This window comes from Gossypium hirsutum, chromosome D10 (assembly GCF_007990345.1).
Source record: "Gossypium hirsutum isolate 1008001.06 chromosome D10, Gossypium_hirsutum_v2.1, whole genome shotgun sequence".
Classification (NCBI taxonomy): domain Eukaryota; kingdom Viridiplantae; phylum Streptophyta; class Magnoliopsida; order Malvales; family Malvaceae; genus Gossypium; species Gossypium hirsutum.
The window spans coordinates 63,899,114-63,971,202 of NC_053446.1; the positions used below are offsets into that span (position 1 = coordinate 63,899,114).

Sequence of the window (72,089 nt, forward strand, 5' to 3'; positions counted from 1 at the left end):
TACTAATATTTCTTCAACACCTGTCTCATCTACTCCAACAACTACAATGCCTATTTCACAGCCCACTTATTCAACATTAGCCCACTCACCATCCACCTCACCCATATTACCTACGGCTTTATCACATATACCAACACAACTTTCTTCTTCCACGTTAGTCCAATTACCATCCACTCCATCCATATCACCTTCAGCCTCACCACCTATTCCAATACAAACCACTCATTCTGTCCCAACAAATACTCATTCCATGATCACAAGGAGTAAAGTTGGCATTTTCAAACCAAAAGCCTATCTGAGCGAGGTGTCTACTTCTTCAAGTGATGTCCCTTCTGACATACATGCTGCAATGAAGTTTGAATGCTGGCAAATGGCAGTACACAGTGAGTTACAAGCCTTGAGTCGTAATAATACATGGACTCTCTGCTCCCTTCCTGAGAATAGACAGGCAATCGGGTGTAAGTGGTTGTTTAAAATTAAAAAGAAGGCTGATGGTTCTATTGACAGGTACAAAGCAAGATTAGTTGCAAAAGGTTTTTCTCAACATGCAGGGTTTGATTTTCATGATACCTTTAGTCCTGTTGTTCGAGCTTCTACCATTCGGACCATTCTTGCATTAGCAGTTATGCAGGGGTGGGTTGTGCGTCAAGTTGATATCAACAATGCCTTTCTCAATGGCGAGCTTACTGAGGAAATATATATGGAGCAACCACCTGGTTTTGAAGTCCTGAATGCCTCTGGTCAGTCACTTGTGTGTAAGTTAAATAAGGCACTTTATGGCTTGCGTCAAGCTCCTCGAGCATGGTTTCAAACGCTCAAACAGTACCTTGTCACTGAGCTTGGCTTCCATGCATCAAAAGCAGATTCATCTTTGTTCATTCGGGTGTCTACTGAGAATTACATGCTACTAATGGTGTATGTAGATGACATCGTGATCACTGGTAGCAATAGTCAAGATATAGATGCAATGGTTCGTCGTTTGCATAATAAGTTTGCCCTTAAGGATATGGGAAATCTTAGTTATTTTTTGGGAATTGATGTTCAACATGCGTCCCAAGGAATGTTACTCAGTCAGAAGAAGTACATTACTGAACTGCTACTCAAGACTGGCATGCTTGGTGCAGCTTCTACACCAACGCCCATGGTCGTCACTCCTAAGTTGGCGGTTTCAGATGGAAGCTCTCCCTTTACAGATGTGCACTTGTATCGTAGTACAGTGGGCATGCTTCAATATGTCTGCATTACTAGACCAGATTTATCATTTTGTGTGAACAAATTGAGTTAGTACATGAGCTCTCCTACTGTCACTCATTGGAAAGCTGTAAAACGGGTCTTACGGTACTTGGCTGGCACTATGGATCATGGTTTGTATTTTGAAGCAGGATCGTTGGAACTGGTGTGTTATTCAGATGCTGACTGGGCCTCCTCAATTGAAGATCGACGGTCTACGTCGGGGTATGTGGTGTACTTAGGACCAAATCCAATTACCTGGTACTCAAAGAAACAGCCTGTGGTATCCAGGTCATCTGCTGAAGCAGAATACCGTAGCCTTGCCAATTGCGTATCTGAGTTACTATGGATCAAACAACTACTGGATGAAGTCCGGATTTCTTTGACTAAGCTGCCAATTGTATGGTGTGATAATTCTTCTGCAGTTTCAATTACTGAAAATCCTACACATCATGCTAGGATGAAGCATGTGGAAATAGATCATCACTTTGTTCGAGAAAAAGTTCATGCTGGAATGTTGCAAGTGAATTTTGTTCCATCTGCTCAACAGATTGCTGATGGTCTCACTAAACCAATACCTCCTAAACTGTTTGTCTCTTTTCGACGTGCTCTTCAAGTGTTGTCAGTAAGTGAAATTAGTGATCAAAAGTCCAAAGAAATGTTAAGGGAATGTTAGAGTTAATATAGTCAAAGCAGTTGTAATATAGTCAAAGCCGTTGTACCGTTGTAAGTCTGTTAGCAGTTAGTCTGTTAGCAGTTAAAGATGATAGCAGTTAGAAAGGTTGCTGTAACATCTGTCAGCTTCAGCTCTCATGCATGTATAAATACGTGCAACCTACATGTATTAAGCAAGTCTTTGAATAAGATGTTTCTCTTCAGAGTTTTCTTCTTATAATTTCACAATGTCAGCTACATTTTGTGTGTAATTCAAGCTTTTAGTCATGTTATTAGTTGGAGCAGTTGTATATTAGGTGACTGCCTTATAACATTTATTTTAACTTAATGGAAATAAAAGATAATAAAAAAATAAAATCAGTCAAGTTCTTGTTCAATTCTCTTTGCATCCGTTCTTTGCTTCAAGTCTCCTTAGTTTTCATGTTTAAACACCAACACAACTCGAGTACATCATCAGATTCAAGCTTCACAAGATGCTCATTTAGCAGGTAATAATGTCTTCTTGCCTTGGCAAAATAGTCAATCCGTTCAGCACTCAAGTCGCATTTCCACTACTTTTCAGTTGATATGATATGTTAAGATAAATCGTTGTTTCTTAAGTTTCAGATATCTAAGGCGTCATATGGATGAACTGATCGGCTCTGGTCCAGGAAAGTGCTTGTTGTTCTCTTTTATTCACATTTTGCTTTGAGAGTTTGACCGATTTTCCATCAATAATTTGTATTAATATTTGGTTTTCGTCATTGCGTTATAAGCAACTGGATTATTATCAAATTAAATATTAAATAACAATGTTGGATTTTGACTCTACATCTTATTGTATTGGAATTGGAAGTGTCTGTCAAAATGTTTGACTTTAGAAATAAATAATGTAGAATATTGGACATGACACTTGATGAAATAAAGTAATACCCTTCAATTAGTGTTTCATTCTTTAAGGCATAAGTTACAATGCTTTCTTTCAGGTAACAGAACTTTGTCAATTTCATCAAGCATCAGCAAAACTCGATTTCCCATTGATAATTTCCATATTTTATGTCAACGTCATTAAATTCCAGACAAAAGCCAACTAGTCGGCTTTTGACTTTCTGAATTCAGACATGAGACAATCTTATTCCAAGTTTCTTTATTATTAAGACAATCCATTTTAACAACAATCAATTGTTGATCCAAATAGATAACCACTCGTCATAACATATGACTTTTTTATTTTGGTTAAACAAAACGTATATAAATTAGTTATACACAAAGATGGAACCTTGTACATCGTACCAACATAATTTGACTCCACACAAGTTACTATCACTTGGCCAATATCTTGATGGCATATCAAGCATGTTAAGACTTTAGATGCATAAATTAATAATAATTAATACTATTGTTTACGTTAATGCTAGTTGCATCATCAATTGCAACTCGCTTTGCAAGTAAACGATGTGTAAATTTTTGCTATATTTCTTGGCATATTTTTTTAATCAAAAAAATCTTGTTGAATTTCTTACATCCCTTTGAGGGTTTTGAGCAACAATATACAAGATTGAAATTGATTTGTGATTTTTGAAGATATGTGATCAAGCAAAGACATTATTTAAAGGGTTTTAGTGAGATCCTATTACCATGTTTGAAGGGATGTTATTTTATAGAAGTTCAATTGATAAAGACAACCTCTTCTTATGATACGCCTTAAAAGAAGACTATGCATCAACAATTGCTTATTTAAAGAAGACTTATTAATGTGTTGATGTACAAATTAGAGAGAGCACTAATTCTATTATTAGAGGAATTTTTTTAGTGCAAAATACTTATAAGCCGATTCTTGTGTTCATTTTTGTTATTTTACTCTTTTAGTTGTTTATTTAATTGCAACTTAATTTACAACTAATAAGTAAATCAACTTAATTTGCTCATCGAGAAAATGGATTGTGGATATGGATTTGAACTTTAAGAAGATTTCCGAGGAAGATGCAGTGAAACTAGAGTTATCTTTCACATTGAAGGAGATTAAGGAAACGGTATGGAGTTGTGACACCAACTGGTTAGTGTTAATTTCACATTAGTTTATACGAATGGTAATGGTATGGCTACAGCATTGGCTATTGCTGGGGTGAGAATATCAGCGTTAGTTAAAGCTTGACGGTGATTTATTCTTAATTATTTATTAGTAGTTTGGTCAGATGTCGGATGTTTTGTTTCCCTGTTTAATTGGGTGTTTTGTAATTCTGGCTAAGGATGAGGTTGATGTTTCCGAATGTCTTTCTATTACTAATATATGCATATCGACTGAGCAAAAAAAAAAAGTAAATCAACACTAATAATTTATCTTTTTTTTTATCAAAAATATTAAATTTGATTCAATAAATATAGATACATAATCTTTTATTATCATGGTGTCTTTTTATTTTCAGTTCAAAATTATTATTATTATTATTATATATATTTAAATAAAGTAATTAAGTAATTACTATCGATTGGTATACTTTAAATTAATTATGATTATATTTATAGGAATAAAATATTCCAAGCATATTTTTGAAAAATAATTATCAGAACTCAACTTTGCAACATTAATTAAATGTGGTAAACAATTATTCAGCTCTTTTTAAAATATAATTTTACTAATTCAAATTTGATATCTTCTAATTTTTCAAAAAGAATCATATTTCATGATGATGTTTCAAAAAATTGAAAGAAAACTACAAATTAGAAAATATAATTATGATAATAATTTCTTTTCCTCTAATCTTATCTCTTTAGTAGGGTCGATGTTAGGCACTTAAAATAAAAGGTTTACAGCACTAAAGTTTAGATTTGTTTTTCTTTTTTATCCCCAAAATATTTTTTTATATTTACTTTTTCTCATCAATCAAACATATGAAAAACCTAGAAATTAAAGTTATTCTTTTTATTAAATTTATTTTATTTTGGTCACCATTTTCTTTTGCTACATTAGTTCGTCTCAAATGCCTAATTAAACCCCAAAAAGAAGCCCAAAATTAACAAATTTATAAATCTAGAAAAATAGTTGGGTTGATGACACCAACTCCAATGGTCTTAATCTTTACTACAGAGATAGTACCAATTTCAAGCTTTAGTGTTCTCGTGTTTTTATCATTTCTAGCTCAAGCATGAGAGAGAGATTGTAGGTCAAGGCCATGGCATTTGTATTTCCAACTTCAACAATTGAATGAAAGAAAGAACACAGTGGTAGATACTATTGAAACTCATTATGGGTACAAAAATTTTAAATATATTTTTTAAAAATTTTAATTTTTTATAATTTTATAATTTTTAAATTTTTTAACATTTTGATATTTTTATAATTTTATGTAATCAGGACTAAAATGATAAATCTTGTAAGCATTGAGGGCTAAATTTGCTTTTTTTTATATTTAGGTTCTAATAACTGCTAAAAGTAACATGTTTTAACCTCATTCTTAATGCAGTTTTGGCTAATTATTCGATGTTAATTATGAATTTTATACTCCTAATCATTTAAATTCATATTTTTATACTTATGAGAGCATTTGAAAGCGAAAACCAGAAAATTGGAGCAAGTTACAGGAGCCAAACGTGTTGACCCCTTCCATACAACCATGTGAGCCACACGGATTGCCACATGACCATGTGATAGGCTGTGTCGATTTCGCGGATTTGCACTCTGAACAACAGAAAAACCCGATTTTTAAATTTTTCGGGCATTCTAAGACCTATATTTGACAAAAATAAGAAGATAGAAGTGAGTCATTATAGAATACTCAAGAAAACAACTCGGAAAATACCCTTGAAGCCGAATCTAAAGCAGATTTCCTTTAAGATTGAAGATTCACATTTGAATTTCTTAGGAGATTATCATGAGTTCTTTGTTTCTTTCGGTTATAATGTTTCTTGGTTGTTTTCATTTTCAAGTATGAACTAATTTTCTAAATACCTAACAGAGATGAAGCCAATGATGAATTTTTTCGTTTGATTTTTACTTTACGCAATAAACACTTAGATCTTGTTCTCAATTATGTGTGCTTAATTATTGGTTTAATATTTCTAGATTATTAATCCATATTTGATGTGCTTAAATCAGAGGAGGAATAGACATTGTTTAAGAGTAGATCTAGCGTAATTAGTGGAGTTGCATGCAATCCTAGAAATAGGACAATATAAATCTACTAGATTAGAGTCAAATCTAATAGGGGAGTGCATAGATTGAGTTAATGCGATAATTGGGGTTGTAATTAGAAAGAAATTTCAATTAATCAACCTAGAGTTGGTTGCTCTTACACTCGAAAGAGATATTTGTATTATTTAGATATTTCTATGGATCAAGATACTAAGTAAAGAAATTGTGTAATTTAGATTGATAGTAATAGATGAAATCTAGGTGAATTTTTCCTAGGTATTGTTTTGCTTCTTGGTTGTTAATCGTTTATTTTTCTGATTTGTTCTTTGTCGTGTTCATTAGTTAATTAATTTAGTTAAATTTAATCTTTAATTAATCACTCAAATTTGTCTGTTAAATAATAGAAAGACAGTAATTAATAGTACTTGTAGTCCTCATGGGAACGATATCTTTGCTCATCATAGCTATATTATTAATTGATAGGTGGACTTGTCTTAGTCAAATTTTTAATTGGTTTACGACTGCATTAGGCTTAAATTGAGAGAATGTGTAAACATTGGAGGTCAAAATTTATAATTTGGCCAATAAAACAAAGCTTATGTTAGACTTCTATTAGGCAACTAAGGGAAGAGTGACTAAAATATTTAATTTCAAAAAGTTGAGTGATTGAAACAAAAAAAAATTAATAGTTGGGTGACCAAAATAGAACGGACTAAATAGTTGAGTGACTATTCTTGTAATTTACCCATAAAAATATTAAAACCAAAAAATCAATTCTTTTATGAGTTGCATTGATTTTGGACCCCTTAATCATTACGTAATCCTTTGTAATGTATTTTCTTTGTTTTTTTTTTCCTTTGTTAGCGAGTCGCCCATTTGACCAAATGCTTGGTGTAGTTGTTGCCAAATGCTTCAACCATTGACCAATTGAATGCCTTGGCTTAAACTCCAGTCAACTCTTTTATCGTGCAAGACTTGGGGGGTAATTCTTCATAATCATTACTAACAATCCACTCAATGTCTTGTGCCATTAACATAGCACTAACCTTAGATATCTTTTGATGCCACTATCTTCTACATCTATTGGCAGGAGATGTATAAATTTCAAAGTCTTCAACATCTACCAATCAGTTATCAAAGTCTTTTGTTACGGTATACGAGTCAGCCTCCATCACCATCTATTGTCAAGGAGGTCTTTGATTGATTAGATGATGGAAGAAGAGGGTTGATGATTGATGAACTGCACCGAACTGGACTGATTTTCAGAATCATATAATCAGTTTATCAGATGATTTGAAACAGTAAATGGGAATCCCAAATTCTTTGCCACTGAAATTCCATAGTTGGAAAACTACTTAAATATTGCACTCTGGTTCTTGATGATGAGCCACTATTGGAACCCACCCATTGTTTGAAAAGTCAAAAAGGGTGGGCACCGAAAGTAGAAAGTAAAATTGGTTGGCAAGTTGGGTTAAAAGTTGGCATGGGATAATTGCAATTTTGGTCCCTAATTGTATAGAGACATTGCAAGTTGATCCTTGAACCTCAACTATAAATAGGCAATGGGAGAAAAATGGCAGCAGCATCGTCATTAGCAAGGACTACTGTGACAAATGCAAAATTTGAAGTAGAGAAATTTGACGGTACCAATAATTTTGGTATGTGGCAATGTGAGATCCTGAATGTCTTATGTCAGCAATAGCTAGATATAGCCCTTGAAGAAAAACCTGACAAGATGGATGACAAGGAGTGGGCCAAGATCAATAGACAGGCGTGTGGTACAATCCACTTATGTTTGGCCAAAGAGTAGAAGTACTCTGTCATGAGGGAGACATCAGCGAAGAAGTTATGGGATACACTGGAAGAAAAGTTTCTAACGAAAAGTCTTGAAAATAGGCTTTATATGAAAAAGAAACTTTATCGATTCACGTATGCACCCGGTATGTCGATGAATGACCATGTGAACTCATTCAATAAAATTTTAGCAGACTTGCTAAATTTGGATGAGAAATTTGAAGATGAAGACAAGGCATTATTGTTGTTGAATTCCCTTCCTGATGAATATGATCATCTTACCACCACATTGCTTCATGGGAAGGACACAATCACATTTGATGCAGTCTGTAGTACGTTGTATAGATCTGAGACTCGAAAGAAAGATAAAAGAGATCACAGAGATACAACCGCAGAAGTCTTAACAGTAAGAGGTCGTTCACACAGCAGCAAATCTGGTAGAAGGGGAAAGTCCAAAGGGAGACCCGCCAAAGATGAATGTGCCTTTTGCCGTGAAAAAGGGCATTGGAAAAAGAATTGTCTTAAGCTACAAAAGGGCAAGGCTATTTCTAATGCATGTGTAGCGGAGCATGATGGGGAGTCAGACTTTAGCTTGGTTTGCATGGCAATGGCATGTCAAACGGATGAGTGGATTTTGGATTCAGGATGTACTTACCATATGTGTCCTAATAAGGACTGGTTTTCTAGTCTTAAAGAGCTAGAAGGGGGAATTGTTCTTATGGGCAATGATAGTGCTTGTAAGACAATGGGAGTGGGTACAGTCCAATTGAAGAATCACGATGGCTCAATCCAAGTCTTGACAGATGTTCGCTACGTACCTAGCCTGAAGAAAAATCTCATCTCATTAGGTGCCCTAGAATCTAAAGGGCTCACAATCACTTTGAGAGATGGATTACTAAAAGTAGTAGCTGGGCAACTGACGGTGATGAAAGGCACAAGAAGAAATAACTTGTATTTTTTAAATGGAAGTACAGTTATTGGATCAACATCAACAGTTTCTACAAAAGATGTAGATTCAGAGGCTACCAGATTATGGCATATGCGATTGGGACATGCTGGTGAAAAAGCTTTGCAGACATTGGTGAAGCAAGGCTTACTGAAAGGTGCAAATTCTTGCAAAATGGAATTCTGTGAACATTGTGTTCTGGGCAAGCAGAAGAGGGTAAAATTTGGTCCAACAATTCACAATACGAAAGGAATTCTGGACTACGTTCACAGTGATGTGTGGAGACCTACCAAAGTAGCTTTTTTGGGAGGTATGCACTATTTTGTTACTTTTGTTTATGATTATTCAAGAAAAGTATGGGTGTATCTAATGAAAAGAAAACGTGATGTTTTGGATGCATTTCTGAAATGGAAGAAGATGGTGGAGACTCAGACTGGTCGAAAGGTCAAACGACTTCGATCAGATAATGGTACTGAGTACAAAAACGATCCATTTCTACAAGTATGCCAAGATGAGGGCATTGTGCGACACTTCACTATTCGGGATACACCACAGCAAAATGGGGTGGCAGAACGAATGAATCGAACTATACTGGAGAAAGTTCGATGTATGTTGTCCAATGCTGGATTGGGCAAAGAATTTTGGGCTGAGGCAGTTACATATGCGTGCCATCTAATTAACCGTTTGCCATCAGCTGCAATAAATGGAAAAACTCCTATGGAGATGTGGACTGGTAAATCTGCTACTAATTATGATTCTTTGCATGTATTTGGTTCCACTGCATATTATTATGTAAAAGAATCTAAGTTAGACCCAAGAGCAAAGAAAGCATTATTCTTGGGTATAACTGATGGAGTAAAAGGATATCATCTCTGGTGTCCTAATACAAGGAAGATTGTTTTCAGTAGAGATGTGACTTTTGATGAATCAACCATGTTGAAGTACAAGGATTCACAAAAGGATGACAAAACCAGTAGTACTTTGCAGCAGGTGGAGCTTGAAAAGGTTAACGATGATCCAGCTAATATTGAAGGGACAAATGATGAAGAGGTTCCTACCCAAGAACCTCTACAGCAACAAGATTCAATTGCATATAGAAGGCCAAGAAGAGAGATTCGTAAGCCTGCTCGCTTTGATGATATAGTGGCCTATGCACTTCCAATTATAGATGATGATGTTCCTTCTACTTACACAGAAGTAATAAGTAACCCTGATGGTGTAAAGTGGAAGTAAGCAATGAATGAAGAAATGCAGTCTCTTCATAAAAATAAGACCTGGGAGTTGGTGACACTACCCAATGGAAAGAAGGCAATTGGATGCAAATGGGTATATACAAAGAAGGAAGGATTTCCTGATAAAAATGAAATTCGATACAAGGCTAGATTAGTAGCAAAGGGTTACGCTCAGAAAGAAGGAATAGACTACAATGAAGTGTTTTCTCCAGTTGTGAAGCATTCGTCTATTCGGATTTTGCTAGCCTTGGTTGCGCAATATGATCTTGAACTAGTTCAGCTTGATGTGAAGACCGCGTTTTTACACGGTGATTTGGAAGAGGAAATCTATATGACTCAGCCAGATGGATTCAAGGTTGCTGGAAAAGAAAATTGGGTTTGCAAACTGACAAAGTCGCTTTATGGATTGAAGCAATCTCCGAGGCAGTGGTACAAGCGATTTGATCAATTCATGAAAGGGCAAAGGTACACAAGAAGTAAATTTGATCATTGCGTGTATTTTCAGAAGCTACAAGAAGGAACTTTCATATACTTGCTCTTATATGTTGATGATATGCTAATAGCATCTAAGAGCAAAGTTGAGATTGAAAGATTGAAGATTCAACTCAATCTCGAGTTTGAGATGAAAGATCTAGGAGAAGCTAAAAAGATTATCGGCATGGAAATATGGAGAGATAGAGCTCATGATAGAGTTAGCTTGTCTCAGAAGCAGTATTTGAAAAAGGTACTACAGCAGTTTGGCATGAACGAGCAGACAAAACCTGTAAGTACCCCGTTGGCTTCTCATTTCAAGCTTTCTGCACAACTATCTCCTTCGACGAATACGGAACGAGAATACATGTTGCAAGTTCCGTATTCTAATGCAGTGGGTAGCTTGATGTATGCAATGGTGTGTACAAGACCCGACATTTCACAGGCAGTTAGTATAGTGAGCAGGTATATGCATAATCCTGGAAAAGGACATTGGCAAGCTGTGAAATGGATTCTACGGTATATTCAGAAGACCGTGGATGTTGGATTACTGTTCAAGCAGGATAATACACTTGGTAAATGTGTTATTGGGTACGTTGATTTTGACTATGCCGGTGATTTGGACAAGCGAAGATCAACCACCGGTTATGTGTTTACACTTGCTGGAGGACCAATAAGTTGGAAGTCTACACTACAGTCTACAGTTGCATTGTCAACCACAGAAGCCGAGTACATGGCTGTAACAGAGGCTGTAAAGGAGGCTATTTGGTTACAAGGTATGGCTAAAACCTTGGGGTTGGTTCAGGAGCATATTAACGTGTATTGTGATAGTCAAAGTGCTATTCATTTAGCAAAGAATCAAGTCTATCATGCACGTACAAAACATATCGACGTACGATTCCATTTTGTGCGGGAAATTATTGAAGAGGGGAAAATTTGTCTTCAGAAGATCAAGACTGCAGATAATCCCGCAGATATGATGACCAAGGTGGTAACATCAACCAAGTTCGAACATTGTTTGAACTTGATTAATATCCTGCAAGTTTAACAGTTGAAGAAGGCACTATCAAGTATTGTTGTCAAAGGCAGAAAGAATTGTGTGAAGATAAGATTATCCTAATCAAATCTTCAAGGTGGAGATTATTGGAACCCACCCATTGTTTGAAAAGTCAAAAAGGGTGGGCACCGAAAGTAGAAAGTAAAATTGATTGGCAAGTTGGGTTAAAAGTTGGCATGGGATAATTGCAATTTTGGTCCCTAATTGTATAGGGACATTGCAAGTTGATCCTTGAACCTCAACTATAAATAGGCCTAACCATTTCTTACTTTCTCCATCCCATAACTTTCTTCATCCCATAATTGCCATTCTCTACTTAAGGCATTATTCTCTCTCTCTATTTGTAAATTTCACTTGTAATTTTTGGAGTGAAATATATTTGGTAGTGCCCGAGGACGTAGGCAAAATTTGCTGAACCTCGTTAAAATTCTAGTGTTCTTTATTATTTATTTTGCATATTTTGTGAATGTGATTGTAGTGATTTATTGTGCTATTAAATTACGATAGAGGGATATTCTGGCTAGGAAAGACTTGGTATTTAAGTGATCTTCGTGATCTACCTCTCTTTCCTGGGAATTGAACTTAGTGTGATTTTTCAGTACAATAATTTTACTCTTTCACACGCTTCCGCGCAACAGCCACAAACTCTCAAATACAAATCAATCTTATCAATTAAAATTTCTTTAAAGTTGATGGAAGAAAAACATTTTCAAGCGTCCAGATCCTTTTTCCTTATTTACATTGAAGTTATGATTCTTCTGAATCTTCTCTCGTTCTTCAACTTACAGGGTCTTAACTTGTTTAGTTTAGCAACAACAATCCCTGTAGTTAGAGGAAATGATACTGATCGACGTGCTTTACTCCAGTTCAAAGCCAAGATAACTGGTGATCAACTCAACATTATGGAGTTCTGGAATAGCTCCATTCACTTTTGTCAATGGATCGGTGTTACATGCGGTCGCAAGCATCGAAGAGTCACCAAGTTGAAACTTCGAAACCTCAAACTCTCTGGATCATTGTCACCCTACATTGGGAATTTGAGCTTCCTCAGGGAGTTTGATCTTGTGGACAACAGCTTCTACAACCAAATTCCTCAAGAAATCAGTGGTTTAAGAAGACTGGAAGCATTACTCCTGACCAATAACTCTATCAGTGATGAAATTCCTTCCAATTTATCTGCTTGTTCTAAGCTTATATTAGTTCATATGAGCGGCAACCAGCTAACGGGAGAAATACCTTCTTTCCTGGGTCTCCTGTCAAACCTGAAAGTATTGGGTTTTGTCCACAATAGTTTGAGAGGGAGTATCCCACCATCGTTGGGGAACTTGTCATCCTTGGAGAAACTTGGTTTGAGGACTAATGCATTAAGTAGGATTATACCTGAAGCTTTTGGACGACTGAGAAATCTTTCCTTTTTCACCATATTCGGAAATGCGATTTCTGGTATTGGTCCTGTCCCAATGTTCAATCTCTCCAATATTAGAATTTTTGATATTGGTGCAAACAAGATTCAAGGTACTCTTCATTCTGATTTAGAAATCAATATGCCTCATCTTGAGTTCTTTTCTATAGCGGGAAACCAAATCTCTGGACAAATTCCAATTTCAATATCCAATGCCACAAATCTTAATGTACTTGAATTTAATGGAAACAGGTTCAATGGAAATGTGCCTTCATTAGAAAAGCTAGATACACTGTATAACCTTGAACTAGGAGAAAACCACTTGGGACATGGGAGAGAAGGTGACTTGAACTTTCTTTGCACTTTATTCAACAATACCAAACTAGGATTTCTATCTATATTCGAAAATAATTTTGGAGGGGAATTTTCGAATTGCATTAGCAATTTTTCTAGCACCCTTCAGGGTTTAGCGATGGATGAGAACAACATTTTGGGAAAAATCCCTGATGAGATTGGAAATCTCATCAATTTGGAGGCGTTTGTGGTCGTAGAAAATCAACTATCAGGGCCCATTCCCTTGAATATTGGGAAGCTACAAAAGCTAAAAATATTTTACGCTAGTATTAATTTTCTCTCTAGGACTATTCCCCACTCCATTGGAAATTTAACAGAGTTAACCGAGCTTGATATACATTTTAACAATCTTCAGGGCAGCATTCCTTCAGGTCTAGGTAATTGCAAAAATTTGCTTCTAATGGATCTTTCTAGTAACAATCTTAGTGGACCAATACCCCCTGAAGTACTTGGACTTCCATCCTTGTCCATTCTACTAAATTTATCGTCAAACGACTTGACTGGTGAACTTTCTGTTGAAGTAGAAAAACTAAAAAATCTAGGTACATTGGATGTTTCTCAAAATAGATTATCTGCTTTGCTTCCAGAAAACCTAGGTAGTTGTGTAAGTCTAGAGAAGTTGTTCTTGGAAGGAAATTTGTTTGAAGGACCCATTCCATCATCTTTGAGTTCATTGAGAGGTCTTGAGGCATTGGACTTATCTGACAATAATCTTTCCAGTGGGATTCCGGAATTTCTTGAGCGATTTGGGGCATTAACGTACCTAAATCTCTCTTTCAATGATTTTGAAGGAGTAATACCAAGTGAAGGAGTATTTAAGAATGCAAGTGCTACATTTATTGAGGGAAATAGTAAGCTTTGTGGAGGCATCCCTGAGTTACACTTGTCAAGGTGCAACTCCAAAACATCAGCAAACACATCCCTTAAATTGAAGATCACAATAATTGTTGTGATTTTAGGAGTGACTTTAGTATTCTCTACTTTCCTCATCATCTGGTTTAGAAAGAAAAAAGAGCAGAAGCCAACGACAACTCATGTAGAAAACTCCCTTTTACAGTTATCATACCAAAGCATCCTAAGGGCTACTAACGGACGGATTCTCCCCTCAGAATTTGGTTGGTTCGGGAAGTTTCAGATATGTATACAAAGGAATTCTTGAAGCGAATGGAGCAGTTATTGCAGTAAAGGTGCTTAATCTTCTGAATCATAGAGCTTCCAGGAGTTTCTTGGTTGAATGCGAGGCTTTGAAGAACATTCGACATCGTAATCTTGTCAAGGTATTAACAGCCATTTCAGGTATCGATTATCAAGGCAATGATTTTAAAGCCTTGGTTTATGAGTTCATGGAAAATGGAAGGTTGGAGGATTGGCTACATCCATCTGTTGGCATGAATAAACCAGAGACGATGAGAAACCTAAATTTCTTTCAAAGACTTAATGTGGCCATAGATGTTGCTCATGCACTCGAATATCTGCACCTTCGTTGTGAGACGCCGATCATTCATTGTGACCTCAAGCCGAGCAATGTTTTACTCGATGGGGAAATGGTTGGTCATATAAGTGACTTCGGCTTAGCAAAAATCCATTCTGGAGATAAGCTTAACTATTCTACTAATGAATCAAGCTCCATTGGATTAAGAGGAACTATCGGCTATGCTCCACCTGGTATGTTCACTTTTTTCATTTCTTTCATTATTTAAATGAAAAAAAATCCATCTAAAAGCAGTCTTCTTGTATATTTAGAGGTATTGCACTGAAATTATTTATATATGTATTTTGTGACAAATTATTTATATATGTATTTTGTGACAAATTAATTGTAGAATATGGCACTGGAAGCGAGTTGTCCACAAATGGCGATGTGTATAGTTATGGCATACTCTTGTTAGAGATGTTAACAGGGCAAAGGCCAACAAATGAAAGGTTCAAAGAAGGTTTAAGTCTTAACAACTTTGTCAAAACAGCTTTGCCCGATCAAGTGGTTGAGATTATAGATCCCGTTCTTCTTCAAGAAAATGTCCGAGGAGGAACAGCCGCCTACATCACTCTTAATGAAAACAACCTGGGAAATGACATACATCTGCAGTGCTTGAATTCAATATTCGAAATAGGACTCACTTGTTCTACCGAATCACCTAGTGAGAGGATGGACATGAGTAATGTTATTACCAAGCTTTGTTCAATTAGAGACAAGCTTCTTCGTCCAACTCGGTTACGTCGTGGTATTTGAACTTTGTATGCTACTCAATCAGCAGGTAATAACCTCTTCTTATCTTAGTAAAATACTCTTTTGTTTCAAATCGGAAAGATGAAAAATTAAAGGGTAGAAAAATAGAAAGATGGAAAATATATATTTTTTTCAAAGTGTGTTTGATATAAAACATTTTTAAAAAATGCATAATTTTAAACTAATAAACACATTTCTCTCATTATTGTAATTTTGAATGATTAATTTTTATGCATTAAGATAAAAACTAAATATCTCTTATTTTCTTTCCTCCCACTTTTGTTTCCTACCAATTACACTTAAATTTTATTTTCTTCCCACTTTTCCACTTTTCCCTACCAATTCTACTATTCTGATGATATGACGTGCTTAAATAAATCCAGTTGCAGGAATCTAAGGTGTTGTACGGATCAACTTCAAAGAGACTTAAGTCCGACAAAGTGCTTGATGTTCTCCAAGAAAATAGAATAAATATGGCGGTTTTTTCCTGTTTTCTGCCAATAATTTTCAGTATAATTTGTATAATACTGGGTTTTTGTGTTTGCATCATAAGCTGCTAGATTATGATGAAGTCAGACTTTATATAACAATGTTGGATTTTGACTTTGCATCTTATTGTATCAGTCATGGTATTGAACATATGTTAATCATTGGCTGTTCATGACAACTTCATATTTTTGAAATTATAATCTTTTCTATACTAAAAAAGTTAGACATGAGTACATTCGAAAAGTTTATAATTTGCATTTTGCTTATTTTACTTAAAAAATGAGTAAATTAGTCTTTATATATTAAATTAAAAAATAAATTAGTCTTTTTATTAAAAATTTTATTTATTTTTATTGTTAAAAGTTACTTCTTGTGCATTATCGTGAGGTATACGTGACACATCATGAGGAATTATCCGATTATTCCATCATCTTTTAATTTAATGTATAGAGCTAATTTGTTTATTTTTTTAAGACATAAGTTACAATGCTTTCTCTCAAACAACAGGACTTTGTCACATTCTTTCAACATCAACAAAACTAGATTTCCTAGTAATAATTTCCATCTTTTAATGTATTTTTTGGAGTTCAAACCATCCACAAAAATTATGCGATTGATGAAAATAAAATTAAAAAAAAAGTTGCTAATTGGCACATGGTCTGAACAAAGCGTGTTAAAATTTTATAGAAACAACAAAACCAACTTTGGCTAAGTTCATAAAACCATTATAAGAAATTACTTGACAAGTTGAACCATGAAAATTAATGTAATTTAATTATGAAATGAAAATATAAAAATCTAATACGGATATACATATATCATATTTAATATTCTTGAATATCGAGGTAAAATATCATGTAGGTCTTTGTATTAAAAGTCGTATTGTATTTTGTTCTTTGGAAATTAGTTTTTATACATTAGATCAAAGAGTAAACAGGTTATTCTATTAAAAATTTCATCAATTTCTATTGTTCAAAATTGATCCCTATATGTCAAAATGAGGTACACATGGCACGACATGTGTAACTATCTGGTTATTTTGTTAACCATACTAATTTTTTATCCGTAAAATGATTCTTTCCAACAACAAGACTTTGCCACATTCTTTCAGCATCAACACAACTAGATTTCCTACTAACTACTAATAATTTCCATCTTTTATGTTAGTGTCGAAACCAATTTTTTTAAATAAAAAAAAGGGTTTGACTTTTTATTTAAAAATAAAAATTAAAACGGGAGTCACCACCGATATTTTTTGAGGTGTGATCGGATCACCTTGTAATTTAATCATTTTAATAAAACGTTTCAATTTTACTAAAACAATGATTTTGGTCTACGAAATTCGAGAAAAACGGATTCGAGAGTCGGTTATGTGCGAGGAAGGATTAGCACCCTCGTCACACCCAAAATTGGTACATAATTGATTAATTAATGTCTTAATATCGAAAGTTGAAAACTTGGAAAGAATTTAAAATATGATCTTTTTATTAATGTTAATAAAACGCTTGAATAAATTGAAAGGAGCATTAAAGGTCCTCTCGTCTCGAGCTAACAAAATGTCACATCCCGTAAGTTAGAACACGACATTTGAACTCTCGAGAAGAAGCTTGCCTTTTAATTAAATTTTTTATTTAAAAACTTATATATTTTAATCTCAAAAAGGATATTCGGTTGTTTAGGTTCAACGAGAAAATTGAAACCCCGTAAGTTAGGGTGCAATTTCTCGAATCTCCAAAAAACGGAACATTGCCTTATTTTGAAAATTTTCTTTTTTTCAATTTGAGTAAGAATTAATGTAATAGTTAACAATATACATGTTTAATTTATTCGAACATCGTGTGAAAGCGAACAAATGTTTTTTTTTAATCATAATGTATAGTACAATAATGATGAAATAATGTAAAATAACTATATGAGTAGAATATTTAAAAGGTAAACAATAAATAATGGAATACAACAATAGTAATGATGAAGTTATAATAACAACACCAAATAATAATAACGATAATCATATTAACTACTATTCTAATATTAAAAATAATAAAAGTGAATTGAACACTAATAATAATAATAATAATAATAATAATAATAATAATAATAATGAAATGTATAAACAAAGGAATAAATAACAATATAAATTCTAAATACAAGAAAAGTAAAGAAATAGAAAAATGAAAAAATATATAGATAAATAAATAAAACAGGACAACACAAAAAAATAATAATAAAAGCTTGAAACTAAACGGATAAGGATTAGATTGGAATTAAAATGAAATTTAGAATCTAAATTATAATAAAATAAATGAATAAACACAAAAAAGCACTAGATTGAAACTAGAATGGAATTTTTGGGGCATAAATTGGAATAAAAAATGAGGTAAAGAACCACACAGAAAAGCGTGAATAACATAGAGGGACCAAAAGGGAAAATATCCCCCCTTACAAAAGCACCACTTTATACGGGACCGAACTGAAATAAAAGAAAAATCATAGAGTAAAAATTGAAAATAAAAATAAACTGTATTAAAAATATGGAAAATGAGGAAGGACTAAAAACAAAAATTTCCCATTATAAAAAACACGCGGATTCTCCTTGGCGGGTCGGGTCAGCCGATCCCAGGGTAAAACGACGTCGTTTTGGCCACTGTGATTAAGGCCCAAAACGGCGCCGTTTCAATCCTTTATAAAACCAATTTTTTAAAAGAAAATTCATTTCTCCTCTTCTTTAAAAAAAAGAAAAAAAATAAAATCTCTCTCTCAGTTTTCCCTTCCAGCCATGGCTCCGGCCGCCAAACCACCGTGGATGCCGCCAGTCGACGGTGACGGCGCCGCCTTCCACGGTTGCCGGAAAATCGGAAAAGCCATTTGTTGGCTTTTCGACTCCCCGAACCCGAAAATTGCCGATTTTCATCGAAATCGACGGACTTCAACCGCTTACGGCAGCGCAAACACCGGAAAAGGTAAGATTTCGACCCTCTTTACTGTTTATTTTCTTTTAAAAAAGCTAGTAGAAATAAGAGCAGAAAAATAGAAAAAAGACAACCTTTTGCTCTCGTTTTTGATTTCGTGTGTATGTAAAAAGAATACATGGTGGTTTTCGTGGCTTTTATAGCCGAAAATACAACATTTTTTTTCTTTTTCTTTTTCTGTTTTTGCCATACACTATTTCTTTGCTGTTGTTGTCCTTTTTTTTTTGTCTTGCTTGCAGGTACGGAAGTTGACGTGGCGGTGGTGGCGCGCGGTGGTGGCACGTGTGGGAAGGGTGCGGCGGCGGCAGCTGAAGAGGGTTAGAGCTAGGGGTTTTTTTTTTTTTTGAAATGTTAAGATAGTGGGCTAGGGTTTGGTTAGGTTTTGGGCCGTTGGGTTTGTAATGGACTATAATGAAAAATTTTGACTTGTATTTTTATTTGTCTTTGGGCCTGTACAGTTAGGATATGTTCACATCAATAGATTTTCAGACAAGAACAAACTAGTTAGCTTCTGAATTTCTAAATTTATACATGATTAAGCCTCATTTCAAGTGTCTTGTTATGTCAGTTTTCTCTAGAAATATACTATTGTCTACAATAATTTAAACACAAGAAAACTATGATGGAGAACTAATAAGTTTAGATATTACATTTAAGTTCTTACTATTTCATTTCCACTATAAAATTGTCCACCAAAATTGATACTTACGTTGCAATGGGAGAAGAGAAAGAGTTTACAATCACAATGATCGAATCCTACACCTCATGCTAATCAATCGAGTCCTTCATATGATTAGCAATTATTTAACAATATTAATGAGTAAAAAAATTATAAAAATCAAACATTGACCAGCATTCAATTATTTGCAATAGAGTCAAAGTCAATGCCAAGAAAAGAAGTAACAGCATCCCTTAAAACAGCTTTGACTATGAAATCCAAAGCATTCTTCATCAGTGATCCTTCATTTTCCTTTCTCCCATTTGAACTTTCCCCATTTTCTTCTTTGTTAAACACTAACCCCTTTGCCACACCACCACTTTGTGATTGATTGAAATAACCCATTTTCCAATTCTCAAAGTTCATATTATTCACACACCCAACATGGTAACAATGTTTCCCACAACTCGAAATATAAGCCCACCCTTTCAATTTCCCTTTATAAATTTCCTTGTTTTGACATATCAAACACTTGGTTGAGGCCTTCACCTCAAGGTTAAGTCTCAATGACCCTCCGTTGAAATTGCCATTCAAGGTGCTTGGGAGCTCCAAACAACAAGGATGCAAATATGCTTCCTTGGATTTATACATGAAACCTTGGACATCTTTGCCACATGCTTTACAAGTTTTGCCTCGTTTCCCTTTCTTTTTGAACTTGAAGCTGCTGTTTTTGAAGAACGAATGGGTGGCGATAGGCTTGGCCAACCCACAATTTTCATGAAGATGAAAGTCACACTTCTTGTTATTGCATTGATAAGATGAACCGAAGCCTAGTTCTTTGCATCCGTCACACTGATATGGCTTTTCGGAATAGCTTAGCTCGAGCTTGTGGCGATGGCTGAAATGGTCTATCTCCGTGATTTTCATATCTTTTACGTTTGCCCTTTTGCAGCTCTTGTTTTTCACTGTTTCTAAAAAGTTGAAACATGCTTTTAAGGGTGTAATGCAAAGTCCAAGACGTAAGTGAAATAGAATTCATTTCTAAAATTCAAGCTGGATTCAATATAAAGATTGAACCGTAGCAAACTTAGCTTGATTAGAATTGTTTTAAGTTCTTCAACAACTCAAGCATTAAGATATAAAAATTCAAGTGATTCGATAACTCAGATTATTCGAGTTTAAGCTTAACTTAATAATAATTATATCAAATCCATATATTTTTTTAATCCAAATCCGAATAGTTTACAAACACAAATATATTGTTTACACCCTAAACATACAGATATCAAACATAAATTTGCATCTAACAATCCCCCTGAAAACACATACATGCAATCAAACATCATATATTACTAACCTTTCTACAAAATTAGAGAAGATGATTATTGGAATTGGATTTCGACAAAGCCAATCAAGGTAAATTAAAAAAAAAAAAGCAAGAAAAATCATGGAGATAAGTAATAGGGAGGGCTATGAAGACTTACCAGCAACAAAGATGAAAGATTATAGTAAACTCTTTGGTGTGAGACCGAGCTTGGAAATTCACCAGTAAGCTTTATAAGATTAATTAATTAGTTGAATTCTGATCTCCTTCATTTCCAAGCAAGTTCAGTTATGAGAATTTTTTTCTATTTCCAATTTTCCCAAAAGAATTGACTAATCAACCATTGGATTTCCCTTCTTCCAATTTTCGCATTATTTTATATATGAAAAATTAGAAAAAAAATCTAAAAATAAGGTTTAAAAGGGGAAAATAAGGTTTGAAAGGAGATGTATATCTTTTAGGGTGTGTTTGGATGAGAAATTTATAGGAAGAATTTCATTTGTATCAAAAATTTTAAAAAATTTAAAATCGAAATTATTTATTTGAGTAAATATATCAAAATATTTGGATAATTTAATAAAAGAATTTTAATAGTTCAAATTTATTTTCTAAATTCCATCTAAATACATTTTTTTTAAATTACTATTAATAATTAAACTTTAAAATTTATTTTTAATATGTATACTATGCGTATATCATGCTAATTCTATAATGATATATTTTTAAAATAAACAAATATCTATTGGTCAAACTTTCTTTTTCAATTTGGAGGTTGCTCTTAGTTGAATTGTGTGATTATAAATAACTCCCAATTTTCCAAAAAGAGTGGGAAAAGAAAAATAAAAATATGAAAAAATATTTCTTTCTAGATTTTTGGATGTTCTTGAATTTTATGATAACATGCTCGATGGAAATGTAGCTTCAGTAGAAAAGTTGGATAAATTGTTTAGGCTTGAACTAGGAGGAAACCATTTGGGACATGGGAGAGAAGGTGACTTGAACTTTCCTTGCACTTTAGTCAACAATACAAAACTAGGATTTCTATCTATAACCGAAAATAATTTTGGAGGGGAATTTCCAAAATGCATTAGCAATTTTTCTAGCACACTTCAGGGTTTATCATATAAATGCAATTGAGATATATTTGCTTGTATATATAATATATAATTATTATTTTGACCAAAACGATATAATTAAAGTATAAATATATGGGTTTGTATTCAGTACATTGAGAGTGTATTTTTTTATTTTACAACTAACTTTAAAAAATTGACATGTTTCTCTTTATTTTTAAATATTTATTTTTTTTAATATTTTACTATACTCGTATCATACTTGTATTTGTAGAAAGTGCTTCAATTATTGAATAGTAAAAGTCAGCATATATCCGTGTTTATTCAAGTAAGTATGAAATAAGTTGAGCAAGGAAAGGGCCATGCAAATGTCATCAGTCGCCAAAGTCCGAAAACTTGAACCAATTCACAAGGCAATCTCATCAATTGCTATCAAAGTAATTTATGTTCTATTTTGATTAAAATTTTAATCCATTTTAGTTTCTTCTTTAATGTATTCCGACATGTTTTGATCAATACCTATTAGTATTGGTGTGTATCAATACATATCAATTTATAAGATATTTTTTATTTTAATCCAACTTTCAATTTTTTATCTGAACCATTTAGTTTTTCTATAATTACATTTAAATTTAATAGTTAATAAATTAAATTATCGAACCTAATTAATAATTTTAAAATTATAAATATAGTCATATGAATCTAATTGAGGTATATTTATTTGCATATATACTATATAATATGTAATTTATTGTTTTGACCAAAGCAATATATAATTTATTATCAAACTAAAATTAGAGTATAAATATAAGGGTTTGAATTAGGTATAGAGGTGCTCATGGGTCGGGTCAAACCAAGTTCAGGCCAGGCTTAAACATGATATTAACATATTTTACGTTTGCCCAAGTTTGACCCAGCCCAAAATATGGGCCTAAAATTTTAGCCAAACCTCCTCACATTTGTAAAAGATTAACCCAAACCCATTTTAAGCACACCCATATTAATTTTAATTTTTTTAGAAAAATATTTATTTTATTTTATTTTAATATTTAATAATTTTATACATTTTTATTTAATAATTTTTTTTATATAGTCATCTTAACTTTATTTTAATGTTTATTAGTATAAGTTTATTTTTTTAGTGTGTTCTAAATTACATAATATATAAAAATAACATAATATAATTTATTATAAATTTAAAAATGGGTCGGGTCAGGCCGGGCTCGAGGGCCCGGGCCTTGAAGGTTTGGCCCAAGCCTAAGCTCGACCCATATTTTAAACGGGTCTACTATTTTTTCCCAACTTCATTTTTCGAGCCTAAATTTTTTGCCTAAACCCTCTCAAATTTCGAGTGAGCCTTTGGGCTTGGGCAAGTAGCCCAACCCATGAATAGGTCTAATTTGGTATATGATAGTGTATTTACATATAAATATATTCATATAGATGTAATTGAGGTATATTTGCTTGTATATATAATATATAATTTATTATTTTCACCAAAATAATGTATAATTCATTATCAAAATACAATTAGAGTATAAATATATGAGTTTGCATTTGGTATACTGACAGTGTATTTTTTATTATTTCACGAGTGCCCTTGAAAAATCGACATGTCTCTTTATTTTTATAGAATATAAATATATAGCTTTATTTTTTATTGGCCTAATAACAATTTTAGTCCTGCAGTGTTAACACATTATATCAAATTGTTTCTAAATCTAAAAAAAATAAATAAATTTAACTCTTAATATTAACAAATTTTATTATTTTAGTTCCATGTCTAAAAATTACAAAATATATTTAAAAATATTTTTATATTTACTTTTAAAATTTTAATTTATATTTAACTTTTTATAATTCATATTTACTTTTTCTTATCAATGAAAAACCTAAAAATTAAAATTATTTTTTTATTCAATATCTTTTAATTTAATTCTCTTTTTCTTTTGCTACATTAGTTCATCTCAAATGCCTCATTAAACCCCAAAACTCAAAATTAACAAATTTATAAATCCAGAAAAATGGTTGGGTTGATGACACCGACTACGATGGTCTTACTCTTTGCTATAGAGATAGCACCAAATTTAGGCTCTAGTGTTCTTGTGTTTTCACCATTTCTATCTCAAGCATTGGAGAGAGTTTGTAGGTCAAGGTCATGGCATTTGCTATTTCCAACTTCATCAATTGAATGAAAAAAAAAAACAAAAACAAAAAGGAAGATACTATTGAAAGTCATTTTAGGTGCAAAAATCGTAAAAATATTTTTATACTTTTTATGTTTTATAATCTATATTTACTTTTTAAAATTTTTAATATATTTTTAACATTTTTATAATATTATATAATTAGGACTCAAATGATAAATCTTGTAAACATTGAGGACTAAATTTATTATTAGGCCAATAAAACAAACCTTACGTTAAGCAACTAAGGGAAGAGTAATAAACATTAAAATTAGTAGCATCATATCTAAAATAATTAAAATTAACAATAAAAAATATGTTAATCAAGTATCAAGTATTTTATGTTCTATTTCGATTAAAATTTCAATGGATTTCGATTCTTCCGATGTGTTCGATATATTTCGATCAATACAAGTTTGTACCAATATGTACCGATCATACCAGTTTATACGATCATATATTTACATATAAATATATTCTTGTGAATGTAATTGAGATATATTTGCTTGTATATATAATATATAATTATTATTTTGACCAAAACGATATATAATTTATTAACAAACCAAAATTAGAGTATAAATATATGGGTTTGTATTTGGTACATTGAAAGTGTATATATATTTTTTATTCACAAGTAACTTTAAAAAATTGACATGTTTCTCTTTATTTTTAAATATTTATTTTTTTAACATTTTACTATACCCTCGTAGCATACTTGCATTTGCAGAGTCTAAAAACTCCACTGACAATGTACCAAATAATTTTTTATAAATATATAAACATGTAAATGAATATATAATTAATAAAAAAATTAAAAATTAAACTATAAATATATATTTACTTTAAAAATATTGATAAACTCAAAACTATACCCACTAGATAACAGAGAAGGGATTGTATAAAACTGTGATTTCACATCATCCCTATCTCTTTTCAATAAGAGAATGACAAATCAGATTGTTTTCCTGATTTGCAGCTTTTTTTCTCCTACAAAAATTCAAATTCAACAAAAAAATACTAAAAATCAGGGAAAAAAATCTGATTTATCATTCTCCTATTAGAAAGGGATAGGATTGAAGTAAAATTACAGTTTCATACAATCATTTTTCGTAGAAGGGATAATAAAACCAATACGCTTACTATACAATATTGACCACCATCATTAAAATGAAAAAAGAAAAGATGGATAATAAAATTGAATGTATAAAATCATCTCACGACTCGAGCTTTTTGGAAGCTGTAATTAGCCATTGGGGCAATCCTAAACATTGATTGATTGCAGTTGTCAAGCATTTGAGAAAAAGAAAACATGCTTAGTATAGCAAGTATGGAAAAAGTAACATGGACCATAAAAAGCAACATCAAGTGCATGCTTCTAACTAAAGCAGCCCCATCAGAGAAGTAGCTACATGACTTTCAGACTTGAACCGATTCACATAGGAGAATATCATACTTCCTAAACTACTTATATATTGCACTCTAATTCTTGTTGACGAGCCGAGCACTCAAATACGAATCATTTTCATCAATTAAGAAAGTGTTTCATGTTGATGGAGCTACCCAAAAAGTAATTTAAAATGGAAGACCAAAAGTGTAAAGCATATTTCATTTACTTTCTTACTTTCTAAATCACGCATCTGCTTTTCACGTGAAGTCTTTGGGTGTTCCTAATTGAAACAATAATTGTGAATGAGGGTGTTCCTACTGAAACTATCCAGTGTTTACTTTGAACTCACCCATTATCATTTTATTATTTATGAAATCATTGTTTAATTAAGTATATGCAATAAGTTGAGGAGCGGTGGCCCATGCAAATGGTACCCACATTTTGACGGTAGATATGAAATCAATGTTTAATTAAGAGTTTTTTACTCAAATAATAATAAAAATAATTAATTACGAAAAATGTATGGAAAATAGAATAATTACGAAAATAGATATTTATTATGGTATTCTGACGGTGCTGCTTGACATATTGGTGGCACCAGACTAAAAGGTGATGATCTAAAAACTCCAGAGACCTTATATTTAGTTTTTCTACCAAAAAGTATTTTTGTAAATAAACCAATTTCAACTGGAAATAAATTTTATTTATTTATTTTAAAATATTTATAATTTTATGAAAAATTTTATTTACAAACACGGTATAAAATTATAATTATAAAAGCTTTAGGAATATCTTATTATTTCGAGTTGGAGTTGGTTTACTTACAAAAATATTTTTTTAGTAGAAAAACATTTTAGACTAATTGATAAGAGGTCAATCTATTTTTGGTGTTAAAGAAGAATAAAAATTAATAATAAACAAGGGGTTTAGGGTGCAATTTACCATTTTAAACTTTGGTGCCGCCATACTGTCAGGCGGCACCCTTAAGCGCTTTTTCGGTTGCCAATTAAGAAAGGAAATTTGCATATGAGGTCCCTAGAATTTTTAGATCATCACATTTTAGTCAAGTGCTGCCAACATGTCAAGCAAGACCCTTCAAGCGTTTTTTCAGTTGCCAATTAAAAAAGAAAATTTACAGATAAGGTCTCTAAAATTTTTAGATCATCACATTTTAGTCTGATGCCGCCAATATGTCAAGCGACACCGTCAGAACATTATAACAAATGCCTATTTTCGTAATTATTCTATTTTCTATACTTTTTCATAATTAGTTATTTTTTATATTATTTAGGTAAAAAAAACCCTTTAATTAAGTAAATTTGTGGGCAACCACATCTACAACCAGATTCCTCAAGAATTGGTCGTGTACGAAGGCTGGAAACATTATATCTCACAAAATATTTTCAACAATTTATCCAATTTATTAACAATTAGTGTATTATTTTAGTTTTTTACGACCTTTTCACTTTAATCCTTAATTTTTTACCCCAATCAATACTTAAAAAAATATTTTTTTGAGTGATCAATACGAAAGTACCTTAAAAGTTAAGTGACTAACAAGACAGTTTACCCAATTTTAAATTAGTATATGGTAAATTTACACTTTGGTCCTCTCATAAATAAAAAAAATTGATTTAGTCTCTTAAAATTAAAAAAATATACGCTATTAAAATGATAAAATTATTTTTTTACTACTACAAAATTAAACAACCTAACTCCGGCCCCTTCAAAAAAAAAAAATTTGGCTTCACCCTTAGATGTCCTTACCTTCAAATTTGGATCTTCATTGTAAAAAAGAAAAATATAGTTTCTGGCTATGAAAAGTAAACAAAGTTGATTTGAAATATGGTGATGAACCATGACTGATTAATTGTGACCCTACTGAAACTATCCAGAGTTTACTTTAAGTCACCCATTCTAAGTTAAGGAACGGAGGCTCATGCAAATGGTACCCACATCACTTTTACAAGTCTGAACTAATTGACGAATACTTTTAGGTAAACATCGTACTTTTCTTTTCTACGAGTAGAAAATATATTGACCATAAAGACCAACCCCAAGTAGACGCATTTAACTAAAGCAGGCCCATGACAGTGATAGAATACGATCATATCATTATTCTAAAACTATATATTTAACTAAAGCAGGCCCATGACAGTGATAGAATACGATCATATCATTATTCTAAAACTATATATTGCACTCTGCTTCTTCATGATGAACCACCCACTCTCATTTACAAATCAATCTTATCATTTAACAATTTGTTTCAAGTTGATGGAGCCATCAAAAAAGCATTTTCAAGCGTCCAACTCTTTTTTCCTTGTGATTCTTCTCTCATTCTTCAACTTGCAGCGTCTTCACTTGCTTAGTTTAGCAACAGCAAGCCCTGTAGTTAGAGGAAATGACACTGATCAACAAGCTTTACTCCAGTGCAAAGCCAAGATAACTGGTGATCAACTCAACATTATGGAGTCCTGGAATAGCTCCATTCACTTCTGTCAATGGATCGGTGTTACATGCGGTCGCAAGCATCAAAGAGTCACCAAGTTGAAACTTCGATTCCTCAAACTCTCTGGATCATTGTCACCCTACATTGGAAATTTGAGCTTCCTCAGGGAGTTGGATCTTGCGGCCAACAGCTTCCACAACCAAATTCCTCAAGAAATCGGTGGTTTAAGAAGACTGGAAACATTAGACCTCTCCAATAACTCCATCAGTGGTGAAATTCCGTCCAATTTATCTGCTTGTTCTAAGCTTATATTTGTTGATATGACAAACAACCAGCTAACGGGAGAAATACCTGCTTTGCTGGGTCTCTTGTCAAACCTAAAAGTATTGGGTTTTTTCAACAATAGTTTGAGAGGTAATATCCCACCTTCACTGGGGAACTTGTCATCGCTGGAGAGGCTTGGTTTAACGTATAATGCATTAAGTGGGATTATACCTGAATCTTTTGGACGACTGAGAAACCTTTCATTTTTCACCATATTCGGAAATGCGATTTCTGGTATTGTTCCTGTCCCAATGTTCAATCTCTCCAATATTAGAATTTTTGATATTGGTGCAAACAGGATTGAAGGTACTCTTCATTCTGATTTAGAAATCAATATGCCTCATGTTGAGTTCTTTTCTGTAGGGGATAACCAAATCTCTGGGCAAATTCCACTTTCAATATCCAGTGCCCCGAATTTGGATGTTCTTGAATTTTATGATAACATGCTCGATGGAAATGTACCTTCATTAGAAAAGTTGGATAACTTGTTTAGGCTTGAACTAGGAGGAAACCATTTGGGACATGGGAGAGAAGGTGACTTGAACTTTCTTTGCACTTTAGTCAACAATACAAAACTAGGATTTCTATCTATAACCGAAAATAATTTTGGAGGGGAATTTCCAAAATGCATTAGCAATTTTTCTAGCACACTTCAGGGTTTATCGATGAGTTGGAACAACATTTTGGGAAAAGTCCCGGATGAGATTGGAAATCTCATCAATTTGGAGGTGCTAGACTTAGCAAAAAATCAACTATTAGGACCCATTCCCTTTGATATTGGGAGGCTTTGGAAGCTAAATATATTTTACGCTCACAGTAATTATCTCTTTGGCACTATTCCCCACTCCATTGGAAATTTAACAGAGTTAACCGAACTCGTTTTATATTTTAACAATCTTCAGGGCAGCATTCCTTTAGGTCTAGGTAATTGCAAAAATTTGATTCTATTGGATCTTTCTCATAATAATCTTAGTGGGCCAATACCCCCCGCAATACTAGGACTATCATCCTTGTCCATTTTACTAAGCCTATCGTCAAACTCTTTGACTGGTAAGCTTCCTGTTGAAGTAGAAAAACTGAAAAATCTAGGCCAACTGGATGTTTCTCACAACAGGTTATCTGGTTTGCTTCCAAACAACCTTGGGAGTTGTGTAAGTCTGGTCGAGCTGTATTTGGAGGGCAATTTGTTTGAAGGGCCAATTCCTCCATATTTGAGTTCATTGAGGGGGCTTGAGGCATTCGATGCATCCAACAATAATCTTTCTGGTGGGATTCCAGAATTTCTTGTGAGGTTTGGGACATTAAAGTACTTAAATCTCTCTTTCAACAATTTTGAAGGAGTGGTACCAAGTGAAGGAGTGTTCAAGAATACAAGTGCTATATTTGTTGAGGGAAATAATAAGCTTTGCGGAGGCATCCCTGAGTTACACTTGTCAAGATGTAACTCCAAAGCATCATCAAAAACTTCCCTTAAATTGAAGATCACAATAATTGTTGTGATTTCAGGAGTGACTTTAGTATTCTCTATTCTGCTCATAATTTGGTTTAGAAAGAAAAAGAGAAGAAGCCAACGACAACTCACGCAGAAAATTCCCTTCTACAGTTATCATACCAAAGCATCCTAAGGGCTACAGACGGATTCTCCCCTCAGAATTTGGTTGGTTTGGGAAGTTTCGGATCTGTATACAAAGGAATTCTTGAAGCGAATGGAGCAGTTATTGCAGTAAAGGTGCTTAATCTTCTGAATCATCGAGCTTCCAGGAGTTTCTTGGTTGAATGCGAGGCTTTGAAGAGCATTCGACATCGTAATCTTGTCAAGGTATTAGCAGCCATTTCAGGTATCGATTATCAAGGCAATGATTTTAAAGCATTGGTTTATGAGTTCATGGAAAATGGAAGCTTGGAGGATTGGCTACATTCATCTGTTGGCATGAATGAACCAGAGACGATGAGAAACCTAAACTTCATTCAAAGAGTTAATGTGGCCGTAGATGTTGCTCATGCACTGGAATATCTGCACCATCGTTGTGAGACGCCGATCATTCATTGTGACCTCAAGCCAAGCAATATTCTACTCGATGAAGAAATGGTTGGCCATATCAGTGACTTCGGCTTAGCAAAAATCCTTTCTGGAGATGAGCTTAACTATTCTGCTAATGAATCGAGCTCCCTTGGATTAAGAGGAACTATCGGCTATGCTCCACCTGGTACGTTCACTTTTTTCATTTCTTTCATTATTTAAAAGAAAAAAAATCCATCTAAAAGCAGTCTTGTTGTATATTTAGAGGTCTTCCACTACAATTATTTATATATGTATTTTGTGACGAATTAATAATAGAATATGGCATGGGAAGCGAGTTGTCAACAAACGGTGATGTATATAGCTATGGCATCCTCTTGTTAGAGATGTTAACAGGGAAAAGGCCAACGAATGAAAGGTTCAAAGAAGGTTTAAGTCTTCACAACTTTGTCAAAGCTGCTTTGCCCAATCGAGTGGTTGAGATTATAGATCCCATTCTTCTTCAAGAGAGTGTCAGAGGAGGAACAGTAGGCGACATCACTCTTAATGAAAACAACCTGGGAAACGACAAATATCTTCAATGCTTGAATTCGATATTCAAAATAGGACTCACTTGTTCTGCTGAATCACCGAGTGAACGGATGGACATGAGTGATGTTGTTACCAAGCTTTGTTCTATTAGGGACAAGCTTCTCCGTCCAACTCGATTGTATCGTGGGATTAGAACTGCATATGATGCTAAACCAACAGGTAATAATGTCTTATTATCTTAGCAAAATACTCGATCATTTCATCACTTAAAGGCACATTTCGGCTACTTTTCTGATGACATGATGTTAAGAAATGGCTTAAAATTGGTAGTGGATTGTTGTTGTTGGTAGTGGGTTGTTGGTGGTAGTGGATTAGTGGATGGTTGTTGGTGTCCATTTTCAACCACAAATCTTTGCCAAAGTTTTGGACAATTATGTCCTTGAACTCTCTTATAAATAGAGAGGTTCATTAGCCATATTCATCATCCCAAACCAAGAGAGAGCAAAGCTTGTTCTTTGAAAGCTAGGATTTTAGCTTTCGGGTTTTCTATAGGGGTTGAGAGTTGTGAGGTTCTCGGGTTGTGTCTTGAGTGTAAAACACTTGTAATCTTCATCTTGTTATAGTGAAATTTCTTTTCGCCTCTGCCCGTGGACGTAGGCATTAAAGCCGAACCACGTAAATCCTTGTGTTCACTTTATTTTTCGTTCCGGTCAATTTACTTGTAGTCATATCGGAGTTCTCGAATCGATCCTTTCCGCAACAAATTGGTATCAGAGCGTAGTTGAAGGAGTGATAATATTTTCTGAATTGCCCTGTGACTGCAGCTTTGTCTGATCTTTCACATCAGGAAGAAAATATTATCATTCATTCAAAGGTTCCAAATTATGGCTACAAGTGTTTCATCGACTAAGTATGATGTCGAGAAATTTACCGGGAAAAATAGTTTCAGTTTATGGCGCATCAAGATGCGGGCAGTGCTGGTTCAACAAGGATTGCTAAAAGCATTGTCTGGTAAAGATAAATTACCAAGCACGCTTTCGGAAGAGCAAAAGGATGACATGCTAGAAAGAGCACATAGTGCTATTCTGCTATGTCTAGGAGATGAAGTGCTACGAGAAGTAGCGGATGAGAAAACCGCGTCCGGTTTGTGGCTCCGGTTAGAGAGCAAGTACATGACGAAGTCATTGACGAACCGGCTCTACCTCAAGCAAAGACTCTATGCCCTGAAGATGGAGGAAGGTACACCTGTTTCCCAGCACCTGGATAAATTCAATTCCATTATCATGGATTTGAATAATATCGATAACAAAATCGATGATGAGGACCAAGCAATAATTGTTTTGTGTTCTTTGCCTCCCTCGTATGAGAATTTTGTTGATACAATGATGTACGGTCGTGATGACCTGACTCTAGAGGAGGTGAAAAATGCCTTAAGTTCCAGTGAGTTGAGGAAGAAAATCACTGGTAAGGTGGTCGAAAACAATGAAGGCGAAGGCTTGGTTGCTCGAGGAAGATCCAAGGCAAAGGGTGGAAGTTCAAGTAAAAGCCATCCTAGATCGCAGTCCAAGAAGAGAATACAGTGCTACTACTGTAAGAAGTACGGGCACATGAAGGTAGATTGTCCGAAAAGGAAGGAGAAATCAGAATCACAGGAGCAACAAAATGATCGTGCGAATGTAGCTGATGCAGATTCTTCAAGTGATGCCGAGATCGTTCTTGCAGTATCCGACTCTTACGCTGGTGGGAGATGGATTCTTGATACGGGAGCTACATTTCATATAAGTACTTCGAAAGATGCATTCTCAACATACGAGAAGCATTCTGGTTCAGTACTAATGGGAAATGACCACGCATGTCAAGTCATGGGGATTGGCACAGTTCGTATAAAGATGTTTGACGGTATTGTTAGAACTCTAACTGATGTTCGGCACATTCCAGAAATGAAGAAAAATTTGATCTCTTTGAGTACGTTGGACAAGAAAGGCTTTCGGTACTCTGCTGAAGGTGGAGTTCTCAAGGTATTCTCGGGTGCTTTGACTGTGATACGTGGTAATTTGGAGCGGGGCCTTTACTTCCTCGATGGTTCCTCGGTTACAGGTGTTGCGGGAGTGTCATCATCAGATGATCTAGATTCTGACACCACGAAGTTATGGCATATGCGGCTCGGGCATATGAGCGAGAGAGGCTTATCGGTGCTAAGCAAACGAGGATTATTGTCTGGGCAGTGTACAGGAAAGTTGAATTTCTGTGAGCACTGCGTCTTCGGTAAGCAGACTCGGGTAAAGTTCAGCACTGGGATTCACAAGACAAAAGGCACAGTGGATTACTTCCATTCTGACCTTTGGGGGCCTTCTCCGACAATTTCTAAAGGTGGTTACAGATATCTGCTTACCTTTATCGATGATTACTCGAGAAAGGTTTGGGTGTATTTTCTGAAGAGCAAGTATGAGGTTCTCATCAACTTCAAGCAATTTAAAGCTTTGATCGAAAATCAAACAGGAAAGAAGATCAAGCGATTCCGGACGGATAATGGCTTGGAGTTTTGCTCAGGTGAATTCAATGAGTTCTGCAAAAATGAAGGAATAGTGAGACACCGCACTGTTCGTCGAACACCACAACAAAATGGAGTTGCAGAACGCATGAATAGAACTCTCTTGGAGCGAGCTCGTTGCATGCGATCAAATGCTGGGCTCGGTGAAGAATTTTGGGCTGAAGCTGTTAATACTGCTTGTTATTTGGTTAACAGATCTCCGTCAACAGCTATTGAGCTGAAGACTCCTGAGGAAGTATGGTCTGGTTCTCCTGCTGATTACTCTGGTTTAAGAGTGTTTGGCTGCCCTGCGTATGCTCATGTAAATGAGGGAAAACTCAAACCGAGGGCGAAGAAATGCATATTTCTTGGATACGGCCAAGGGGTGAAAGGATACAGGTTGTGGTGTCCTGATCCGGTTTCGTCCAAGTTCATCATCAGCAGAGATGTGACTTTTGATGAGTCATCCATGCTTCGATCCACCACAAATTCCCGGGAAAAGGAGGAGTCAGATAGAATGGGAGATCACGGTGTTGAGAAGCAGGTGGAGTGTCAGGTGGACGCTCCAATTCCTACGGAAGGTACTTCAGTCCAGGATGATCAAGTTGAGGTGCAAGATTCCGATGAAGATGAGTCACCTCAAGAAAAACCATATAGCATTGCCACTGGAAGAACGAAGAGACAAATCAAACCAAATCCGCGTTACGCTAATCTGGTGTCTTTCGCGCTCAGTGTGGCGGAGTCCATTGGTATAGAACCTTCCAGTTATAATGAGGCTGTCACGTGTGATGAGTCGGCACAGTGGGAAATTGCTATGAGTGAGGAGATAGAATCTCTTCACAAGAACCATACTTGGGAGTTGGTTAAGCCGCCAAGTAACCAGAAGATAGTTGGTTGCAAATGGGTCTTCAAGAAAAAGGAAGGCATCCTAGGGGTTGAAGCAACTAGATTCAAGGCACGATTGGTTGCTAAAGGCTTCACTCAGAAAGAGGGGATTGACTACAATGAAGTTTTCTCCCCAGTCGTAAAGCATTCTTCCATTCGTGTATTACTTGCCATGGTGGCCAAGTCTGATCTAGAACTTGAGCAGCTTGACGTAAAAACGGCGTTCTTGCATGGTGAGCTCGAGGAAACAATCTACATGCGTCAACCAGAGGGTTTTACAGTTCCTGGTAAAGAAGACCATGTCTGTCTATTAAAGAAGTCTTTATATGGATTGAAACAATCCCCAAGGCAGTGGTACAAGCGGTTTGATAGCTTCATGATTCAGCATGGTTACACAAGATGTGACTATGATGCTTGTGTCTATCATCGGAAGCTCTCAGATGGTTCGCACATTTATTTGTTGCTGTATGTTGATGACATGTTAATTGCTTCCAAAAACATGTCGGAAATCAACAAGTTAAAGTCGCAGTTGAGTGGTGAGTTCGAGATGAAGGATCTGGGTGCTGCCAAGAAAATTTTGGGCATGGATATTCACAGAGATCGCAAGGCGGGCAAGCTTCGTGTGTCGCAGAAGAACTACATTGAAAAGGTTCTTCAACGCTTCGGCATGGATAAAGCGAAAACTGTGAGTACTCCGTTGGCACCACATTTCAAACTCTCTGCAGAGTTGTCACCAAAATCTGATGAAGAAAAGCAGCAAATGTCTCACATTCCATACTCGAGTGCAGTTGGAAGCGTGATGTATGCAATGGTTTGCACTCGTCCAGACATTTCACATGCAGTTAGTGTGGTCAGCAGATACATGAGTTGTCCTGGCAAGGAACACTGGCAGGCCGTGAAATGGATTCTCAGGTACTTGAGAGGTTCTGCAGATTTATGCTTGGTATATGATCAGAGTGACTGCACTAGCAGTGTCACGGGCTATGTGGACTCTGATTATGCTGGAGATCTGGACAAAAGAAGATCTCTGACGGGTTATGTTTTCACTTATTCTGGAGGAGCCATTAGTTGGAAAGCTGTGTTACAGTCTACCGTAGCCTTATCTACGACTGAGGCGGAATATATGGCGTTAGCAGAAGCAGTGAAAGAAGCATTGTGGATGAAAGGTCTAGTAAGCAGTTTGGGTTTACAACAGGATTTCACTGTTGTATTTTGCGATAGCCAGAGTGCCATACATCTGACTAAAAATCAGATGTTTCATGAACGGACCAAACACATTGATGTCAGATATCATTTTGTTCGGGAACATGTTACGCAAGGTGACATTGTTATCAGCAAGGTTGCTACCGAGAAGAATCCTGCAGATATGTTAACTAAGGTGATCCCTGCATATAAGTTCAAGCATTGCTTGGACTTGATAGGTATTCGGGATTGATTAGCGCCAGAGAGGCGTTTGGAAGAGGTGATCCAGTTCGAGGAATTCACTATGATGTTCAGCTTGGTAAATTTCAAGCCAAGGTGGAGATTTGTTAAGAAATGGCTTAAAATTGGTAGTGGATTGTTGTTGTTGGTAGTGGGTTGTTGGTGGTAGTGGATTAGTGGATGGTTGTTGGTGTCCATTTTCAACCACAAATCTTTGCCAAAGTTTTGGACAATTATGTCCTTGAACTCTCTTATAAATAGAGAGGTTCATTAGCCATATTCATCATCCCAAACCAAGAGAGAGCAAAGCTTGTTCTTTGAAAGCTAGGATTTTAGCTTTCGGGTTTTCTATAGGGGTTGAGAGTTGTGAGGTTCTCGGGTTGTGTCTTGAGTGTAAAACACTTGTAATCTTCATCTTGTTATAGTGAAATTTCTTTTCGCCTCTGCCCGTGGACGTAGGCATTAAAGCCGAACCACGTAAATCCTTGTGTTCACTTTATTTTTCGTTCCGGTCAATTTACTTGTAGTCATATCGGAGTTCTCGAATCGATCCTTTCCGCAACACATGATGTGCTTAAGTAAATCCTTGTTTCTTAAGTTGCAGGCATCTAAGGGGTGGTATGGATGACTTGAGATGCTTAGGTCCGGAAAAGTGCTCGCTATTCTCTTTTCTTTTGTTCACATTCCACTTAAAGAAACGAGAATAAATATGGAGTTTTTCCAGTACTAGATCCTCCTCAAATCAGACTTTTGTAACAATGTTGTTCTGGATCTTATTGTATCAATAATGTTATTGAACATGTCAATCAATGGCTATTCATGGGAACTTTATGCTGTTGGAATTGATAATCTTGTATTATATCCCCAAAAGGTCTTGAACAATAAGACTAGCGGTTCTTTTTCTTTTCTTTCAATGAACAGCAAATTCAACTGTTGTGTCGATGTATCGACATCAAACGGCAAAAACCCATTATGAAAATCAACCCACTATAAAAATATAGAACCCTCATTGACAAGGAGAGAAAAGACTTGACATACAAGCAGGGGTCACTACCCACTGCATATATGTATTGACAGAAGTTTCAAAAGGGTTACTTCCCATATTTTTACTTCAATTTTGCTTTTTTTTTCCAACAAATAAAAAGAATAAAAATATTGTTATGAACTAAATTCAATGACTATTTCATAGTTGAATGAAAAAGATTAAAAACCATTGATTTTAATCACTAGAAATAGGAATAACTTGATTCTGTAATCCCTCCATTTTTTTGCTCAGCCTATCATTCTTCCATTGCTAATTTTGAATTGCTAATTTTAATCAGTTTGTTCTATTTTGGTCACCCAACTTTACGAAATTAAATATTATATTCACTCTTGCAATCAACTTAGTAATAGACTTCTAACATGGAGTTTTTTATTGGCCTAATAACAATTTAAGTCCTGCACTGTTAACACATTCTATCAATTTGTTTCTAAATCTAAAAAAAAAACAATAAATTTAGCTCTCAATGTTTACAAATTTTATCATTTTAGTTCCATGTCTAAAAATTACAAAATATTTTTAAAAATATTTTTATATTTACTTTTAAAATTTTTAATTTATATTTAACTTTTTATAATCCATATTTACTTTTTCTCATCAATGAAAAACCCAAAAATTAAAATTATTTTTTATTCAATATCTTTTAATTTAATTCTCTTTTTCTTTTGCTACATCTCAAATGCCTCATTAAACCCCCCAAAAAAAACTCAAAATTAACAAATTTTTAAATCTAGAAAAATGGTTGGGTTGATAACACCGACTACGACGGCCTTACTCTTTGCTTCAGAGATAGTACCATATTTAGGCTATAGTGTTCTCGTGTTTTCACCATTTCTAACTCAAGCATTGGAGAGAGATTGTAGGTCAAGGTCATGGCATGCTTTGCTATTTCCAACTTCATCAATTGAATGAAAAATAGAACAAAAAGGAAGATACTATTGGAAGTCATTTTAGGTACAAAAATCTTAAAAATATTTTTATACTTTTTATGCTTTTACAATCAATATTTACTTTTTAAAATTTTTAATATATTTTTAACATTTTTATAATATTATATAATTAGGACTCAAATGAAAAATCTTGTAAATATTGAGGACTAAATTTGTTAATTTTTTTAGATTTAAACTCAAATTGATAGAATATGTAAACATAGGAGGATTAAATTTATTATTAGGCCAATAAAACAAACCTCACGTTAAGCAACTAAGGGAAGAGTAATAAACATTAAAATTAGTAGCATCATATCTAAAAATAATTAAAATTAACAATAAAAAATATGTTAATTAAGTATCAAGTATTTTATGTTCTATTTCGATTAAAATTTCAATGGATTTCGATTCTTCCGATGTGTTCGATTTATTTCGATCAATACAAGTTTGTACCAATATGTACCGGTCCATACCAGTTTATACGATTATATATTTACATATAAATATATTCTTGTGAATGTAATAGAGATATATTTGCTTGTATATATAATATATAATTATTATTTTGACCAAAAAGATATATAATTTATTAACAAATTAAAATTAGAGTATAAATATATGGGTTTGTATTCGGTACACTGAAAGTGTATATATTTTTATTTCACAAGTAACATTAAAAAATTGACATGTTTCTCTTTATTTTTAAATATTTATTTTTAAATATTTTACTATACTCTCCTAGCATACTTGCATTTGTAGAGTCTAAAAACTCCACTGACAATGTACCAAATAATTTCTTATAAATATATAAAACATGTAAATGTACATATAATTAATAAAAAATTAAAAATTAAACTATAAATATATATATTTACTTAAAAATATCGATAAACTCAAAACTATACCCACTAGATAATAAAGCTAAATTATAGTGGTAAATTTATATTTAGTTTAAAAGTACAATAACAAATATTAATTAAATAAAGTATAGTGGCCTATCGACTGGGTTCGAATAATCTTTGTACAAAAAAAAGGTATATTGGCAAATTTCAATTTTAACACAACAATAGTCATCAAATTATTCAGTTCGTTCTATTTTGGTCACCCTATTCTGCAAAATTAAATATTATAGTCACTCTTGCCGTCAACTTACTAATAGCTAGATGTCTAACATGAATTTTTTTATTGGCCTAATAACAATTTTGGTCCTGCAATGTTAACACATTCTATCAATTTGTTCCTAAATCTAAAAACAATTCAATAAATTTAGCTCTTAATGTTTACAAATTTTATCATTTTAGTTCCAAGTCTAAAAATTACAAAATATATTTATATTTAATTTTAAAATTTTTAATTTATATTTAACTTTTTTATAATTTATATTTACTTTTTCTCATCAATCAAACATGTGTAAAACCCAAAAATTAAAATTATTTTTTTTATTCAATATCTTTTAATTTAATTCTCTTTTCTTTTGCTACATTAGTTCATCTCAAATGCCTCATTAAACTCCAAAAAGAAACTCAAAATTAACAAATTTATAAATCCAAAAAAATGGTTGGGTTGACGACACCAACTATAACAGCCTTACTCTTTGCTATCTAGATAGTGCCCATTTTAGGCTCTAGTGTTCTCATGTTTTTACCATTACTAGCTCAAGCATTGAAGAGTTGTAGGTCAAGGTCATGGCATTTGTTATTTTCAACTTCATTAATTGAATGAAAAAAAGAACAAAGAGTAAGATACTATTGAAAGTCATTTTGGGTACAAAAATCTTAAAAATATTTTTATACTTTTTATGCTTTTATAATCTATATTTACTTTTTAATTTTTTTAATATATTTATAATATTATATAATTAGGACTCAAATGACAAATCTTGTAAATATTGAAGGCTAAATTTATTGAATTTTTTAGATTTAAATTCAAACTGATAGAATAAGTAAACATTGGAGGACTAAACAAAGCTCACGTTAAGCAATCAAGGGAAGAATAATAAACATCAAAATTAGTAGTATCATATCTAAAAATTAATTAAAATTAACCATCACAAATATATTAATTAAGTGCATTATCAATTTAATTACACGTGTATTTATTTTTATGGACTTTAAATTTGATGCAGCTTGTTCTTACCAATTCAAAATTTTATGAATATATCTATACAATCATAGTCAATATATTCATGCAAATGTCAATTACATGCAGCCACATGACTTTCAAAATCAGAAAACTTGAACCAATTGACAAAGCAATGTCAATTACAAATCAATCTCATTAAACCAATCTAAACACCAATCGATATCAAATAGTTTATGTTCTATTTCGATTAAAATTTTAATGGATTTTGATTTTTTCGATGTGTTCCGATATATTTCGATCTCAGTTTGTATCAGTATGTACCGATCCATACCAATTTATACGATTATATATTTACATATAAATATATTCATATGAATGTAATTGAGATATATTTGCTTGTATATATAATATATAATTATTATTTTGACCAAAACGATATAATTAGAGTATAAATATATGGGTTTGTATTCAGTACATTGAAAGTGTATTTTTATTTATTTATTTCACAACTAACCTTAAAAAATTGATATGTTTCTCTTTATTTTTAAACATTTATTTATTTTAATATTTTACTATACTCTCGTATCATACTTGTATTTGTAGAGTCTAAAAACTCCTCTGACAATGTACCAAATAATTTTCTATAAATATATAAAACATGTAAATGTATATATAATTAATAAAAAAAATTAAACTATAAATATATATTTACTTAAAAATATCGATAAATTCAAAACCATACTCCCTAGATAATATAGAAGGGGTTGTATGAAACTGTGATTCAATGTCATCCTTATCTCTTTCTAATAGGAGAATGACAAATCAGATTTTTCCTATTAATTTTTAGCTTTTTTATCCTAAAAAACTCAAATTCAACAAAAAAATTCTAAAAATCAGGAAGAAAAATCTGATTTGTCATTCTCCTATTGGAAGAAAAAGAATAAGGATAACGTAAAATAACAGTTTTATACAATCATTTCTCCTAGAGAGAGGATAATAAAACCAATACGCTTACTGATCACTATCATTAAAATGAAAAAAGAGAAGATGGATAATAAAATTGAATGTATAAAATCATCTCACGACTCGAGCTTTTTAGAAGCTGTAGTTAGTCATCGGGGCAATCCTAAGCATTGATTGATTGCAGTTGTCAAGCATTTGAGAAAAGGAAAACACTGCCGCCGATTTTAAAAGGATAAATTTCACCCTAAACCCTCCTTATTTATTATTATTTTTTATCCTCTTTTAACACCAAAAAGCTTTACACCTGTTCAATGCCTAGATAACTGGTGATCAACTCAAGATTATGGAGTCCTGAATAATTCCATTCACTTCTGTCAATGGATCGGCTTTACATGCGGTCACAAGCATCCAAGAGTCACCAAGTTGAAACTTCGATTCCTCAAACTCTCTTTTGTTCGGAATATGGTACATTCCGCTTAAAAAAAAGAGAATAAATATGGAGTATTTCCAGTACTAGATCATCGTCAAATCAGACTTTAGTAACAATGTTGTTATTCTATTCTGGATTTTATTGTATCAATAATGTTATTGAATATGTCAATCAATGGCTATTGAATATGTCCAAAATGTCTTGGAATGATCATGGCTACGTCCTTGCTGTGTCTTTTTGCATAACTCAAGGCGATTAAAATGGCTCTCGAGGCGTATGATAAGCTGTGTTAATTGTTGAATTTGACTCGGTTATTGCAAACTCAAGGGTGCTGAATCATCCTCAGGACTGCAAACATGATAATTTGCGAAGAACAACCAACGAACACAGTGAACTACATCAGCTAAGCGATTGAAGCAAAGAAGAGAATGAAAAACCTTGATAGAAAACAGGGCTACTCTTCTTATTCCTACGACTCTGAAAACAGAGGTCGAGCATTATCTATACAAGTACTAAAAAAAAAATAAAAAATAATTCTAAAAAGTGTAATGAGAGATGAAAATGAAAATTTTGTGACTAAAACAAGTGTACAGTAACATAGCCGTTCGCCAAGTTAACGGTAATTGACCAAATTGAAATATTATTAAAATTAGGTGGCTAAAAGATAAAACTCTCTAACGACATTGTTAAATTTAATTTTTTAATTTTATTTTGATGATCAAAATAAAAATTTACTAAATTGAGATCACCATAACCCAGTGCTCTTTCATTCTTTTTCCTTCTCTATTTGGTTGTATGTGAAATAATTAGACATTTTGGGTAAAAGCTTAATCAAATAGCAAGTTTTCCTACTCCTATTTCACTTCTTTAAGATAAAATTAAACATTTTTCCTAAATAGAATAAGGATAAAAGATAAAAGCTAATGGTAGCTAAATTCCTAATAAAATATCTTTATAAATAATATTTAAATAAAAAATATTAAAATAAAATAATCGTAAATTTTAAAAAATCGTGTATGTCAAAATACTACTTTTATGACCAATTTTTTTTTTTATGGAATTCCGTATTTTCAGTTGTTCTCCACATTTTAGGTTTGAATTACACTTATAAAAATCGAGCAATAAACACCTAATTTTATAACATCATGTCCAAAAACTAATTAAAATTAACTGTAAAAAAAATATGTTAGTTAAGCACATTAACTACACGTATATTTATTTTTACGTGCTTTGAATGATTAAACTTTCTGATCAATCTAAAATTTCATGAATATATGTATACAATCATAGTCAATATATTAGATGAAATTTTGAATTGTGTTCTTTCAATCTATATGCCCTTTTTTCTTTCGTTCTTACCAATAGGTCTTCTTATTATTGGAAGACCATTCTCCTATTAAAAAATTAAACACCCATTGTCAATTGGGGTTCCATTATTTTCAATGTGGGGATCATGCTTTGGACCCTGCTGAGAGTATCCTCAACCATTTTCATATACTAGAAATTAATGATTTCTGAATATATAGATTTATAGATGTGAAATGTAGAAAGTGCTAGTAAAAGTCAGCATATATCCGTGTTTATTCAAGTAAGTATGAAATAAGTTAAGCAGGGAAAAGCCCATGCAAATGTCATCGGAAAACTTGAACCAATTCACAAGGCAATCTCAATGACAAATCAATCTCATCAATTGCTATCAAAGTAATTTATGTTCTCTTTTGATTAAAATTTTAATCCATTTTAGTTTATTCTTTAATGTATTCCGACATGTTTTGATCAATACCTATTAGTATTGGTGTGTATCAATACATATCAATTTATAAGATATTTTTTATTTTAATCCAACTTTCAATTTTTTTATCTCAACCATTTAGTTTTTCTATAATTTCATTTAAATTTAATAGTTAATAAATTAAATTATCCAACCTAATTAATAATTTTAAATTTATAAATATATTCATATGAATCTAATTGAGATATATTTATTTGTATATATAATATATAATATGTAATTTATTGTTTTGATCAAAACAATATATAATAATTTATTATCAAACTAAAATTAGAGTATAAATATAAGGGTTTGAATTTGGTATAGAGGTGCTCATGGGTCGGGTTGAACCAAGTTCAGGTCAGGCTTAAACATGATATTAACATACTTTACATTTGTCCAAGTCTGACCTAGCCCAAAATATGGGCCTACAATTTTAGCCAAACCCGCTCACATTTGCAAAAATTAACCCAAGCCCATTTTAAGCCTGCCCATATTAATTTAAATTTTTTTAGAAAAATATTTATTTCATTTTATGTTAATATTTAATAATTTTATACATTTTTATTTAATAATTTTTTTATTTAGTCATCTTAACGTTATTTTAATGTTTATTAGTATAAGTTTATTTTTTAGTGTGTTCTAAATTACATACTATATAAAAATAACATAATATAATTTATTATAAATTTAAAAATGGGTCGGGTTAGGCCGGGCTCGAGGGCTCGAGCCTTGAAGGTTTGGCCCAAGCCCAAGGTCGACCCATATTTTAAATGGGCCTAATATTTTTGCCCAACTTCATTTTTCGAGCCTAAATTTTTTGTCCAAACCCTCTCAAATTTCGAGTTTGCATTTGGTATACTGACAGTGTATTTTTTATTATTTCACGAGTGCCCTTGAAAAATCGACATGTCTCCTTATTTTTATAGAATATAAATATATAGCTTTGTACAGGACACTTGTCAACCCCCTAACACTACTTGTAGAGTGTAAAAACTCCACTGCTAATGTACCAAATAATTTCCTATAAATATATATGTTAAAACATTTAAACCTATATAAAATTAATCAAAAAACTATAATTTAAACTATAAATATACATGTTTATGTAGAAATATTTAAAAATATGAATAAATTCAAAATTATACACCAAAAATATTGATAACAATACATACCCAGACGAAACCAATAAGCCTACTATACAATGCTGACCACCATAATTAAAATGAAATATAAAGATATTGATAATAAAATCGAATGTATAAAATCATCTCAGGACTCAAGCTTTTTGGAAGCTGAAATTAGTGATTGGGGCAATATGAGACGTTTCCATTAGGTTGGCAATCCTAAACATTGATTGATTACAGTTGTCAAGCATTTGAGAAATAAAAACATACTTGAACCAACTCACATAGGAGAATATCATACTTCCTAAACTACTTATATATTGCACTCTCAAATACGAATCATTTTCATCAATTAAGAATTGTTTCATGTTGATGGAGCTACCCAAAAAGTATTTTGAAGCTTCCAACTCTTTTTTCCTTGTTTACCTTCAAGTTATAATTCTTCTCTCATACTGCAACTTGCATGGTCTTAACATGCTTTGTTTAGCAACAAAAAGCCCTGTAATTAGAGGAAACGTGACTGATCAACTTGCTTTACTCCAGTTCAAAGCCAAGATAACTGGTGATCAGCTCAAGATTATGGAGTCCTGGAATAGTTCCAGTCACTTCTGTCAGTGGCGTGGTGTTACATGCGATCGCAAGCATCAAAGAGTCACCAAGTTGGAACTGCAATTCCTCAAACTTTCAGGATCTTTATCACCGTATATTGGAAATTTGAGCTTTCTCAAGGGGTTGAATCTTGCAAACAACAACTTCTACAACCAGATTCCTCAAGAATTTGGTCGTTTAAGAAGGTTGGAAACATTAGAACTGTCCAATAACTCCCTCAGTGGTGAAATTCCTTCCAATTTATCCGCTTGTTCTATGCTTACTTTCGTTCATATGAGAAGCAACCAACTAAAGGGAGAAATACCGGCTTCGTTGGGTCTCTTGTCAAACCTGATACACTTGAGATTTTACAATAACAGTTTGACAGGGAGTATCCCTCCTTCCTTGGGGAACTTGTCATCTTTGAAGGAACTTCATTTGGCGTTAAATGGATTAACTGGGAATATACCTGAAACTCTGGTACGACTGACAAATCTTTCATTTTTCTCCATAGGCGGAAATGCAATCTTCGGTATTGTCCCTGTCGGAATGTTCAATCTGTCTAGTATTAGAGTCTTTGATATCGGTGGCAACAAGATTCAAGGTACTCTTCATTCTGACTTAGAAATCACTATGCCATATGTTGAGTTCTTTTCCGTAAGGGAAAACCAAATTTCTGGACAAATCCCAATCTCAATATCGAATGCCTCAAATCCGAATGTACTTGATTTTGCTATTAATAGACTCAGGGGAAACATGCCTTCGTTAGAGAAGTTGGATAAACTGTATAAACTTTTCGTAAGCAAAAACCGTTTGGGACATGGGAAAGAAGGTGACTTGAATTTTCTCTGCACTCTAGTTAATAGTACGAAACTAGAATATCTATATATAAGAAAAAATAATTTTGGAGGGGTATTTCCTGATTGCGTTAGCAACTTTTCTAGCACCATTATGTTTTTAGCAGTAGGATGGAACAATATATTGGGAAGAATCCCGGACGGGATTGAAAATTTAATCAATTTGGAGGTGCTAGAGGCATCAGGGAACGAATTATCAGGTCACGTTCCCTTTGGTGTTGGGAGGCTTCACAAGCTAAAGAAATTTTATGCTGATAGTAATTTTCTCTCTGGAATTATTCCCCACTCTATTGGAAATTTAACAATGTTAATGGAACTTGCTTTAGATATTAACAATCTTCAGGGTGACATTCCTTCAAGTCTAAGTAAGTGTCAAAATTTGCTTCTAATGGGTCTGTCTAATAACATACTTAGTGGACCAATACCCGGTGAAGTAATTGGACTCCAATCCTTGTCCATTTCGCTAGATTTATCATCAAACTATTTGACTGGTAAGCTTCCTGTTGAAGTAGGAAAACTGAAAAATCTAGGTAAATTCTATGTCTCTCAAAATAGGTTATCTGGTTTGCTTCCAGACAACCTTGGGAGATGTGTAAGTCTGGAGCACCTGTTCTTAGATGCCAATTTGTTTGAAGGGTCCATACCTGCATCTTTGAGTTTATTGAGAGGTCTTGAGGCACTGGACGTATCTGACAATAATCTTTCTGGTGGGGTTCCAGAATTTCTTGTGAGTTTTGGGGCATTAAAGTATTTAAATCTCTCGTTCAACAAATTTAACGGAGTGATACCAAGTGAAGGAGTCTTTAAAAATGCAAGTGCCACATTTGTTGAGGGAAACAATAAGCTTTGTGGAGGCATCCCTGAGTTACACTTGTCAAGGTGTAACACGAAAACATCATCAAACACTTACGTTAAATTAACAATTGCAATTGTTGTTGTGATTTTAGGAGTGACTTTGGTTTTCACTTGTCTTCTCATACTGTGGTTTAGAAAGAAAGAAAAAAAACCAACAACTTGTGCAGAGAACTCGCTTTTACAGTTATCATACCAGAGCATCCTAAGGGCTACCAATGAATTCTCCGCACAAAATTTGATCGGTTCAGGAAGTTTCGGCTCTGTATACAAAGGAATTCTTGAAGTGAATGGAGAAGCTATTGCAGTAAAGGTGTTCAACCTTTTGAATCGTGGAGCTTCCAGGAGTTTCTTGGCTGAATGCGAGGCCTTGAGGAACATTCGACATCGAAACCTTGTGAAGGTATTAACAGCAATTTCAGGTGCCGATTATCAAGGCAATGACTTTAAAGCCTTGGTTTATAAGTTCATGGAAAATGGAAGCTTGGAGGAGTGGTTGCATCCATCTGTTAGAATGAATGAACCGGAGACGGTAAGAAACTTGAACTTCTTCCAAAGAGTTAATATGGCCATAGATGTTGCTCATGCACTAGAATATCTGCACCATTGTTGTGAAACATCAATAATTCATTGCGACCTCAAGCCAAGCAATAGTCTACTCGACAAGGAAATGGTTGGCCACTTAAGTGACTTTGGCTTAGCAAAAATCCTTTCCACAGACAGGCTTAACTATTCTTCCAGTCAGTCAAGCTCCCTTGGTTTAAGAGGAACTATTGGTTATGCTCCACCAGGTAAATTACATTGTATTGGTTTCTTCTATTATTTGAAAGTGAAACATACAATCTAAAAGTAACTTATATATATTGAGGGTTTCCCTCTAGAACTATTTCTATATGTAATTTATGTTGAATCAATTGTAGAATATGCCATGGGAAGCGAGTTGTCAACAAAAGGCGATGTGTATAGCTATGGCATCCTCTTGCTAGAGATGTTCACAGGGAAAAGACCAACTGATGAAAGGTTCAAAGAAGGTTCAAATCTTTACCAATTTGTCAAGGCAGCTTTACCCGATCGAGTGATTGAGATTACAGATCCCATTCTTCTTCAAGAGAGGGTCAGAAGAGGAATAGTCAGAAACATCACTCTAAATGAGGTCAACTTGGAAAATGACAGACGTCTCCATTGCTTGAATTTGATATTCAAAATAGGGCTTACTTGTTCTGTTGAATCGCGGAGTGAGCGGATGGACATGAGCGATGTTGTTATCCAGCTTTGTTGTATTAGGGATAAACTTTTCCGTCCAATTCAATTACATCGTGGGATTCGAACTTCATACACTACTTAATCAAATAATGTCTTCTTGTCTTAGCACCCCAAATTGGTTTATATTTCGTTAAAATAATTATTTATACTAAAGTACTGGTTCAATTTTCACATTTTAGTTTATTATTTTCGTTATTTTTTAAACCCCTTAATTTTTCTGGTAGCACTGTAAAAGCCTTGGGTGTGGCATAGTTTTTCTATGATGTTGATATGCAAAGATGTGCATCTTTTACTAATGTAATTTACACCAATCTATGATTACTATGTTCTATAACAATCTAAAACAGTATAATGTTTCATGAACAATATATCTTCTGTTACGCGTTAATATATTGCTCAATGTTGTATTTGATTTAGATGATTATTATAATCTTGTCTACCATTTCTTTCTTCATGAATATCTTCTAGCTTTGCAAAACTAATACTTTTCAATACGTTTTGTATCGGTAAATATGAAGGTTTGTGGGGTTTTTGAGCAAAGGAAAATAGCAAAACAGAGAAAATTAGCAATCAAATTTGACTTGCTATGTTTCATCATCATTTTCAAATACAGATTATACAATATATGAGTTTTTCTCACCAAAAACTCAACTAACCACACTAAAACAGTCTTGAAACTTGAAAAACATTGCTTGTACACAAAATAAATTAACTAAACATGTCATTCAGTACCTAAACACATCAAGTCATTACCAACTTAGTTTGTTCTTAAGTAAGTGGCATAACATAAAAACTGAACAAAAGATTAAACCAAAACATCAGTTTCCTGCTCTTAGGAAGACAACTTGCACTCTTAAACAATACACCGAGCTTAGTCAATGCAGTAGGCTTAGACAATACGTCAGACTTAGTAAATACAATATGGCAGGTGTAGTCAATTACGTTGGGTGTAGTTAATTACACTGGGCTTAGACAGTACGTCGGGCTTAGTCAATTCGCCACTTTGGCTTATACTTTTGGCATGTTAAGTGAGAGAGTTGTCGCATGGATGGCCAATTTCTAACAAGGTATAGAGATTTACTTGTAATAGTTTTCCTATGGATCCAGGAACCTAAAAGTAATAAAGGTGTCTGTAATCTGTATTAAACATGAATTCTTTACCTTTCTATATCATCAAATTAGAAAAAAAACAATTAGAATCATTCGAAATTAAGACCTCAATTTAGCTTTAGCTATGTTGTAGACCTTCTATGATCTTGTAATTGTTTTGCACACTAAAATATAGGTGGGGTTAAATAGAACCTTAAAACCTTTGGTTAATGTATTATAAGTTTATTTTTATACCACATATATAGATGTTAACTAGCTTTAAAATGATTAAATCTTGTCAATTGAAAAGAGTAGATTCTTGAAATTTCCCATGCATGTATATAATATGGGATATGAGGTTTGTTCTGGCTTAATCTCCTTGATGTTCTTAAGGGTGAAGAAATTTTCTTATATTTGTTTGGTGTTACAGAATTTTATTTTCGAAATATTAATCTTGAAAAAAAACATTGTGTTAAATTTTGTTGTAAATGGCTTCTACCTGTTGTTTAGTATTAGCAGTTCACAATGAAAGAACAAGTCCTTATGATACTTCGACATGATGATTGCAATGTTATATTGTATCATAAAAAGATGTGAGTAATCAATCCCTTCAGATTTCACAATGTCGAAGACATATTGCAGTTTTATTATTGCTTGGAGGACTAATTAGCTATTGTTATAATCAACGTCAATAATGGTGGTAGGAATGAGTGCAAAGTAATAAAAAAGAAAAATAAGAACACATATTGTGAAAAACCCTTATCGAAAAAAAATCACGGGCAAAGGAAGAGAAATTCACTATGTTGAAAAACACACCATACAAAAGGATTAAACAATTCTGTTATAATAAATATCTAATAAAAGAAATATAATCCTTTACGGATTTAACTTGTGCAGAATGGTCAGAGCCCCCTATTTTGTTTCTCTATTTTATTTTTTTAACAAGTGACGGGACTCGAATCACACAATTATAACAACCATGAAACAAGTAAAACGCAGTTTCCCACTCATATCGGATATGTACGGGGCATGCCCGGACATGCTAAAAGAAGAAGAAATCGATCCAATGTCGTCGAGTGTCCGACCATTTCGAAGGTATAATTATGTCTTTCAGCTACAGGTACTGGTTGATCATTGGCTTGTAAATTTATTATCAAGTTTATTGCTTAACATTGTTTGATTTAGATGAGGATTTTTCTTGTCTAAGCTTTATTTGGTACCCAGTCCCAGACGCAAAACGCAAAACAAAATTTTATAGAAACAAGAAAATCAAAATTGATTCTGTACGCCAAAATGAGGTACACATGGCACGGCATGTGTAATTGTCTAGTTATTTTGTCGGCCTTACTAATTTTTTAACAGTAAAAATGAATGATTTTCTTTGAGACATAAGTTACAATGCTTTATTTCCAACAAAAGGACTTTGTCACATTCTTTCAGCATCAACAAAACTAGTTTTCCTAGTAACAATTTCCATCTTTTATGTTAAGATATGTTGACATCAATAGATTTTCAGACAAGAACAAACTAGTTAGTTTTCAAAGTTTTAACATTGAATTTACTTGTTTTGGTAAATATATCAAAATATTTAGATAATTTGAAGAGGGAATTTTAATAGCTTAAATTTATTTTTCAAATTATTGCTCAAAAAATATTATGAATATGTATACTAAGCATATATTAAACGTATTCTATTATATTTAGTAAATATAATTCTATAATTATATTTTCCATATCTCCGTGATTTTCATATCTTTTGCGTTTGCCCTTTTGCAGCTCTTGATTTCACTATTTCTAAAACATTAAAACATGTTTAAAGGTGTAATGCAAAGTTAAAGACATAAGAAGCTGAAGCTTGGCTCAAAATTCGGCTCGAGCTAAATTGGAATTAATTTCTAAAATTCAAGCTTGGTTTAACGTAATGATTGAACCATAGTAACTCGTTTGATTAGACTTGTTTTAAATTTTTAAACTACTAAAATATTAAGACACAAAAAATCGAGTCATTCCATACCTTAAGTTTCAAGTTTAAGATGGACTTAATAATAATTGTGTCAAATGTGTTCTTTTAATCTAAACCCGAATAGTTTACAAGCACAAATATCTCATTTACATCTAAGCATATTCATTCCGAACATAAATTTGTGTCTAACAATCACCCTAAACACAAATACATATAATCAAATATAATATTACTAACTTTTCTACAAAATTAGAGCACCATAGGTTTGATGCCCAGTCCCAGAGGAACGGAATTTCATAAGCTTATGCTTTACTCATTGCTCCAGAGATGGCATTTCTTCAAGGGTATTGACCCAACAACTAGAAAGAAGCGACAAATCTGATTATCCATCAGCTATCAATAATGACTTTGGAAATAGAAAAGTATATTTTCTTGATTTTAATAATAACATGCTCGATGGAAATGTACCGTCATTAGAAAAGTTGGATAATTTGTTTGATCTTGAACTAGGAATAAACCATTTCGGGCATGGGAGAAAAGGTGACTTGAACTTTCTTTGCACATTAGTCAATAAAACCAAACTAGAATACCTATCTATAGTCAAAAATAATTTTGGAGGGGAATTTCCTGAATGCATTAGCAATTTTTCTAGCAACCTTCGGGGTTTAAACATGGGTGGAAACAATATTTTGGGAAAAATCCCAGATGAGATTGGAAATCTCATCATTTGGAGGTGCTAGACGTAGGGCATAATCAACTATTAGGATCCATTCCCTTTGATATTGGAAGGCTTTGGAAGCTAAATATATTTTACGCTTTAAGTAATTTTCTCTCTGGGACTATTCCCCATTCTATTGGAAATCTAACAGAGTTAACCAAACTTATTTTAGATATTAACAATATTCAAGGCAACATTCCTTCGAATCTAGGTAAGTGCCAAAATTTGCTTTCATTGGGTCTTTCTAATAATAATCTTAGTGGAACAATACCCCCCGAAATACTAGGCCTATCTTCATTGTCCATTGTACTAAACTTATCGTCAAACTCTTTGACCGGTGAGCTTCCTGTTGAAGTAGAAAAACTGAAAAATTTAGGCCTACTTGATGTTTCTCACAACAGGTTATCTGGTTTGATTCCAAACAACCTTGGTAGTTGTGTAAGTCTGGTGGAGCTGTATTTGGAGGGCAATTTATTTGAAGGGCCCATTCCTCTATCTTTGAGTTCATTGAGGGGTCTTGGGGCATTGGATGTATCCAACAATAATCTTTCAGGTGGGATTCCAGAATTTCTTGTGAGGTTTGGGGCATTGAAGTATTTAAATCTCTCTTTCAACAATTTTGAAGGAGTTATACCAAGTGAAGGAGTGTTCAAGAATACCAGTGCCATATTTGTTGAGGGAAACAATAAGCTTTGTGGAGGCATCCTTGAATTACACTTGTCAAGATGTAACTCCAAAACATCATCAAAAGCTTCTGCTAAATTGAAAATTGCAATTATTGTTGTGATTTTATGAGTGACTTTGGTTTTCACTTGTCTCCTCATCTTGTGGTTTAGAAAGAAGAAAGAACAGAAACCAACAACTTGTGCAGAACATTCACTTTTACAATTATCAGACCAAAGCATCCTAAGGGCAACTAACGGATTCTGCATGGAGAATTTGGTTGGTTCTGGAAGTTTTGGTTCTGTATACAAAGGAATTCTTGAAGAGAGTGGAGTAGCTATTGCAGTGAAGGTGCTTAATCTTCTACATCATAGAGCTTCCAAGAGTTTCTTCACTGAATGCGAGGCCTTGAAGAACATTCGACTTCGAAATCTTGTCAAGGTATTAACAGCCATTTCAGGTGTTCGATAATCAACGCAATTATTTTAAAGCCTTGGTTTATGAGTTTATGGAAAATGGAAGCTTGGAGGACTGGTTGCATCCATATGTAAGCATGAATGAATCGGAGATGACAGGAAACCTGAACTTCTTCCAAAGAGTTAATATGGCCATAGATGTTGCTCATGCACTACAATATTTGCACCATCATTGTGAAACATCGATCATTCATTGTGACTTGAAGCCAAGCAATATTCTGCTTGATGGGGAAATGGTTGGACGTATAGGTGACTTTGGCTTAGCAAAAATCCTTTCTGCAGACAGGCTGAACTATTCTTCCAATCAATCAAGTTCCCTTGGATTAAGAGGAACTATTGGCTATGCTCCACCAGGTAATTACATTGTATTTGTTTCTTCCATTATTTAAAAGAAAACCATACATCTTAAAAGCAGTTTTTATTTTTTTAATATTTAGAGTGTTTCTCTCTGCAATTATATTTCTATTTAGTTTGTGATGGATTATGGTAGAGTATGGTATAGGAAGCGACTTGTCAACGAAAGGCGATGTGTATAGCTATGGCATCCTCTTGCTAGAGATGTTTACAGGGAAGAGGCCTACTGATGAAAGATTCAAAGAAGGTTTAAGTCTTCACAAACATGTTAAGGCAGCTCTAGCCAATCGAGTGATTGAGATTATAGATCCTATTCTTCTTCAGGAGAGTGTCAGAGGAGGAACAATCATAGACAGCACTCTCAATGAAAACAGCTTGGGAAATGACAGACATCTTCAGTGCTTGAATTTGATATTTGAAACAGGACTCACTTGTTCGGCTCAATCACCGAGTGAACGGATGGACATGAGTGATATTGTTACCAAGCTTTGTTCTATTAGAGATCAGCTTTTTCGTCCAGCTCGAGTACACCGTGAGATTCAAACTTAAGCTACTCAATTAGCAGGTAATAATGTCTTTTACCTTAACAACATAGTTAATCCTTTCATCATTCAAGTCGCATTTTCACTACTTTTCTGTTGATATGTTATGTTAAGATAAATCGTTGTTTCTTAAGTTTCAGGTATCTAAGGTGTCATATGGATGAATTGGTCGGCTCTGGTCCAAGAAACTGCTTGTTGTTCTCTTTTATTCACATTTTGCTTTGAGAAAAGAGAATTGTTGTGGAATTTGTCCAAATTTCCATTGATAATTTGTATTAATATTTAGTTTTCGTCATTGCATTATAAGCTACTTTATTTTCATCAAATCAGATTTTAAATAACAATGTTGGATTTTGACTCTACATCTTATTGCATCGGTAATGCTATTGAAATTGATAATCTCGTTCTATAGTATTTGGAATTGAAATTTACTCTACATCGTTAAATTCCAGAAAAAAGCCAACTACTCCTTTCATTTTCTGAATTCAGACTAGAAGGGCCGGGTTGGGTGTAGCCTAAAAGCCCGCCTAAAAAGTGGGATAGTTTGGGTAAAAATATAAGTTCGAAAATATGTTTGAGCAAGAAATATGGTCCTGTTTAAAAAATCGGTCGAGCCTCAAGTGAAGCTTTTTGGTCCTTGAGCCCAACCCAGCCCGAATTAGCAAAAAGGTAAAAAAATGTTATTTTGTTGTTGTTTTATTATTGTTTTGATGCTATTTTCTTTTTTGTTTTCTTGTTGTTTTGCTACTATTTTACTATTATATTACTATTATTATGTTATTATTATTTGGATATTGTTAATTTTGTTACTATTTTAGAGGCATTTACACATGTCTTAGTGTTATTTAGATATAAATAATTTTTAATCAATTTCCAATTTATCGGAAAACATTTATTTTAACATTTTTAGTATTTTTTATGTATTATATTTTTAAAATTATTTTATATAAAAAATAATATAAAAATTAATTTGGGAGAGCCGAATTAAACTTAACTTTTAGTATTTTTATCCGGACCGAACTTGAGTAAAAATTTAGACTCATATTTTAGGTTGAGCTTAACAAACGGACCTAAAATTTTAACAAGACCTGACCGTGGAAACATGATAAAATCTTATTCCAAGTTTCTTGTATTATTAAAACAAACAATTTTAACAACCAACACTTGAACCAAAAGATAATTTTAACAAGAATTTATTTATTTTGGTTAGGCAAAATGTAAATACATCATACCTACATACAAGTTACTATCACTTGGGCCAATATCTTGATGGTATGTCATTAAGACATTGGATGCATAAATTAATAATAATTAATGCTAGTTGCATCATCAATTGCAACTCGCTTTGCAACTAAACGACATCGATGTGTAAACTTTTACCTACATAAAAAGATCTGTTAATGTGTTTATGTACGAATTAGAGAGAGCACTTATTCTATTTTTTTATGGAAATTTGTTTTTGTGTAAAATACTTATAAACATATTTAATTTGTAACTAAACTTTCAACGAGTAAATCATTAGGCAAAGCACGCAAATGTAGAAAAGATTTTCAAATTACATAACTAATTCTTGTCTCCATCTTTGCTAATTTGCTCTTTTAGTTGTTTATTTAATTGCAACTTAATTTACAACAAACAAATCAACACTAGTAATTTATTTTTGCTCGAAAGTATTAAATTTGATTCGATAAATATAGATGTATAATTTTTTATTATCGAGGAGTTTTTTATTTTAAAAATCAAAGTAAAATTATTATATGTCTATATATTTTTTTAAATAATTACCATGGATTGATATATTTTAAGTTAAATATAAAATTAGTACTCAAAATTATATATTTCTCCCATATTGGTACCTATAATTTTTTTTTGTCTCTAATTAGTACTCAAATCTTTTTTTTTCCACTAATTTAGTACTTGAACTTAAAGGTGTCAATTTTTTGTTCATGTGGCAGTACTAGCCATTTACGTGCTGTCACCTGTCATCCTCTTTGGCTGCAAACCAAACGAAGTATTTTTTTCTTTCATTTTTCTTGAAAAATTATTGTTTTAATTATTTTTTTCTTTCATTTTTTCTTTAAATATTATTCCTGTCACCATCATCTTCTACCTCACTTCTATCTCTTTCGTTTTTTTTTTCCCTTTGAACAACTCTTTCATTTTATCTATTCATAAGACATCTTTTGAGGGAAGAAAAGCAAAAATGTCTTCTTCAACAACCAAAAAAATTAAATGCTCAAAAAAGTTTTGTACCCAGAAAACAAAACCCTAGGAACTAAAAGTAAAGTCACGAGTACATCTTCTACTCTGTTACTGCAGATGACCGTTGGGGGATTTCGCCATCATTTTTTATTTTCTTTTCCTTTGTCTATCCTCCTTTTGATCTTTTCCATTCAGTTTCGCCAGATCTGATTCGTGTCCAGTGTCAGATTGTGTTGAACTGTCGAGTTCGAGTATTGGAGGTGACAAGGATGGAAGGTATTGGAAATGGAATACCAACCGAGGACAAACTCATACTGAGGGGCTTGAAATTTCATGGTTTCCATGGGGTAAAGCTTGAAGAGAAAAAACTGTCAGAATTTTTTGGTAGATGGATCTTCGGAAAGTCGTAAATGTAACAACTTATCCGACACCGTTAGTTACACTGGTATTTACTGGTATATATGTTAGTAAAAAATTAACGCAGTTAGATTTAGATGCTAAAATAGTGGAAGGAAAAAAAGTTGAAGTATCAATTTGAATAAAAAAATTCATAATTACCAATTTGGGAGAAGTGAACAAATTTAAATATTAATGTTATATTTAACCTTATTTTAAATTAATTATGATCATATTTATAAGAATAAAATATCCAAAACTTCAAAAGAATAATAATTTTGAAAAATAAGTATTCAAAACTCAACTCTAGAACTTTAATTAAATGTATTTAAATCATATTGGCATAAGTTAGAGGGGTGTTTAATGATAGATTCAATTTGATATCTTCTATTTTTTTTTTAAAAAATCATTTTTCATGATGATGCTTCAAAAAATAAAAGAAACCTAGAAATTAGAAAATATAATTATGATAATGATTTATTTTCTCTCATCTTTATCTCTTTAGCATGAGCTTATATCACATGTAGTCATCCAAAATTCAAAATAAAATGTTTACATTTTAGGAACCAAAATTTGGATCTGATTTCATTTTTATCACTATGGATAGGGTCCAAGCTGACATTCCATAGATGGGTGAAAACAAATGCCTAACTGGAAATTTTTTAAATTGGGTGAAAATTATAAATTATATTTATTAATTACGTGGAAAATTAAAAAAATTAATTGGAATGCCAACTTGGATTTTCATTACTCCTTATACCCATAGTGACCAAAACGAAAACAAATCTTAACTTTGGAGCCTAAAATGCAAACTTTTTATTTGGTGCTTAAAATGAATATTTATGAAAATTGAGTGACTATTTGTATAGTTTACCCTTTTTCTCATGGAGTAAATCCTAAATACTTCCAATAAAAAATCTATAAAAGCAATTAGGATTTGTTTTTTCATATTTTTTTCTTTCCAACCATTTAAAGTGTTGATAGTAATTAATATTTAATGAGTTTTTCTTTTCCCTAAACTAAGGTAGTTATAAAATTTTATTCCCAAAATAATTTTATTTCTTAATCTAAGATACTTGTTTACTATGTAATCATCACGTTCTTCACGAAGGAAGCATAAATCGTAATAAGGAACAGATCTCATATGTGCCTAGTTGTCTACAGCAACATATCTCTCCTTGTAAGCATACTCAGTGCTGAAGTCCCATTGACGATCTTGTAACTTCCTGATGATGCGTACTAGAGCAATGCTATTATCATCTTCATCACTACTATTAAGCATATGAGCTGCTTGCATATTATCAGTTTCGAGTAGTACTTTGCGATACCCTCGTTCCAAGCTAATGAGAGCCTACCAGATATGATCAACAACGCTCAGCTTGCAGTGGAGAAGTGACATCCAAATTTGATGCGGTCGTTGAAAGCACCAAAAATATCATATCCCTAATAAATAATGAAAAAGAATAGTAAAAGGGAAGTAGGGTCAAATCCTTAAGGACTGGACTTGCAAAATATCTTGTTCCGTGAAATCCCAAACAGAATCTTGCCCAAGAAAACTTGCGTGCCTAAAAAAAATAAAATAAAAAAATAACAGAATTAAATGTTTGGATTTGAAAACGAAAAATAAAATAAAAGAAATTTAAGAATATTGAATCGAAAATTAGAGAAATTAAAAATAGAATTGAGAGAAAGGAAATTCTTATGGGAGATTCCAGCCTCCAGTTGTCTCGTTCCACCTTGGGTTCAATCGTCGGCTTTTAGATGATCCTTCCCAAACCGAATAAGCCAGTTATAGTGGAAGAGGACGCCTACGACCACCAGCTCCAAGGATTTAGACTTACGATTTGGTGGAACCTGACTTTAGCCAACAATCGCTTTTGTGGGATCGTCTTATGCTAGATCAACGCTTCTCAATGGCGAATCCCACGCCATTTTGTCTCTTGGGCTCGCCAACCTCTGATGCAGTAAGCTAACGAACTGACTGTGCAACCTTCCCAAAACATACAAAACGACCGCCTTTGCATACGTTGAAAAGCTTACTTCTTAAGGGACTTGGACGGAAGCGTCAACCCCGTAGTGGGGAGAAACGATGAATACTCAGCGAGGAGCCTAAGTATAGATTCTAAGCCTCATGAACCCTTTTGGGGATTTTTGACAACCTTCGGCTAGATGGGTTTAGTGGCTCATGGTTGTGATAGAAAAGAAAATAAATAAAATAAAAATTGAGATTTTATTAAAAAGAAATATGAGAAGAACAAAAGCCTACACTTTTTGGGAGAGAGTGTTTTCAGAAAAATATATGGGATCCCCTTTTGAGTCACTTCACCCCCTATTTATAGTGTTAGGGGAGATAGCCTAATCCTACTTAAATTCCTAAAAGATAAATACATTTAATTGAAGATAAATAAAGATAAAATAAAATCCTAAAAATAATCCTTAATAATTATCTCAATATTAATTATCCTAATATAATTAAAATAGAGTTTAATAGAATAAAATCTCTTATTTTTGCATTTCAACCCTTGTGTCCTCCATGCTTGCACCTTTGGCACCAACTTTTCCTTGTGTCGCACATTGGCCCATTTTATCTCTAAATTCACGCTTTTGGCCCTTAATTTTACTTTTGCCTCAAATTTAGTCCCTATGAGATAAAAGATCATAAATAGCTCAAATTAGCAGGATCATACTCAGAATAAATACATAATTAATACATAAAAATACGTTATTCTAGAGTGTTATCAAATCCCCCTACTTAGCCCATGCTTGCCCTCAAGTATGGTTCCTATCTACTGTAAAAATTAGATTCTGCCATAAAAGAAATAAAACTCCAAAGTTTTATAAAAATCAATCAAAAATGCATATGAAAAATAAAGTGAACTCTAAGCTTGCTTTAAGTAAAACAGAAAAAGTTTTCCAATTAATACACACAAAAATTAGAATCAACTTGAATTATTTAATGAAAATTAGGTAAGTTACCAAACCTACCAAGACACTCTATTTGTTTCCTCCTTTAGTCCCCAAATTATTATTTTTTTCTCTTTTTTTATGCTTTAGGAATATACTGAACCTTTTGACGCGAAGAGAGATGACAGCCAAGCACCCCACCCCGGTTACTCAGCCCAGCAAACTCCTAATTTATTATAATTTTTCTTAAGAACACATCAAACCTTTTGACGCGAAGAGAGATGACAGCCAAGCATACCCCACCCCGGTTACTCAACCCAACATGTTCTTAAAAATTAATTCCGGTTAGCGGAGTTTTACCTAACACGTCACACAACCTTTTGACGCGAAATAGGATGACAACCCAAGCACCCTACCCCGGTTACTCAGTCAGTAACGTTTTTAAGCTGCACTCATAACCACGGAAACATTAAATGACATTTTAATAATAACTTTTTTTTATGAGGACTTTAGAGAAATAATAATAATCAAGTGTCAAAAATAAGTTTCAGTAATTACCTTAATAGTCATCAACATATTTTAGCATGCAAACATATTAAGTGTCCACTTTGTATTTAAACTTGATCAATTTTACGAAAAGCAAGATAAAGTTAACTTTATAAATCACAATTATTTTTAGTCCAATAAGAATAAAACAGTGGAGATGATATCAATTATGGAAAATTCGTAATTTTCTTAGAAAATAAGAATCATGCTTGTAGGTCAAACAGTATGCAATTCTTGGTAAAAATCTTGGGCATGAAAAGCGGCAGGAGATTCTAAAAAAAATATGGACAAAATGGAACCTCAAGCAGCAACACCAGCCAAAAATAATCACAGCAACAACCAAAATCACAACAGAAAATGATAGTGATAACGAAGAGTACCTCCTCCCTACTTAAAGCACATTGTCCTCGATGTGGACGAAAAGAAATAAATAGGTAGAAAAGTTTAGAAAAACTCCTCGTGTTGTTACTGTCGATCACAAATGATGGCAATGAGCTTGGTAAGTTGCTGGCCAAAAGTTTCAAGTCAGGCCTCAATGCGCTTTAAGCGTTGCTCAACGGTTTTCTTTGCATTTTCGCTCTGTTTTATCTAAGCAAAAGAAGAAAAATTTATTAATATCCAAATAAGTAAAATAAAAGAAAATAAAGTAATAAAGAAAATAAAGAAAAATAAAAAATAAAATAAAAATTGGGTTGCCTCCCAACAAGCGCTTGTTTAACGTCGTTAGCTCGACGCCGTTATTGGTTCTATGGTGGTTCCAAATGGATTTTCTCAACCGTGTGAGCTTGAAAATTCTCATAAAATGACTTCAACCGCTGGCCATTGACTACGAACCGCTTTCCAGATTCTTCACTCTCTATTTCAATCGCTCCATGTGTGAACACTTGAGTAACAATAAAAGGTCCTTGCCATCGTGATCGAAGCTTACCTGGGAATAACTTTAACACGGAATTATAAAGTAAAACTTTTTGTCCTATCGAAAAATGCTTCTGAGCTATTCTCTTATCGTGAAACAACTTTGTTTTGTCTTTATAAATGTGAGCATTTTCATAAGCATCATTGCGAATTTCTTTTAACTCTTGGATGTCTAATTTCCTTGCCTTTCCTGCGGGTTCTAACTCCATGTTACACTGTCGAACAACCCAATAGGCTTTATGTTCCAATTCGACAGGAATGTGGCAAGCTTTACCAAAAATAAGTCGATACGGGGTCATACCAATCGATCCCTTATACACAGTTCGATAGGCCCAAAGTGCGTCATTTAGCCGAAGGCTCCAATCCTTTCGGTTAGGACGAACTATTTTCTCTAAAATAGTCTTGATTTCCCTGTTTGAGACCTCAGCTTGACCGTTCGTTTGGGGATGGTAAGCCGTAGCTATACGATGGTGGACTCCGTATTTTGCCAACAATGCCTCCATGACCTTATTATAAAAATGGGTGCCACGATCACTAATTAGGGCTCAAGGTGTGCCAAACCTGGAAAAAATAGTTCGCTTTAAAAACTTCATAGCAGTTTTGACATTATCATTGTGAGTAGGCTTTGCTTCTATCCACTTAGAAACATAGTCTATTGCAAGAATTATATATAAATTACCAAATGAAGAAATAAATGGGCCCATGAAATCGATGCCCCATACATCAAAGATTTCGCATACATGAATCGGGGAAAGGGACATTTGATTTCGTTTAGTGATGTTACCTGTATGTTGGCACCTATCGCAAGACTTACAGAAGTTATATGCGTCTCGAAAAATTGTGGGCCAATATAGCCCACATCCTAACACCTTATGAGCGGTCCGCTTAGGGCCAAAGTGACCTCCGTAAGCTTCAGCATGACAAAAATTAAGGATAGAAGTTACCTCAGTTTCTGGAACACATCTTCATATTATCTGGTCTGAACAGTGTTTCCACAAGCATGGGTCATCCCAAATGTAATATCGAGCGTCGCGTCTAAGCTTGTCCCTTACAGAACGTGCTAACTCAGTGGGTAATGATCCTGTGGCTAGAAAGTTTACTATATCGGCATACCATGGGAGACGTACCTCGGTTGAAGATAGGCTCTCATCAGGGAATTCTTCCTTAATAGGAATGTCGTCAAAAGGTACTTTTATTCTGTTTAAGTGGTCAGCCACTAAATTCTCGTATCCCCTTTTGTCTCGAATCTCGATGTCAAATTCTTGGAGCAGTAAAATCCACCTAATGAACCTCGGTTTTGCTTCCTTCTTCACAATCAAGTACCTGAGTGCTGCATGATCAGAAAAAATAATTACTTTAGATCTCAATAAATAAGGTAAAAATTTATCTAAAGTAAATACAATGGCTAAGAGTTCTTTTTCCGTAGTGGTGTAGTTGCTCTGCGCAGCATCTAGGGTTTTTGAGGCATAACATATGACATGTGATTCTTTGTCTATCCTTTGCCCCAACACGGCTCCTACACTGCACTCGCTGGCATCGCACATAATTTCATTCCAATCAGGTGGTTGCACTATAGGAGCGGAGACTAACTTTTGCTTGAGTGTATCAAATGCCTCCTTACATTTTGGGCCAAACTCAAATTTCTTATCCTTCTGCAACAACTCACACAGTGATTCAGCTACCTTCGAGAAGTTTTTTATGAAGCGCCTGTAAAACCCTGCATGGCCAAGGAAAGAACGAATTTCCCTCACAGTGAAGGGATAAGGCAAAGAATTTATAATATCAATTTTGGCCTTATCGACCTCAATTCCTTTAGATGAAACAACATGACCCAGAATTAAACTCTTGTCTACCATAAAATGACACTTTTCATAATTCAAGACAAGATTAAATTCTATGCACCTACTCAGAATTATCGTTAGGTTTTTAAGGCATTCATCAAAACAACTCCCATATACAGTAAAATCATCCATAAAGACTTCAATAATTTTTTCTACATATTCAGAAAATATACTTATCATGCATCTTTGGAAGGTGGCCGGCGCATTGCAAAGACCGAATGGCATCCTTCTGTACGCAAATGTACCGAATGGGCATGTAAAAGTGGTCTTTTCTTGGTCCTCTGATGTGACTGGAATTTGAAAGAAATCTGAGTATCCATCAAGACAACAAAAGTGAGTTTTTCCGGCTAATCTTTCAAGCATTTGATCTATAAAAGCAAGAGGGAAATGATCTTTTCTAGTGTATGAGTTCAACTTCCTGTAATCAATGCAACGCGCCACCCATTTTGTACTCGGGTAGGTACCAAGTCACCTTCAGCATTTTTCTTTACTGTCACGCCCGTTTTCTTGGGCACGACTTGAACCGGACTTACCCACCTACTGTCAGAAATAGGGTAAATTACGTCAGGGTCCAGAAGCTTGATTACTTCTTTTTTTACTACCTCCATCATATTCGGATTTAGCAGTTGATAACACTCTAGAATAACGTATTTTTATGTATTAATTATGTATTTATTCTGAGTATGATCCTGCTAATTTGAGCTATTTATGATCTTTTATCTCATAGGGACTAAATTTGAGGCAAAATTAAAATTAAGGGCCAAAAGCGTGAATTTAGAGATAAAATGGGCCAATGTGCGACACAAGGAAAAGTTGGTGCCAAAGGTGCAAGCATGGAGGACACAAGGGTTGAAATGCAAAAATAAGAGATTTTATTCTATTAAACTCTATTTTAATTATATTAGGATAATTAATATTGAGATAATTATTAAGGATTATTTTTAGGATTTTATTTTATCTTTATTTATCTTCAATTAAATGTATTTATCTTTTAGGAATTTAAGTAGGATTAGACTATCTCCCCTAGCACTATAAATAGGGGGTGAAGTGACTCAAAAGGGGATCCCATATATTTTTCTGAAAACACTTTCTCCCAAAAAGTGTAGGCTTTTGTTCTTCTCATATTTCTTTTTAATAAAATCTCAATTTTTATTTTATTTATTTTCTTTTCTATCACAACTATGAGCCACTAAACCCATCTAGCCGAAGGTTGTCAAAAATCCCTAAAAGGGTTCATGAGGCTTAGAATCTATACTTAGGCTCCTCGCTGAGTATTCATCGTTTCTCCCCACTACGGGGTTGACGCTTCCGTCCAAGTCCCTTAAGAAGTAAGCTTTTCAACGTATGCAAAGGCGGTCGTTTTGTATGTTTTGGGAAGGTTGCACAGTCGGTTCGTTAGCTTACTGCATCAGAGGTTGGCGAGCCCAAGAGACAAAATGGCGTGGGATTCGCCATTGAGAAGCGTTGATCTAGCATAAGACGATCCCACAAAAGCGATTGTTGGCTAGAGTCAGGTTCCACCAAATCGTAAGTCTAAATCCTTGGAGCTGGTGGTCGTAGGCGTCCTCTTCCACTATAACTGGCTTATTCGGTTTGGGAAGGATCATCTAAAAGCTGAGGATTGAATCCAAGGCGGAACGAGACAACTGGAGGCTGGAATCTCCCATAAGAATTTCCTTTCTCTCAATTCTATTTTTAATTTCTCTAATTTTCGATTCAATATTCTTAAATTTCTTTTATTTTATTTTTCGTTTTCAAATCCAAACATTTAATTCTGTTATTTTCTTATTTTATTTTTTTAGGCACGCAAGTTTTCTTGGGCAAGATTCTGTTTGGGATTTCACGGAACAAGATATTTTGCAAGTCCAGTCCTTAAGGACTTGACCCTACTTCCCTTTTACTATTCTTTTTCATTATTTATTAGGGATAGGATATTTTTGGTGCTTTCAATGACCGCATCAGTCGTCTTTGTGCCTCTCGCCTCGGTTTCGTGTCTTCCTCCAAGTAGATCCTGTGTGTGCACGTTAAAAGGCTTACCCCTTTTAAGTCTGCAATGGTCCAGCCGATCGCCTCCTTATGACTTTTTAATATATGAACCAAACTTTCCTCTTCATGTGTGGAGAGTCTATTGGAGATTATGACTGGTAGGGTATTACCTTTCCCCAAAAATACATATTTTAGATGCTCAAGAAACGGTTTCAACTCCAACTCTGGTGCCTGTATAACAGAAGGTAACAGTTTAGTATTTGGAGATAATAGCTGATTAACAAATTCAATTTTATCAAGTTCAGAATTATCTCCATAAATTGACTCAAAATTCTCTGCCACCAAATAGTTAATTATGTCGATACGATTTACACTCAAAATTTCACTTGGATGGCTAATGGCGTCGTACACATTAAACTTTACGATCTCCCCATCAAACTCCATCGTGAGAGTTCCACTTCGAACATCAATTTTAGTACTAGCTGTACTAAGGAACGATCGACCCAACAGGAGATCTGAAGATCCAGGAGTGTTATCCTCCTCCATTTTGATCACATAAAAATATGCAAGGAAAATAAGCTCGTTAACTTTTACCAGAACATCCTCAAGGACTCCTTCTGGATGCACAACAGACCTGTCTGCCAATTGAATGATAACACCTGTTTTTGTCAAAAAACTCGCGTTAAGTGATTCATAAATAGAATATGGCATTACATTTATAGAAGCCCCTAGATCACACATAGCCTTCTTAATTCCCAGATGGCCTATTTTGCATGGTATTGCAAACATGCCCCTATCCTTGCATTTTGCCGGCATTTTTCGCTGTAACACTGCGGATACATTCTCACCAACATTCACCCTTTCATTACCTGTTAATTTTCGCTTGTTGGTGCAAAGCTCTTTAAGAAATTTAGCATACCGCGGTATTTGGTTGATGGCGTCCAACAGCGGAATATTGATCTCGACATTCCTAAATGTTTCGAGGATTTCCTTGCCCTCTTTACCTCTTCGACACTGGTTGAATCGTTCTGGAAATGAAGGTTGAATTTTGGGCAATGGAGGCTTCGGTCGGACCTGTTCGTCTTTTTTGGGTTTTTCCTAGGCAATTTCTTGGGCAAGATGCCTGTCACGAATTGGTTCTAGTACCCTTCCGCTTCGTAACGTCACAGCATTTGCATTTTGTCTAGGGTTTGGTTCTGTTTGTGACGGTAGCTTCCCTTGAGAGGTCAATTTCTCGATCGATGTGGTCAACTCTCTGATAGACGCCTCGGTTTTCTGTTGGAAATCCTTTGTCTCTTTTTGGAAATTAAGAGTTTGCTGCTGAAAATCAAGAACATTAGCTGCTAACTTATTGACCATGGTTTCTAGAAAATTACCTGAACCTTGTGGCTGTTGCGGAAACCGATTTTGGTATGGCTGGTTGTTTCGTGAATTGGCCCCATAACTTAAGTTAGGATGATCCTTCCACCCTGGGTTGTAGGTATTAGCGTAAGGGTCGTACTGCCTTTGTGCCGGCCTAGGGAAATTTCCAACAGCATTAAGATGGGCCGTGGTATCATCATACAAATTGGGACATGCATCAGTTGCGTGATCAGGTGTAGCACATATTCCGCATAACCGACTCGTCTTCGCTTTTTCTGCAATAAGAGAGTTCATCATATTAGTAAGTTTATCAACTTTATACTCTAATGTTGAATTACTAAGCTGGTGAACTCTTCTAGGGGGTTCAGTATTGGCTCGGAACTACTGAGAATTTGCACCCAATCTGGAGATCAAGTCTCTCGCTTGTTGGGGAGTCATGTTGACCAATGCTCCTCCACTAACAGCATTTACCATATTCATCTCCATGGGCTTCAAACCTTCGTAAAAATATTGGAGGAGAGGTTGCTCTGTTATACCATGTTGTGGGCAGCTTGCACACAATTTCTTAAACCGCTCCCAATAATCGTAAAGGGACTCAGCTTCTTTTTGCCTTATTCCAACAATCTCTCTTCTTAGCTTAGCTACTCGAGACGCTGGAAAAAACCTGTTCAGAAACAAACGAGATAGTTCAGCCCAAGTTGTAATAGATCCAGGGGGTAAATAAAATAACCATTCCTTAGCAGAATCTGCTAGGGAGAAAGGGAAATCACGTAATTTAATCTGATCCTCAGTTACCCCTTGAGGTTTCATGCTAAGACAAACCATATGAAATTCTTTCAGATGCTTGTGGGGATTTTCATTTTGCAACCCACGATAAGTTGGCAGTAATTGGATTAAACCTGACTTCAACTCAAAATCAGTATCCATAGTAGGAAACGCGATGCATAATGGCGGTTGTTCTGTCGGAGCTTCGGCCAGTTGCCGAATCGTTTGAGCCATTGGTTGGTGTGCTAGAATCGGGTTTTCGTTAACCCTAGCATTAAGCACTTCTTCTGGTGAGTCGACTTCTACTTTTTTGCTTTCAAGTGTTCGAGTAGGGTTTTCGTTAACCCTAGACTCAGCTTCGTCGTCGACTTCTATTTCTAGCGGTGGGTTACTTTGAGTTCTAACCACCGCTGACTGCTTTTTCCGTAACTTTGTCTCCTTGCGATTGGCTCTACCAGTCTTCTCAATTTCTGAATCGAACGCAAGAGTACCTGGAGCAGATCTGGTCATAAGAAACAAAAAACAAGATTAGTACGTTGCCAGTCCCCTGCAACGGCGCCAAAATTTGATGCGGTCGTTGAAAGCACCAAAAATATCCTATCCCTAATAAATAATGAAAAAGAATAGTAAAAGGGAAGTAGGGTCAAATCCTCAGGGACTGGACTTGCAAAATATTTTGTTCCGTGAAATTCCAGGCAGAGTCTTGCCCAGGACAACCTGCGTTCCTGGAAAAATAAAAACAATAGCAGAATTAAATTATTGGATCTAGAAATGAAAAATAAAATAAAAACAGAATTAAGAATATTGAATTGAAAATTCGAGAAATTAAAAATAGAGATAAGAGAAAGAAAATTCTTATGGGAGATTCCAGCCTCCAGTTGTCTCGTTCCGCCTTAGGTTCAATCCTCGGCTTTTAGATGATCCTTCCCAAACCAAATAAGCCAGTTATAGTGGAAGAGGACGCCTACGACCACCAGCTCCAATGATTTAGACTTACAATTTAGTGGAACCTGACTCTAGCCAACAATCGCTTCTGTGGGATCGTCTTATGCTAGATCAACGCTTCTCAATGGCGAATCCCACGCCATTTTGTCTCTTGGGCTCGCCAACCTCTGACGCAGTAAGCTAACGAACCGACTGTGCAACCTTCCCAAAACATACAAAGCAGCCGCCTTTGCATACGTTGAAAAACTTACTTCTTAAGGGACTTGGACGGAAGCGTCAACCCCGTAGTGCGGAGAAACGATGAATACTCAGCGAGGAGGCTAAGTATGGATTCTAAGCCTCATGAACCCTTTTGGGGATTTTTGACAACCTTCGGCTAGATGGGTTTAGTGGCTCATGGTTGTGATAGAAAAGAAAATAAATAAAATAAAAATTGAGATTTTAGTAAAAAGAAACATGAGAAGAACAAAAGCCTAGACTTTTGGGGAGAGAGTGTTTTCAAAAAAATATATCGGATCCCTTTTTGAGTCACTTCACTCCCTATTTATAGTGCTAGGGGAGATAGTTTAATCCTACTTAAATTCCTAAAAGATAAATACATTTAATTGAAGATAAATAAAGATAAAATAAAATCCTAAAAATAATCCTTAATAATTATCTCAATATTAATTATCCTAATATAATTAAAATAGAGTTTAATAGAATAAAATCTCTTATTTTTGCATTTCAACCCTTGTGTCCTCCATGCTTGCACCTTTGGCACCAACTTTTCCTTGTGTCGCACATTGGCCCATTTTATCTTTAAATTCACGCTTTTGGCCCTTAATTTTGCTTTTGCCTCAAATTTAGTCCCTATGAGATAAAAGATCATAAATAGCTCAAATTAGCAGGATCATACTTAGAATAAATACATAATTAATACATAAAAATACGTTATTCTAAAGTGTTATCACATCCAAACTCATGAAAGGTGTGATTTTAAAAGCAATGATACCGTCTTGATGATTCTGCAAAACTTTTCTTTAATAGACTTACTGTACTCTGTATGTTAGTGATAGTCACCATCTCACCAACTGGAATATGTCTGCAAGAGAATGGATATCTTGCTATATATTTTCTAATGCATTGAACTTTAACCATAAAAATATACAATTATGTGAATCTTTAAAGATGAGTAGGAGCAAATAGGGATTCTGGTTAAAAAATGCTAAAAATTTGATTTACTCCATTAAATTTATAAAAAAATGATAGAAATTACATTTTTACTACTATTAAAATAAACAACCTAATTTCGGCCCTTCAAAACAAATGTTCTTAGTTTCACAATATCCTTGCCTACAAATTTGGACCTTCTTTGTGAAAAGGAAAATTACTAGGCCTACGGGGTCAGTTTCTGCCAATTTACATATATGAAAAGTAAACAAAGTTGATTAGAAATATCGTGTTGAACCATTCCTGATTAATCGTCAATGGGGGGCTCCATAGTTGCGTGATCCTACTGGAACTATACTGCGTTTACTTTGAAGTCTCCCCTTATCATTTTCCTATAGTTTTTTATTTCTTTTTTATTATGTTTTTTCTGCCCATATAGTTTCAACGCTTTTCTCCCAAAATTTTAATTATTTTAATTGCAATTAATTAAATTAGAGATGATATTATATGTGATTGAGAATAAAATAATATTTATATGTTTTTAACCATTAATAATGAAACATTATTTTATTGGTACCTAAAAATTATATATTTTAGGATATTCTAATATAAGCTTTCTTTTATTAAGTAGGATAATTTTTTTTCTTTTGTACAAATAGAAAATGTATTGACCATAAAAACCAAACCCCAAGTAGACGCATTTAACTAAAGCAGGCCCATGGAAATCATTGCCACATTACAGTAGATAGAATGCGATAATATCATCATTCTAAAACTATATATTGCTCTCTGCTTCTTCATGATGACCCACGCACTCTCAATTACAAATCCATCTTATCAATTCACAATTTGTTTCAAGTTGATGGATCCATCAATAAACCATTTTCAAGCGTCCACCTCTTTTTTCCTTATGATTCTTCTCTCATTCTTCAACTTGCAGGGTCTTAACTTGCTTTGTTTAGCAACAGCAAGCCCTCTAGTTAGAGGAAATGACACTGATCAACAAGCTTTACTCCAGTTGAAAGCCAAGATAACTGGTGATCAACTCAACATTATGGAGTCCTGGAATAGCTCCATTCACTTCTGCCAATGGATCGGTGTTACATGCGGTCGCAAGCATCCAAGAGTCACCAAGTTGAAACTTCGAGTCCTCAAACTCTCTGGATCATTGTCACCCTACATTGGAAACTTGAGCTTCCTCAGGGAGTTGGATCTTGCGGGCAACAGCTTCTACAACCAAATTCCTCGAGAAATCGGTGCTTTAAGAAGACTGGGAGCATTAGACCTCTCCAACAACTCCATCAATGGTGAAATTCCTTCTAATTTATCTGCTTGTTCTAAGCTTATATTAGTTGATATGTCGAACAACCAGCTAACGGGAGAAATACCTTCTTTGCTGGGTCTCTTGTCAAACCTGAAAAACTTGGTTTTTTTTAACAACAGTTTGAGAGGGAATATCCCACCTTCACTGGGGAACTTGTCATCCCTGGAGAAACTTGGTTTGACGTATAATGCATTAAGTGGGATTATACCTGAAGCTCTTGGAGAACTGAGAAATCTCCGGTTTTTTGGCTGTGCCGGAAATGCAATCTCTGGTATTATTCCTGTCACAATGTTCAATCTGTCTAATATTAGAGACTTTGATATTGGTATAAACAAGATTCGAGGCACTCTTCATTCTGATTTAGAAATCAATATGCCTCATGTTGAGTTCTTTTCTGTATGGGGAAACCATATCTCTGGACAAATTCCAAATTCATTATTCAATGCCACATATCTTGAATTTCTTCAACTTGATAAAAACAGATTCACTGGAAATGTTCCTTCATTAGAAAAGCTAGATAAACTGTTTAACCTTGCACTAGGAGGAAACCATTTGGGACAACGAAGAGAAGGTGATTTGAACTTTCTTTGCACTTTAGTCAACAATACCAAACTAGGATTTGTAAATGTCGCCGAAAATAATTTTGGAGGGGAATTTCCTGAATGCATTAGCAATTTTTCTAGCAACCTTCGGGGTTTAGGAATGGGTGGGAACAACATTTGGGGAAGAATCCCGGATAGGATAGGAAATCTCATCAATTTGGAGGTGATTTCGGTCTCAATAAATCAACTATCAGGTCCCATTCCCTTTAATATTGGGAGCCTTCAAAAGCTAAAACAATTTTCCGCTGACAATAATGGTCTCTCTGGGACTATTCCCCACTCCATTGGAAATTTAATAGCGTTAACCGAACTTGATTTAAGTTCTAACAATCTTCAGGGCAGCATTCCTTTAGGTCTAGGTAATTGCAAAAATTTGATTCTAATGGATCTTTCTTATAATAATCTTAGTGGACCAATACCCTCCGAAATACTAGGACTATCATCCTTGTCCATTGTACTAAGCTTATCGTCAAACTCTTTGACTGGTGAGCTTGCTGTTGAAGTAGAAAAACTGAAAAATCTAGGTACATTGGGTGTTTCTCACAACAGGTTATCTGGTTTGCTTCCAAAAAACCTAGGTAGTTGTGTAAGTCTAGAGAAGTTGTTCTTGGAAGGCAATTTGTTTGAAGGACCCATTCCATCATCTTTGAGTTCATTGAGAGGTCTTGAGGCATTGGACTTATCTGACAATAATCTTTCCAGTGGGATTCCGGAATTTCTTGAGCGATTTGGGGCATTAACGTACCTAAATCTCTCTTTCAATGATTTTGAAGGAGTAATACCAAGTGAAGGAGTATTTAAGAATGCAAGTGCTACATTTATTGAGGGAAATAGTAAGCTTTGTGGAGGCATCCCTGAGTTACACTTGTCAAGGTGCAACTCCAAAACATCAGCAAACACTTCCCTTAAATTGAAGATAGCAATAATTGTTGTGATTTCAGGAGTGACTTTAGTATTCTCTATTTTCCTCATCATTTGGTTTAGAAAGAAAAAGGAGCAGAAGCCAACGACCACTCTTGTAGAAAATTCTCTTTTACAGTTATCATACCAAAGCATCCTAAGGGCTACTAACGGATTCTCCCCTCAGAATTTAGTTGGTTCGGGAAGTTTCGGATCTGTATACAAGGGAATTATTGAAGCGAATGGGGCAGTTATTGCAGTAAAGGTGTTTAATCTTCTAAATCATAGAGCTTCCAGGAGTTTCTTGGTTGAATGCGAGGCTTTGAAGAACATTCGTCATCGTAATCTTGTCAAGGTATTAACAGCCATTTCCAGTATTGATTATAAAGGCAATGATTTTAAAGCCTTGGTGTATGAGTTCATGGAAAATGGAAGCTTGGAAGATTGGCTACATCCATCTGTTGGCATGAATAAACCAGAGACGATGAGAAACCTAAACTTCTTTCAAAGATTTAATGTGGCCATAGATGTTGCTAATGCACTCGAATATCTGCACCATCGTTGTGAGACGCCGATCATTCATTGTGACCTCAAGCCAAGCAATGTTTTACTCGATGGGGAAATGGTTGGTCATATAAGTGACTTCGGCTTAGCAAAAATCCTTTCTGGAGATAAGCCTAACTTTTCTACTAATGAATCAAGCTCCGTTGGATTAAGAGGAACTATCGGCTATGCTCCACCTGGTATGTTCACTTTTTTCATTTCTTTAATTATTTAAAAGAACAAAA

The 72,089-nt window shown here is 34.1% G+C and overlaps 6 protein-coding genes, 1 non-coding gene and 1 pseudogene across 7 annotated transcripts in view; 6 read left to right on the forward strand and 2 right to left on the reverse strand.

Moving 5' to 3' along the window:
- Positions 1-3,833: 3,833 nt before the first annotated feature.
- LOC107939508 (probable LRR receptor-like serine/threonine-protein kinase At3g47570) lies at positions 3,834-15,502 on the forward strand. Its single transcript, XM_016872851.2, has 4 exons — positions 3,834-3,917; positions 12,305-14,163; positions 14,408-14,937; positions 15,096-15,502. The coding sequence occupies exons 1-4, from the start codon at positions 3,834-3,836 to the stop codon at positions 15,500-15,502; spliced, it is 2,880 nt and encodes a 959-aa protein (XP_016728340.2).
- A 4,101-nt stretch (positions 15,503-19,603) lies between these two features.
- LOC107939504 (uncharacterized) lies at positions 19,604-21,323 on the reverse strand. Its single transcript, XM_016872848.2, has 2 exons — positions 21,100-21,323; positions 19,604-20,586 (listed from the first exon to the last, which is right to left on the reverse strand). The coding sequence occupies exon 2, from the start codon at positions 20,540-20,542 to the stop codon at positions 19,814-19,816; it is 729 nt and encodes a 242-aa protein (XP_016728337.1). The 5' UTR covers positions 20,543-20,586; positions 21,100-21,323; the 3' UTR covers positions 19,604-19,813.
- Positions 21,324-27,865: 6,542 nt separating this feature from the next.
- On the forward strand, positions 27,866-36,633 carry LOC107934371 (probable LRR receptor-like serine/threonine-protein kinase At3g47570). The gene is made up of 4 exons (XM_041102036.1): positions 27,866-29,872; positions 29,914-30,571; positions 30,703-31,134; positions 36,351-36,633. The coding sequence occupies exons 1-4, from the start codon at positions 27,866-27,868 to the stop codon at positions 36,362-36,364; spliced, it is 3,111 nt and encodes a 1,036-aa protein (XP_040957970.1). The 3' UTR covers positions 36,365-36,633.
- A 7,835-nt stretch (positions 36,634-44,468) lies between these two features.
- Positions 44,469-47,738, forward strand: LOC107934372 (probable LRR receptor-like serine/threonine-protein kinase At3g47570). Its single transcript, XM_016866794.1, has 2 exons — positions 44,469-47,184; positions 47,314-47,738. The coding sequence occupies exons 1-2, from the start codon at positions 44,469-44,471 to the stop codon at positions 47,736-47,738; spliced, it is 3,141 nt and encodes a 1,046-aa protein (XP_016722283.1).
- Positions 47,739-52,110: 4,372 nt separating this feature from the next.
- LOC107934373 (probable LRR receptor-like serine/threonine-protein kinase At3g47570) lies at positions 52,111-53,823 on the forward strand (annotated as a pseudogene).
- Positions 53,824-57,209: 3,386 nt separating this feature from the next.
- On the reverse strand, positions 57,210-62,280 carry LOC121222118 (uncharacterized). Its single transcript, XM_041102037.1, has 3 exons — positions 61,538-62,280; positions 60,323-60,958; positions 57,210-57,399 (listed from the first exon to the last, which is right to left on the reverse strand). Exons 1-3 carry the CDS (start codon positions 62,278-62,280, stop codon positions 57,210-57,212), a joined length of 1,569 nt encoding a protein of 522 aa, XP_040957971.1.
- Positions 62,281-66,145: 3,865 nt separating this feature from the next.
- On the forward strand, positions 66,146-66,252 carry LOC121222892 (small nucleolar RNA R71). Its single transcript, XR_005920261.1, has one exon. It is a non-coding gene; the product is annotated as a small nucleolar RNA R71 (small nucleolar RNA).
- Positions 66,253-69,337: 3,085 nt separating this feature from the next.
- Positions 69,338-72,089, forward strand: part of LOC107934375 (probable LRR receptor-like serine/threonine-protein kinase At3g47570) — a 3,879-nt gene continuing 1,127 nt past the window's right edge. The window contains exon 1 of the mRNA XM_041102038.1: positions 69,338-72,044. Coding sequence (XP_040957972.1) covers positions 69,338-72,044 — 2,707 coding nt within the window. The remainder of the gene's footprint in view (positions 72,045-72,089) is intronic.

Excerpts from the sequence above, each read along its gene's own strand:
- LOC107934372 (XM_016866794.1), top strand. The coding sequence starts at position 44,469 with ATGGAGCTACCCAAAAAGTATTTTGAAGCTTCCAACTCTTTTTTCCTT. Across the intron at positions 47,185-47,313 it reads TATTGGTTATGCTCCACCAG|AATATGCCATGGGAAGCGAG; the intron begins GTAAATTACATT and ends AATCAATTGTAG.
- LOC121222118 (XM_041102037.1), bottom strand. The coding sequence starts at position 62,280 with ATGGTAGACAAGAGTTTAATTCTGGGTCATGTTGTTTCATCTAAAGGA. Across the intron at positions 60,959-61,537 it reads ACCGAGGTACGTCTCCCATG|TGATCGTGGCACCCATTTTT; the intron begins GTATGCCGATAT and ends AGCCCTAATTAG. Across the intron at positions 57,400-60,322 it reads TTCGTAGTCAATGGCCAGCG|CTTGGAACGAGGGTATCGCA; the intron begins GTTGAAGTCATT and ends GGCTCTCATTAG.
- LOC107934371 (XM_041102036.1), top strand. The coding sequence starts at position 27,866 with ATGGAGCCATCAAAAAAGCATTTTCAAGCGTCCAACTCTTTTTTCCTT. Across the intron at positions 29,873-29,913 it reads TAATTGTTGTGATTTCAGGA|AAAGAAAAAGAGAAGAAGCC; the intron begins GTGACTTTAGTA and ends AATTTGGTTTAG. Across the intron at positions 30,572-30,702 it reads TATCGGCTATGCTCCACCTG|AATATGGCATGGGAAGCGAG; the intron begins GTACGTTCACTT and ends AATTAATAATAG.
- LOC107939504 (XM_016872848.2), bottom strand. The coding sequence starts at position 20,542 with ATGAAAATCACGGAGATAGACCATTTCAGCCATCGCCACAAGCTCGAG.
- LOC107939508 (XM_016872851.2), top strand. The coding sequence starts at position 3,834 with ATGGATTTGAACTTTAAGAAGATTTCCGAGGAAGATGCAGTGAAACTA. Across the intron at positions 3,918-12,304 it reads TGAAGGAGATTAAGGAAACG|GGTCTTAACTTGTTTAGTTT; the intron begins GTATGGAGTTGT and ends TTCAACTTACAG. Across the intron at positions 14,164-14,407 it reads CCTGAGTTACACTTGTCAAG|ATATGTATACAAAGGAATTC; the intron begins GTGCAACTCCAA and ends GGGAAGTTTCAG.